General features: G+C 39.2%; 1 protein-coding gene across 4 annotated transcripts; it reads left to right on the plus strand.

The window, feature by feature from the left end:
- Positions 1-23,760: 23,760 nt before the first annotated feature.
- On the plus strand, positions 23,761-55,907 carry LOC129731592 (L-threonine ammonia-lyase). Of its 4 annotated transcripts, none has more exons than XM_055691698.1 (9): positions 23,761-24,272; positions 36,192-36,449; positions 36,510-36,677; positions 48,693-48,809; positions 48,946-49,182; positions 49,612-49,904; positions 49,979-50,071; positions 50,164-50,293; positions 55,636-55,907. In XM_055691698.1, the coding sequence occupies exons 2-9, from the start codon at positions 36,204-36,206 to the stop codon at positions 55,744-55,746; spliced, it is 1,395 nt and encodes a 464-aa protein (XP_055547673.1). In that variant the 5' UTR covers positions 23,761-24,272; positions 36,192-36,203; the 3' UTR covers positions 55,747-55,907. The 4 variants fall into 4 exon arrangements, with proteins under 4 accessions (XP_055547673.1, XP_055547674.1, XP_055547675.1 ...); XM_055691699.1 differs by having other exon boundaries at positions 23,761-24,232; XM_055691700.1 differs by lacking the exons at positions 36,192-36,449; positions 36,510-36,677.
- Positions 55,908-72,089: the final 16,182 nt, after the last annotated feature.

Here is a 72,089-nt window from a genome sequence, read left to right on the forward strand (position 1 = left end):
AAAAGCGGGAAAAAATTCTGCACATTTACGCTAAAATCCTAACGTGGCCAGCAGTGAAAATTGTAAAAACTTTAAAACCTAATGTAAATACTATACTGAAACGTCACCGGTAGATCTTTACGTTCTGGCAGAACAAATCAGGCGTAGATGTGGAATATATGATAGGAATCTACAAACAGAAGTGATTTGAGCAGTCCACAACTATCCCGCGATATCCGGGCGTGATTTGGCGAAAAAGTGCACCGCGAAGTTCGGCGAATTTGTATCCGATAACATGCCTGCAAACATTCCAATAGGACGCTGAAGCAAACTCTGATTGCTAGCACTCGTGCAACGAAGCTGTACGAGTTGACCAAGTGCAAATGATCCATTTAGACGGACGATGAAACATACGTAAAATTTAGAGATACTCAGAGAGAGATAAGCGATGGGAAAAACCCAATTTGGCAACTAGGTTTCACATGTCTGAGGCGCCAGATCTCTTCTCGAAGCGCGATGTTAACTAACTTTTTCATTCGACTCGTGGTGACGGTGGAAGTCCTTTGGAATAATTAAGTGCATCCCAAAACTCGTGAAGGTGGCAAATTTTATGTTTATGTATAATTTAATATACTTTTACCATAATTGATCATTATTTTGTTGACCATACAAAAGGTTTGTGAACCACCTGTTGAAAATCACTGTGATAAAGCAAATTTAAAGCATTCTCAATTCATTGGTTGGCAACAGAACACGAAAAACCTGCGAAAAAAATATATCCTTTATTGTACCTGACTGCAATACCTATCAATGTGTTATCTTTCTTGTTCGTTTGGCTCACAACATTCTCTCCGCATATCTCTCCCTCTGAGTACTGCTATTAAAAATAGATTTCGGGCAAATACCCGAAAACAAATTTTACCTTGCCAAGCATAATGCTTTAAAAAATGAAGCACAGCCTCATCACTGGAATATTTAAGAAGCCTACTAATCATTCTTCTGTAATTTCTTATAATGAAAACGAGAAACTTCAATGTTTCAGTTTCAAAATTGTTGTGAAGATTTGAGACACAAGTGTAGAGTTGACAGAAAAATGAATTAACTGAAAACAGGATAGTAGAAATTTAGAAAAATATAGTTCGAACCCACAACTTTTAATCTTCGGACAGAAGCGTTTCCGATTACACGATCGCAGAACTGATAACCCTGCCTTTCTAATAACCTGTTTTGAAGCTTTTTCGCGCTTTTCGTACGTGCGTTTAATCAGTAGAGAGTAATGAAACTCAGAGAAAGAGAAAAGTGATGAAAAAAAAACCACCAATTTGGCAACTAGGTTTCACATGTCAGAGGTGCCTTTTCTTCGCAAACCGCTATGATGACTAACTTTTTCATGTGACTCAAATAATCGGTTGTGGTCCCCCCTCCCTCAAAGCTGTCCACGTGGTATGTGAATCATTGCCCCTCAAGTATTATTGTGAAACAAATGTATGTGCATTGTATCCATTTCTACGATCGTTTTTCACAAGCCCTATTCAAACATTAGTAGTGATTAAAAAAATGATGACAGCACAAAATGACAAGTTTTGCCTCAAGGAACATCTATGGACAATTTAAGCCACATCAAAACTGACAACTAAATAATTAGATTGCGGCATTTTGCTTGGAATTGCTCATTTCAAAAGTTTTGTGTTTGTTGTTGTGGTTGTTAGAGTAGGTTCACCGGAAGAACGAATTCGACATTAAACAAAACAATCATCGTACAAAAAAAAAAGCCTCGGTTTTTTAACAGCTTAGGTAGGTTTGTTGACAAGGCGTTAGATTTTTTTCCCGATTCATCGTTTAGTAAGTTTGGAAGCTATTGGAAGTGAAGACCGTTTTTATGAATATGAAAAAAGAAATGAACTGCTGTGCTTAAAAATCCGATCCGCAAAGTTTACAAGTCCATGCAGAAACACACTTTCCTGAAATGTCTGTCCTTTTTCCTTTTTTTTGTGACGTCAAGTGCATTTACCAAACAAACGACAAAATGGAAACGAGTAAATAACTGGTTTCTCACTTACTTTAAAGAGTTTTTTTTTGCTTCTATTCAATCCAATGTGCTGTAAGGTTGTATCTCTACCAGAGATGAATTCATAGATACATGATGAAAGATGTATTCACCTTTTACCTTCACAAAATAACGTTATTTTACGCGATTCTATCAAAACCAAGGACCATAGTGCTAGGGCATTTTTAAATCTTTCACCTCAATGAAAAACTCCAATTCCCAAAACAGTTACAGTCTTCCACCGAGGAAAAGAATAAAAATGAGTTCGCAGGTATGCAGCATAGAGATATGTTCGAGTGAACGACACCTAAAGAATTGAGCAGAGAGAAGAAAGGTTTATAGCATATTACTCAATTTTTTAGTTGTTTTTTCTGTACTTATTTTTCGATGTTTTTTTCTGTCCATGTTTTTCAGATGTCGCCGCATTCCGATGAATTTAACTAATATTACTCACTCTAATTTCTTTTTATTGATGACTCTTCGTAACCTTTCCTACAGCTGCTACAGTTGCTAAGATGGAAACATAAAACTACTGATAACAAGCCTATGGTAATGAATGGGACAAAAATCTTCACTTCTGTACTCTTTTCAAAGTTAATGTTAATTTGCTGATATAGGAATTAAAACCAAAAAAATCACAAGAAGGTTGTATGCAAAGCCACGACCGCAAGGTTGAAGTAGAATACTTTTACAAGAAAGATAACCTGGCTGCTTGCGTGTCAGTCATTTTTTCTAGTAAATAAACGTTGACCGTTCATTGGCAGCATTGTAATTTCTTTTTGTCTGATATTTTGAATGAAGTTCATTGAATATTTTTAAATTTTGTGCAAATGAGAAGTTGAAGTGCTGCCGAATTGTAATATGCACATTTAATACGACATCATTAAACGGGAACGGAACAAAGGCTACGGTTATGCAGAACGCGAATGCCGGCGCGATGCGATTCGCCTTACCGTGGTGAAATGTACAGCTCTTTTTAAGGCGAAGTAGAGCTATACATTTCAAAAGATTTCGTCTTGCCGAATCGCATCGCGCCGTTATTTGCGTTCTGCATGACCGTAGCCAAACACTAAGCGACGCAAACACGTAATAATAGTCAGAGTAAGCATGTAGATGAAGATAATTAACTTTGGATTATAGCGCAAAACGAGAAAATATTAACTCTTCAAATAATCATTTGTGTTCTTCAAATTTCAGTTGTTCAATTTAATATCCGATGAAATGTTTGTTTATTATCTGATGAAGCTCTTATATAGGCCAAATGATGCATTCCCAATTTACTAGGTCCATAACTCTGCCGACCGTGCTTGGGAAAGCGCGGTATAACGACCAATCAGAGGTCGAATTTTGTGTTTTGACAAGGCTTAAGAGTTTTCAATAGTACAATAGTTCGAATGACAAAATTGCAATTTCATGCATTTGGTAGAAATCTGGTAGAAGATTTTCTAATCTATTGCTGCAAAAACGAAGGAAATCCATCGATAACTAACCGATTTATTAGCATTTGAAATTTTTCTCCCTTTTTTCAGTTTTAGATTTTCATTTCACATCCCTATGTAGCCGAACTTCCTGAGAGAAGTATTTTAATTCAAAATTATTTCCTCATTAATTCATTTGTTGTCCTTATAAGGACAATTGTTCAATTTATCATAGGATGTAGTGTTTATCTTACATCTCTGTGTTACCTTGATAGTGAGGACTAAGGCGCACGGTCAACACAATGAGAAAGGTGTTTTCACATTGAAAACTAGACACGGCTTTACTGGAGGAAGTGTTTGCAAATGCATCTACCGCTAATACCACCGCTATCATACAAAAGCGCGTCGTTTCATGTGGGGAATATCAACAACGAAAAATGACGCGCGTCTAAGCATAACCCGAACTGTTTCGCCGTGCTGCTCCCATTTACCTTTACATCGGCCTCAGGGAAGTACCGGCTGCATCTGCATCTACCACTGAGGCTGTCACTATACTGCTATTGATACCAAAAGCTATTAACTCTTCAAATAAGTGTGTTATTTGTTCTCAAAAGAACAATTGTTCAATTCAAAATCGGATTTACGCAATCGCATCTCTGTAATATTACCGACAATAATATTCTTCTGAACAAACTGATACAACTTTCCCATTAGGCCTCTGCCATAATAGACGCGAAAAGCGACGCGAATCGATTCGCTCAGCTGTAGGTTAATGTACAGCCATCAGTAGAGCTGTACATCAACCTACGGCCGAGCGAATCGGTTCGCGCCGCTTTTCGCGTCTACTATGGCAGAGGCCTTAGAGAAAGTTGCTGGCTGATGTATTCACTTCATGCAAGCCTGCTGCTGATGCTTCCCGCTACCACACTGAAACAGCATTTTAGGGAAGGGAGTGTCGTTGCATCAGCTGACCCTGCTACTATCGATGCTGATATACCCGCTGCAACAGCTACGCTATGCATAGCCATGCCACAGTTGTGGCCGCTATACGCTGGCCCAACTGCTGAGCACCTGCAACGCTATCCGTAGCCATGCCACAGTTGTGGCCGCCATTGGTATCCGCAGTACCTGCATCTGCTGGCCCTGCTGCTATCGATGGTGAGATCCGCTGAAACTGCTACGCTTATTCGCAGCCATGCCACAGTTGTGGCCGCTATCCGCTATCGATGGTACCCACTGCTCGCTCCCGCTGCTGCTAAGAGAGGACTGCTGTCGTCGCTGTTCAGAACTACTATGAGCGGCTTCGATTAAAACAGGCTCTTATATAGGGATGAAAATAGGAATGAATTATTTTACGTACGTGGTGGAATGATATAACTTGAAAAATATGTGTGACTTCATTCTGGTTCAGAGCGATCATTTGATAAGCTCCACCTCTTTTTTCAGTTTCTAAAGTTTTTCCTCAGTTTCGTAGCACGGATGCACAAAAACTCTCATTGAAGCAACAAATTAACATGTTTTGTGTCGTGTTGCGCAGCTTGGTTGAAGAAAATTTTCCCGTCCCCATGTCACATGTAAGCAGATTACTGCGTTCAGTAGACAGTAGATAGTGTATCCAGCGAATAAACACCGATGGTGCTCTCACACACGCAACGGTTTTAACCCGTATCTTATTGCGGTTTGTAACATCAAGCGATTTCGTTTGCTCGCTGTTGCGTGTTGCATCATGTTGCAACTTGGCAGCTGGGAGACGACGAAATTCTGTTTATGCTGATTGATCGAATCGACTTCATATTAGCTCTGCATAGTCGAACTAACTGCTTTTGTGAATGCGCACTAACAGGGCAGTTTATTATTCAATGTCGGTTATGCTGATCGCAGCCTTTGCGCTGCCCCTACAGTGGGGGGTTTACTAAATAAAGTGAAAATTTGACAACTACAACAGAATTTGATTGCATCCCGCACAGAATGTCTGCTTGTGTTGATGCCACAAAATTATTAACCTTCAATTATTTTTTTATTTGCCTTGAAAAAAGCATGTTGCGGTTCAAAATCGGTTGCTAATTACAACCTTTGAGCTGCCCTAACATTGGGGGAATTAAGATACACGGACAACATACACTGTGGAAGCTATTTCACATTCAGTAAATTAGACGGGTGCGACAAATTTAAATTGTTAGGATGCAACACAGAATGCTTGCTTGCGTTGACAAAAATTATTAACTTTCAATGACTTGTTTATTTGCCTTCAAAAAGGCATTTTGATTTCCAAAATTGGATTTCCTGATGGCAATCTTCATGCTGCCCCAACGAGGGGGGAATATTGGCTGTCTGGCGACACACGCTGAGAAAAACCGCGCTGCTCCTGAGACGTGGTGACCAACCACAGGGCTAGTGCTACTGCTAAGGAAGAACGACTGCTGTTGTCGCTGTCTAGAACTATTATGAGCGGCTCCGGCTGAAACAGGCTCTTATATAGGCCAAATAGCATGTTTTCAATTGCAAGGTATATGATACTGTCGACCGGGCTTGGGAAGCAAGCATATAACGACCAATCAGAGGTCGAATTTTTCGTTTTGACAAGGCTTGACTATTTTCAATAGTACAATAGTGTGAATAATAAATTACAATTATCTTATTTTGGGAAGAATCTTAGAAGATTTTCCAATCTATTGCTGCAAGAACGAAGGAAATCCATCGAATACTAACCGATTTATTAGCATTCGAAATTGGACATATTTTTCACTTTCTGAGAGAAGTATTCTACTTCAAAAACCTTTCACTCTCTGTTGTCTGCATGATTTTTCGTAACACATATTCGTATTTAAAAGACACAGTAATTCTCGATATCCACGGATTTAGGGATATAAAATCTTTCTACGAAACAATCTTAACAAGTCGAAAAATTATTTTGGGTAATTAATAAATTGATAAAATGACTGTTTCTTCGCTTTCGGAAAATGCCCTCATACATCTTTGTATCGAAGCTACTGCTGTTCTGGGTGCAAAAGTTAATCACTATACTGGACAAAATATAAACTGCAAGCAATATTAAATACTACAAGGTATACAGCCTTAGGGTTGTATGAAATGATGACGTGGGACTAAACACTGTAATTAGAAGGACAATACTCGAAAGAACTTCGATTACACTTCACGATATTGTGTAGTGTTTCTTTGTGCGAACAACATTTCTTTAACGAGGCACAAGCGTTTTGATGTTATTGAAGAAACACCAAAAATTTCTCGCAATGCGTCTGAATCAAAATTAACTGTATTTTCTCATAAACCAGATCCAACAAAATTTACGTTATCATAATACATGATTTTGTCTTATTAAACTTTGATCAAATTAAAATCATTATATAAATTTTATTATGAAAATTATTTCGAAGCCGTTACATAGGTTCACGCATAGGGAAACATAAGAAGATAAGTTGAACGAAATTATCAACAAGTTCCAGCGAAAAATCATAACAATCAACAGTTACAAGGAAGTTAAAGTTCGAATGGATGAATTTCTGTTTTTTGTTTGACAAGTTTTTTTCATTTGCCAACAATTACATTCACTGTATCGAAGACAGCTAATATACGTAAGAATATTACTTGTTAAGTTGAAACAAAAATAGATCATCTAACAATGTTGAAATGTAAAAAAGATTCTGAATAGATCCTAGTGAATCGACAAAATATTCAGAAGCATTCGCTGGCTCTTAAGCTTATATAAATTTGTATTTTCAGAAATCTACTCTTTCGATCACGATCATTTAGTGAATATCGAAGATAAAATGCAAAAAAAAAAACTTATGACCGTTGCTAAAATGCTCAATTCTTGTTGAGTAGTTTATCTTTTTTTAAGGTAACCGTATTCATGAGATAAACTTTTAATCACTATCAATGCAGCAGCATTGCAGTTTTTTCTTGATTTCACGGAAATAGAAGTCGTGTACCACTGCAATGGTAGACGACGAGAGACCAGCGGCGCTTTGCTCCACATAATATGTATATAATACTGTACGGTATTGTTGCTTTTACCAGCATGTTTTCTTTCAAGACATCAGTTTTTATAATGCTCTGAAAGCAGGTTTAGACATTGTTCAAGTAAAAGGCTTGTTACAAAACTTTTCGAAAGATATTTACCTTCGAGACTTCAAATTAGTCTAAGTTCATAGGAGCAAACTTAAATTGACCTGTTGGGATGGGGGCACTCTATCCATTTTTTTTTTTTTTTTGATATTGATACAGAGAATATCACAGGGAATGGTTGGTGTCCATTCACATCGTCTGTGCTAGGAATGCTCGCGTATGATTGGTCAATTGTTCGCGTAAATTTCCTTGTCACTTTTTATCAGTTTTCACCGTTGAGCAGTGAAATAATAATGATGACTAGCGTATTATAAAATTGTTACACATTTTATCTATCCAACAATATATTGGTTATTGTTATCCATCATGCGGTTATGCTGTTATTATCGTTTGAAATCTGACGTAACATTTGCCAGTTGCGTTTCTTATTTTACAGAATGTATCCCAGTATAGAAAACAAAGACGTAGTCCCACGTCAAAAAACACGTAACCAAAAGCGAGTTCTGCGACAACTTTTTAATCTTCAGCATTAAAGAATGGAAAATACTTGACATTTACCGTATGGGTTTGAGTACAAGAATTTCTCATCAGACTATTTCAGTTTGCCTAGAAACATTCAGATAAATTCCTGCATACAGCTCTACAACGTTTATTGCAATTTATGTTATTTACCAGATGCTCCATACACTTTTTCCCATTAACCCTCTAGTACCCAGTGCCGCCTTTAGATGGTCTTCAGTTGAACATCTAAAAAGCTTCAATAAGAACTTAAAAAATGTTCATAAAGCTTCACACTGATTTTTTCCAAGTCCGTCTAAAAATTAATTTGGGCACACCACTGTTCAAGTTACGTAATCCATTCGACGTGCCCACGGCAATCGCGACAATAATAATGCTGCTGTTCTAATCTTGAGATCAAATGAAAATTTATGTAGCGCAGGCCATTTGTCAAATTATCTTCCTCCGGCTCGGCTTCATCATTTAAACCAAGCGGAAGATAGAAAATTGCTGCCATTTCGGTCACCATAAAGCATCCAGATTTGCCTTTCGCAATACTTGCATTCCACTGTTTGCTCATTTTGGAGAAATGCCGAATTCATTTCCATTCATAAATTTTAAATCTACTCCCGATGATTTCGGCAGATTTTTTGAGCGCTCTCTGCGGGACGGCTTATCCGCTCGATTGTCGAGATTGAGGCTCTGCCACAGCATCAGATTTATGGTGCACCAGCGTTTATATTAGCATATTCCAATTGCATATTGTGTTGCTATAAGAGCAACAGAACCCGACGAAAAAGTTGTGTCAAACAATCTGTACCGGATTTCCGCAAGAAGACAGATGAAAATAAAAGTAGTCATCGAACGATATTGAATCTTTTCCGACCTGAAGGACTTGTGGAACATTTATGCATGCTGCTATTCGAGTTAGATTTATACACGAAAAAGGAATGGAACGGACACATCTAACCTAAAACTAGATGTGTGTCAACTCGATATCCCCAGTGTGAGGAATTACTTCTTGTTTGAGATTTGCGTATTTGCGCCGTAAGGAACATGGCATATGACATGACATAATATTATGGTGATTATGATGATGATGGTAATCATTTCTTGTTTGTTCAATTGAGTTTATTTGCGGACGATGGCATGGTACTGTTAATACTGATAAGATTTTTTTGCATTGCTCTATTTAAACTATAAAACTCATTAAAAAAAGGGATTTAACTTGTAATATTTTAATTCGAATAGATTGCAACAACCGATTATTTTGTTAATGCATTAGTTGAACAGCACCGTAAAGGTTAATCTCAGATTGGAACTCCCAAGCAGCAAATGACATTCCTTTCTGGAACTTTGTATACGGAACTGTACCACCTGCAATCTAGGCAATAATGAAACACCCAGGAAGGTGATTGGTTCTATGCCAATAGACGTCTTTGAATTTACTTGGTACAAGTATAAATGTTTAGATAGCATCGAGGTTATTGTAGGCTCTGCCAAGACAGCGCAGCACTTGAAGCATGTGGCAATAACCGTTAGCAAACAGATGATTCGTCCATTCGGCAGATTCAATTTAAATGTAAATTGGAACTTTTACACCTTGAAAGTGAACGCCTATGTGTCCGGGAAATGGAGTGTGCTCATAAGTGTGTGTATTTGTGTATGTAGGTTTGTACTAATGCATAAAAGCATGCCGATAAACAAAATCTTTCCACAAATTGACTTACTTTATAGTCATTCAGTAACGAACGAGCACGATAGGAAAAAACGTTTAAGCTAATTGAATTTTGATTCTTAGTTGAATTAACATTTCATAACACCTAGAGGAAGCGATGTAATGCAAAGTAAGGTAATGCGAATATTTAGCATGTATTGATGTCGGTCAAACAGACAATAGAAACCGGAGAATATACTGCTCGCTAGGTGACTGCTCAAATTTACGTTAAGTTTGTGTAAATAAATTCGCAAACGAAGGCCATATACACAGAATTAAAAAACATATGGTATTTTTTGTTGATTTATTCAATTAAGAATTCGCTGAAACTAAACAAAGGTTTTAAAGTCCTTAATATCAGGTTACGTCAGGTTTATTTTCTGAAAACTAATTATTTAGTTAAATAGAGCAAATTTTTCATCTTTTCAAATGTAATTTGTTGTATTTATTATTATCGCAACCTAAACCATATCTGATTAAGATTTCAGATGTAATGTTATAGATCAGCGGTTCTCAACCTTCTTTTGTCCTCGTACCCCTTGTGATATTTTACAAATTACATTTTATCGCAAACATCATATGATTTGCTTTGTCCGCCATTACTAATGTTTTTTTTTCGCATACTGCCTAAAGGCTTTCGAGTACCACCTGGGGTACGCTTACCTCAGGTTGAGAACCGCTGTTATAGATATTTAAAAGGATAAAAATAAACTTAAATGATCTCCAGAAATGCCTAACTCAAAATTCTGCTGAATACAGTCAAGTTATAATAAAAAAAATAAGATTATTCGATATTTTTTATAAAAAAAAAATTGGACGTCAGATATCTGTAATTAATGTTTCTCACCACACCTTTCTCCAATTCCATATGAACATTAAGTAATCTCAACAGGAGGAAGCTGCTTTATGGAATGGTTGTAGACGATGGATCATCAGCTATATCTCAGACTGGTTTAAATATTTTGAGATGACCAAAGAGGACCAAAGAAATTTGTTGCATTTGCTTACAAAGGGTTAACGACGGCGTCACATTCAAACATTTTAAGTATTTGTTGACTAGAGGCATTTCGATTATAGATCCGAAAAAACGCAGATCCAACCTTTTTTAAGATCGTAACCGGATGGTTGAAAATAAATATTATATCTTAGAACATATGTTGGTATTGAGGAGAATTACGTTTTGCTTTATGTTCTCCAGGCGAGGACGGTATATTCACAGCTTCAGCATCAAAATTGCGGTAAATAAATTTTCAGTTTCCAGGAACAGTGTTACTTATATTGTTTTTGAAAAATTTCGTACCTCACCCTACCAATCAGCCATTGCTGTTCAACAAAGTCCACTCTACTCGGTCCATGGCTGCGGCTCGCCAGCCTCGTCGATCACCGTTTCCAACCCACTGTAACCTCCTGATTTTGGCTCGATTTCTTAATGTGAGCTGATCAGCCAGACCAAGCACCGAACGGAACAAACGGCTCCAAATGGGCTCCAAATGGTGACAACCTGCAAGGAGCGACTAACCTAGCCCTGGTCCGCACAAGTTTTTATCTCACGCCTCCACAAGTCACAAGATCACAATAGAATGCCAACTGAAACAGGGACACAGCAGCGTTGCCAATCTGGCAATAGCCACGAAGGTAGCTGAAATGTTTCGACAAACTAGAGTGTCTATTCACGAAGATAGTACGGCTCAAAAAAGCGTCTGTTTTTCACACTAGAAGAACCTATCGTGGCGCACGCAGATTCGTGATTACTACCTTTTGATGGTCAAAATGCACCAAAAACTTTCGGTTGTTAATAATATCCGCTACCGTCAACTGCCACGGTATGATCTAGAGCGATTCAAACTCGAAGTCGTCACTGAGTACGCGCAAAGCTTTGAGGCAGCGCTGCCAGATAAGAGAGAGCTTACCGCAACCTCTCTAAATGATTGCTGAGGTAATGTTGAAGCAGTCATTAACAGCGCAGCGGAAGGTGCCATTGGATTTGTCGAGAGAAATCGACGTAACAACTGGTTTGACGTCCGCGTGTCGTAGTGATCCTCACAGGGCTCAACACGCTTCTCACATATCCAATGTGAATTCCAATACGCACAGCCTAGCTTCAAGGAACCGGATGGGTCGCTGTAGATAGTGAACCCGCCTCCAGATATGGAGGTTAGGTGAGAATGTAATGAATAAGTACTCCCGAACAAGCAGCAAGAGTTAGTTAGGACCGGGAGATGCGTGAAGGGCTCCACACAATCTCCCCTACAACAACAACAACATCGTACGCTAGCCTGGAGGGCTAATATGGTCTTGATCAACTAGATTATTAGTTGAGAGAATTCGTTATCGATATTGTTTTTGGCACGTTTGCATGTTATAGGATAAGTATAACGATACACCGTGTCCCAGTTTTGAATCGGAAAATTTCCAGCTCGAAGAGACCCTCGACATGGTCGGGAATCGAACCCGACATCACAACCGTGTGGGAGAGCTAGCCGACCAATATCGCTAACCACAGAACCACGGAGACCACGGGGAATCTCCCCTAATGACTTCTACAAGGCGAGTCAACGCCACCTTAAGCGTCTTAGCCCGAAAACCCGGAGCGCCTGTTCTCCAGGAGGTGCGGCGAAAACAGCATCTGTACTCCAGAGCGGCTGAAGCAAGTAATGTGGTGTCTCGTCAGCTACACCCACGACGGCAGCCTCGTCACGAGACTAGCCATCGCCACTCTAATAAGGTGACATGGCAAAAAACACTTTATTACGAATATTTAAGAGGAAGAAACGGATCGGAACAATCGGCAACGATCTAGGCGACGAATGATCGCTGAACATACTGGGTGACAACACCCGAATCAGCTGGAACCCCGTCACTTCGGCATCATAGCGGTACAGGAACTTTACCGGAAAGAAGAAAATGTACGGAGAATGTGTGGCCGCAGGGCCCAGTACTACCAGAACGGCGGCACAACCAATGAGCGGGGTACCGGCATTATTGTGTTGGGCAGGAAGCAAAGTCGTGTGATCAAGTGGCAAGCGATCAGCGACTGAATTGAAGGCCGGTTCTACAATTACTCCTTCATCAATGTGTACGGCTCGCATGAAAGAAGACCCGATGTTGAAAAGGAAGCGTTCTACGCACAGCTGAGGGACGTCTACGATAGCTGCTCGCAGCGGGACATCAAGATCGTCATCGGGAATATAAACGCTCATATCGGAAGGGAAGACCTGTATGAACCAGTGATCGGACACGAGAGACTGCGCAACGAGACGAACATCAACGAAGACGTAAAATGCGCCAGCAGGAGGATCGAGACCATGAAGAGCTAGAAAAGTTATTCATTCTCAATGATACGGGAAAGTTCTACGAATACATTAACCAATCCCGCAAAGGTTATGTTACAACAAAACCGTATCGGGGACACTCTCGAGTCCCTTCGAGTCTTGTGCTTGCTATTCAACATCGCGAAGGTGTGATACGTAGGGCTGGTATCGACACGAATGGCACGATATTCAGGAGATCCGTTCAGCTTTTCGGCTTTGTGGCACGACCCCTTGACAAGATGCCGGAGACGTACATCAGGCTGAAGGTTGAAGCCAGACGAATTGGATTGGCCATGAACGCATCTAAGACTAAATACATGAGAGGAAGAGGTTCCAGAGAAGACGATATCAACCTTCCAACACGAATTCATATCAGAGGTGGTAGACGAGTTCGTGTACTGGTGACTGAGCTGACAACAACACCAGTAGAGAAATTTGTTGACGCCTTATGGCAGAAAATCGTGCCTACATTGGACTCCGGAGGGCGCTCCACTCGAATAAAATCCACCGCCGTACGAAGTTGACCATCTACAAAACACTGATCAGACCGGTAATCCTCTACGGCCACGAAACCTGGACCATGCTCGTGAAGGACCAATGCGCCCTTGGGGTTTTCGACCGGAAGGTGCTGTCTGTGTTGGAGTGCAGATGGAAGATGGATCATGGCGGAGGCGGATGAACCACGAGTTGCATCAGCTGCTGGGAGGACCACTCTTCGTTCAAATGGTGAAAATCGGGAGACTACAGTGGGCCAAGCATGTCGTAAGAATGTCGGACGACAAGCCGATGGAAATGGTTCTTGATAACGACCCTACTGAAACGAGGTGACGGGGAGCGCAGCGAGCAAGAGGACTCGATCAAGTGAAAGACGACCTGTGGGGTCTTCGCAGACGACATGGCTGGTGAGCTGCAGCCATGGACAGAATTGAATGGAGACGACTTCTTCGAACAGCAAGACACTTCGGGCTAGAGCTGAATGATACGTAAGGTGAAAGTTATGTGCCGCGAGCCGACTTTTGCAAGGATGGGGAAGGTAATCTCATCACGAACGATGACGAGGTGGTCGACAGGTGGAAGCAGATCTTCGATGAACATCTGAATGGCGATGTAACAAATAGAAGCGAAACTGGAACGGACCTGAGAGTGCCAGCAGTAGACGGAGCTGGAGCGCTGCAACTGTCGTGGCATTACGCTTATCAACACTGCCTATAAAACACTCTCCCAAGTTCTATTCCAACGTCCAACACCTTTAACCAGAAGGTTTATGGGGCAGTACGAGGCGGGTTCCATAGGAGCTCGCGCAACCACGGTCCAGATATTTTCAATCCGACAGATTTTGCAAAAATGTCGTGAGTATAACCTGTCAAGCTTCGATACAGTTGATCGAGAACAGCTATGGTAGATAATGCACGAGAACGAGGATATTTTCCCGGATAAACTGACGCGGCTGATCAAGGCTACCATGAATCATGTGATGTGTTACGTGCGTGTTTCGGAAATACTGTCGAGTCCCTTCGAGTCATGCCGAGGATTGAGACAAGGTGATGGACTTTCCTATTTGCTTTTTAACATCGCCCTCGAAGGTGTTATACGAAGAGCGGGCATCGACACGAATTGTACGATTCTTACGAAGCGAGCTCAGCTTAAAGGCTTCGCTGATGCCTGCGACACTATAGCACGAAACTTTGCGACGGAGTAGGAAACCTACACCAGACTAAAAGCGGAAGCTAAGTGAATTGGACTACTGATCAATGCGTCAAAAACAAAGTATATGAAGGGAAAAGGCTCCAAGGAGAACAATGGCAGCCTCACACCCCAGATCATCGTAGGCGGCGCTGAGTCTCAGGTGGTAGACGAGTTCGTGTACATAAGATCGCTGGTGACCGCTGATAACAACACCAGGAAGAAGATCCGGAGACGCATTCAAGCGGGAAATCGTGCCAACTTTGCACTTCTTAAGACACTGAGATCCAATCGAGTTTGCCGCCATACGCAGCTGAAGCTGTACAAAACACTAGTTAGACCGGTAGTACTCTATGGACTAGAGACGACAACACTGCTCTCAGAGAACCTCAGCGCCCTTGGGGTTTTTGAATGACCATCTACGGTGGAGTACAGTCTGAAGATTGAGAATGGCGTAGACGCGTGAACGCGCTGCTAGGAGAGACCCCCATTGCACATCTAGTTAAAGTTAACAGATTGTGATGAGCTGGACACGTCGCGAGGATGCCCGGTTAAAACAATTCTTTTCAGTAACCTCTCCGTCGCCAGAGCATAGCGTAAACGATGGCTTGATCAAATTGAAAGTGACCTACGAGTGATAAGACGCCTGGGTGCATGGCGCCATACAGCCCAGAAGTGGAAATGGAGATGACTTCTTGATATAGCACGAGCCACCCCATCTCTAGCCTGCTAGGTAAGGAGAGGTAAGACTGGTTCAACGAGAGTGTCAGACGCGTTTTTACGAGAAAAATGTAGTATGGGCCCTGATACTGCAGCGAAGAAATCATCAAAACGTATGCTAGATAAACAAAAACGAAAAAAGCACATATATCTTTCTGGTACACAAAAATTCCGCTTGGAAGAGCTGAGTGTGAGGAATTGAAGCAGTTCAGGTAACACGTAAATTCGACAATAAACTCAACGCATCCCACGCATGCTTTTTACCGCGAGCCGAAATGTGTCGGGAAAAGGCTGGAGAAATCTTGACGTATGAACGTGAGGCGAAGGTGGAAGCAGCTTACCGATGAACACCTGTATCGTATGAACACCGCATGGGCAAAAGACAGAGACGGCAGGGGGAACGACTTCATTAGCACAGCGGATGAGGGAGACATACCGTCCCCTACGAAGGGTGTCAGGTGAAGGGGTGTCATGAGGCAGCTCAAGAACAACAAATCTGCTGATAATATCTCAGTAGAGTCAGTTGGCATGCTGTCTTTACAAACTAATAGTCAGGTTCTAGTTCAATACTGTATCTAAAAACGAAGAAGGGCAACAAGTTGCAATGTGAAAACTATCCAGCGGTCTTAATTCTCAACGCAACCTAAATCTTTCGGAAGGACGTTCTAGGCGGTTACTGAACCAAGCTAAAACACGTAGAAGACCAAGCATCTGCTAGCAGGGACAACCGAGTGCGATAGGGCTCTCATAGGCAATAGCATAGTAATCGACGGAGTCGAATTCGAGGTGGTTGACAAATTTGTGTATCTCAGATACTTTGTATCGTCAGACAACAACTGCAATAGAGAGATCCGCACACGTATTATAACTGGAAGTCATGACTGCTATGGACCCCACAAGACCTTGAGATTTAGTAAATTGTGCCCCATGTACAAAACACTTGTGAAACCGGCAGTCTTCTACGAGAATATGACATGAATGCTCGGAAAGAACTCGCAAGCACTGACAGTTTTCAAACGACGTATGCTTAGGACCATCTACAGCGAACCCAGTATCCAGGAAAACACTAAAGCTGGGCGGTAACAATGGGTGGGACATGGTGTAGGAATGCCGGACAACAATCTTGTAAAAGATGTGGTGCCAAACGCAAAAAGAGAACGTAAAAAATACTTTGGGCTGCTCTTTGTGACAAAAGCAAAGCAAAGCCTTGGTGCTACATTCCGATTCGGAACTTGATCTTCTGTTTATTTATACATACACAGACTTCGCAGCCGACTGTTAAGTGTACAGGACAATTGCGGGGCTAGCGGGCTACGATCTTACTGACACTAACAGTCTCTCCCGAGCCGAGACTCGAACCTACGACGACTGGCTTGTTAGGCCAGCATCGTAACGTTAAGATACATGTAAATGTTCTAGATTATTGAACGCATTTGTCAAATAACATCCGATAATCATTACCCCCCAACCAACGCACAAAGAGAGGCACAATGAGTGGTGTCGCTCACTTTGGCAAATACACAAAGTGTATTTAGTAGTACTTTTTCGGTGTGAGTAAATTACAAAAGAGCGAATTGGGAGAAGAGAACACAAAAATACTACCGAGAGCTGCAAACTTTGTTTGATTGTCGATTTTTGTCTACACTGAGGTGAATTCCGGTGCATTGTCGTGCAGTAGAATCGCTTCTTCATGTCTCTACTCGAGTTGTGACCATTCTTCGCGTAGTTACCGCTTTAGTCGCATTCATAGAAATCAATACTGTTCCCCAGTAATGGTTTTGTTCAAAAATACCGATCTGCTCCCTCCAAATGAACGGCATAACACTCTCAGCTTGTATATTTGGTCGAGCCGACGACTTCATTTTTCATCAACCGTCACACGGTGATGAACAAAACCCTTTCTTTTTGCTACTAAAGTAGTTGTTCACAGGCGGCGAGAAAACGACACTCATCGTCCCTTGACCTTAAATCGTAAAGAATCCAAGTTTTTTGTTTTCAGTCGTTCCCAAAGCATACCATCGCTTGAAAATGACTTAGGGTAACTCCAAATATCGAAAAAATCTGTTCTTTGTTTGGCATGGATCATCATTAAACAATTCATCCAATTTAGAATTGCTTGGTTGTAGTTTGTGTGTCCGTCGGTTGTAGGATCAACTCAATGAGTATAAAAGAGAGGTGAGGAGGAAACAAGTGTTAGCACTTGCACGCGCCCCTCTGCCCACCCCCCTCTGCCCAGAGTTGATGCCAAATAGTGACGTAGCTTGGGTTTACCATTGAGTTCGTCTACTTGTTTACATTTTAAGCATTTACTGATACTAGAAAAATGTACTATCCTCCTCACCTCTCTTTTATGCTCTTTGGGTTCCACTGTTTTCTCTCGAGGCTCTGTGTCCAAGTTAGGTGCGAGCGATTGAAGAGACTTTGTGCTCGCTGTTGCAATGAGCTATTATGTACCAGAATTTTGTTCCCTCACGAGATCACTCGCGAATACCTCACAGTGAAGGGGCTGAGCTAGATTCGTATAGATGCGACGGTTACTAGACCCTAGGAAGTTGACGATATTGGAGAAGTCAAACGAATACACGCAACTCTTACGCCAATCAGTGTTTGTGCGAAGAACTGCAATATACACATTGCATGCCTGATGTGGATAATCTCACGATTCACTCCTCCGGAATCTTCCAAATATGTTTTCAGCTCTAATCTTGCGCAATCCTCGAATAAAAAAAGCAAAGCCATGGTGCTACATTCCAATTCGGCACTTGACCTTTTGTTTATTATACCACCAACTGTTTTGTGTACAGAACAATTGCGGGGCTAGCACTACGATACTACTGACATCAACAGTCTCTTCAGACCGGGACTCGAACATACGACGACTGGCTTATTAGGTCAGCATCGTACCTAGAGGCCCGCTGGGAGGGTTCCTCGAATATCGATGAAAAAAATGGAAAAAGTATGCTGACAATCGACTGCTGCAACCGAAGCCGAACAGTGAGGAACAACAACTTCCATCAACCAGCCAAACCGCTGTTGGCAGCCGTCAGCCAATACCCGGATCATCCTACGATCCGGACAAAGACGGCAACATCACTGCAAAGTGAGCAGCCTTCGCTGCGCGCAAGCGAATCTCCATCACGCAAAAGGCGCCTCGGGCGTTCTTTGCAGGAGATTCGCCAAATAGCAGCTAGCGGCTGCATTCATCCAGGAGCCGTGGATCAACAAATCCAAAGTTCTCGGACTTAACGCTCCTAACGGTAGGTTAATCTACTGCGACACGCAGTCCAAACCAAGGACTGACCAAGGTAATGTAGGGAATAACCCCACCTTTATCAACGCTATCAGACAGGAGGTCCTTGATCTCTTTCTGTGTAGCGCTTCTATTTCTGAAAGGATTTAAAATTGGCATGTCTCCGATGAACCTAGTTTGTCGGACCACAGACACATAGTTTTTAATACAGAGGCTAACCCTCTGAAAAGAGAGCTGTACAGAAATCCTAACAATACTGATTGGGAATCCTTTAAGAAACACCTGATCGATTCACGGACCTTCAGTTACAGCAACATTCGAAATTCAGTTGACCTGAATTCGGCAGCTAATGATCTACAAAACAGAATCATGGATGCTTTTAATGCAAACTGTCCACTAATACAGCGGTCAGTATGCCGTGACGTACCCTGGTGGAATGATCAACTCAGTGACCTTCGTCGGGAAACTAGGCGGTTGTTCAACAGGGTAAAAGTCACACTTACTAGGTACAACGCCGAGCTACGCAAGGCTAAACGGAAATCCAGAGTTAGTTTCTGTGAAAGAATCCAAACTCTGCCGGAAGCTACGCGGCTCCAAAAGGCGATGTCCAAAGACCATACTAACGGTTTAGGACCAGTAAGAAAAGAGGATGGATGCCTCACTGTCACTACCAAGGAAACGTTGGAGGTTCTCATGAACACCCACTTTCCCGGATCGACAGAAACTGAAGAACAGAATAGCGGTGGGTCGCGGCGAGACAACTCGAGACATATGGCGTCTCGGGAGTCCATCCTGCTGGCCCGCCGACTGTTCACGGAGGCTTCAATAGGTTGGGCTCTAAGCTCATTCGACCCTATGAAGTCTCCAGGTCCAGACGGCATACTACCCATCTTTCTACAAAAATCGGCCGCAGCTATCATGTCCAAACTCATAAACCTCTTCATAGCCAGCATTATCCTGGGCCATATTCCGGATAACTGGCTGAAGGTGAAGGTAGTGCTTATCCCCAAAATTGGAAGGAAGGATAAAACCCTACCTAAGACTTTCAGATCCATAAGTCTGACTTCATCACTCCTCAAGATGATGGAGAAAATAATTAATAAATATATCCGTGATGAGTTTCTTAAAGACTCCCCGCTGAATAGGAACCAACATGCCTATCAAAGCGGCAAGTCAATAGAAACTGCTCTTCACAGCTTAGTGACGTTGATTGAAAAGTCTCTGAGTTATCAGGGGACGGCGCTATGTGCCTTTCTTGATATTGAAGGGGCCTTCGATAACACGTTTTTTGCATCAATTAATACGGCTCTCTCTCATGAGGGAATCGACCACACTTCAAGGAGATAAATACACGCAATGCTCTCTAGCAGAGTTATCACAGCAACCTTGGGAGATTCGTCTGTAACAATATCAGTGATCAAGGGATGCCCGCAAGGAGGAGTTCTCTCGCCCTTGTTATGGTCACTAGTTGTCGACGCACTTCTCAACAAGCTTTCACAGCTTGGATACGAGGTCGTTGGATACGCTGATGACATCGTCCTCATCGTCAGAGGTAAAGATGACGCAACTCTGTCGAGCCGAATGCAAGCGGCTCTAGATGCCACCACGTTATGGTGTCTACAGGAGGGTCTAAACATAAACCCCTTAAAAACAGTCCTAATTCCATTCAGTAGACGAAGGAAGATCTCCATCACTCCTCAAACACTGAATGGAGTCAGACTGGGCTTCAGCAATGAAGTCAAATACCTCGGAATTATTCTGGATAAGAAACTGAATTGGTCTGCACAACTTGATCATGCCGCTAGGAAAGCGATCTCGGCGATCTGGGCCTGCAGAACTCCCGAACCCCAGGTTCGGTAAGTCCTGGGGACTGAAACCAGACTTGGCACTCTGGTCTTACAAGACCATTGCCCGACCAAGAATCACCTATGCTGCCCTTGTGTGGTGGCCCAAGGTGAACGAAAAGACTGCGCAAGCCAAACTCAAAAAAGTTCAAAGACTTGCATGTCTTTCGGTTACCAGCGCTATGCGAACAACTCCAACTGCAGCCATGGAAGCAATGCTCTGCTTACTGCCTCTACATCTTCATGTGAAAAAGGAAGCAGAGCTTGGCGCTCTAAGGTTGCAAAGGAGGATAACTATACTCGAAGGGGACCGAATCGGCCACCTTCGCATACTTAGGGAGTTCAAACTAACTCCGCTATTAACTACAGTCTCCGACTGGATGGACGTTAGGACCAACATGGATATTCCGTATAAAGTGATGGAAACAAACCGCTTTATATGGAACAATGGAGGGCCTAATCTTCCACCTGGCATCGTCAGTTTTTATACGGATGGCTCGAAAATGGGATCCCTAACGGGACCCGGTATCATGGAAACATTTTCCTTGGCAAATGGCTCACCTTTTTTCAAGCAGAGGTATATGCCATATATATCTGCGCAAAAATATGTCTGAAACGCAACTACAGACATGCGAAAATCGGTATATTCTCGGACAGTCAAGCAGCACTACTAGCACTTAAGTCCGTCCGTCCGTGTTTTGGGTGCCCGGACATTGCGGAGTCGAGGGTAATGAACAAGCTGACTACCTAGCAAAACAGGGATCAGCTCAGCGGTTTATTGGCCCCGAGCCGTTTCTGGGTACGTCCAATTCCGCTATCAAAAGCGAACTACTAACTTGGGAAAGGCTAGAAATAGCGTCCCAATGGCATCAGGTACAGGGTTGTGGATAAGCTAAAAAGTTAATCTATCCGAACCCTGGAACGGCCGGAAAGTTACTTAGTCTAAATCGTAATGAACTACGGATAATCACGGGACTCCTTACCGGACACTGTCCCACTTTTTATCATTTAAAGAAAATCGGTGTAGTGTTGAACGACACCTGCCGATTCTGCAAATCTGAACCAGAGAGTTCAGAGCATTTGCTTTGCTCTTGCGGAGCTCTTGCTTCCTCTAGGTACAACTTCTTAGGAAGTTACCTTTTAACTCCATACCAAGTATGGAGCTCTAATCCCAAGCAGGTCATTAGTTTCATCAACTATGTTGTACCTAATTGGGGTACAGGTTTACAACAAAACAGTTCTACTCAATCAATGAGTACGAGCAATCCGTAACCTGTGCACAGCAATCGGGGTCAGCCACAAATGACAATCAGTAAGACTGTCGCAGTGGCATTGCAGTACCCAGTGCCCTTCAGGCTTACATTAGTAGAAAAAAAGCTTCATCAACGAATCAATTGCCGTGCTTGGGGGCTTGGTCCTAAAAGCAAGCTTTAAAAGCCTGTTCCTTTACCAGACCAATATAAACTTTCGAATAGAAAAGGCGATCGCTAAGATTTAGGTCTGCTCAGTTATAATGAAATATTTTGTATCTATAATGATCGGAAGAGCATACCTGCACACTAACATTTAAAAGTTGTAAGAAATTTTGCAAGCTAACGCGTTTAAAATTCAACTTTCACCATAGCTGCCATCTACCCTGGGAGATAATAAACAGAATGGGTCGATTTATTAACGTCTGGATATGAATCGTTCAGCATATTGATCGCATAGCAAAGGAAAACTCTGCGCGGAAACAGAAATGATAAGATTTCCGGATGTTTCATCTCGCCATTGGGAATATGTTCGTGAACTATCTGACAAAGCTGCGAACAAAGATTGAACGAATAAAATCCACAAATGGTGGAATCATAAAACTGCGTTTGAAAAAAAGTAAACTTTTAATACACTGCTCTGAAATGAACGTAAAGATGATCTCTATTCCAAATAAAACCAATATTTATATTCTATATTGCGATTGCCCTGACAAGTTTTTCACGCCGAAGATGGAACTTTTCCTTTTCAATTTGCCCTTTTTGCTTCGATTCGCCCAAACCTTCAAGGAAAATACACCTCCTACCCCGCGTGTATCTTGAAGCTTGAATTTCAGCGCTCGAATTGCCCATTGCTAGCTGGTGCGAAAGTAGCTGCTACCAAAAAATGCTGCGTAAACTCATCGATTTTTGCCTCACTGCCTTTTTGTTTGGTCTTAATTTTGCCATTGATGATTTTCTTGAGAGAGGTATTTGCCAAAATTGCCACTTTCGAACGGACCTTTTGTCCTTCATTTATTCTCTTGGCTTTCGCTTGGCAACGCAAAAAAAATAACGAAATCATCCCACTCTCTTTTTAATAAGAAGGATATTTGATTTCGTTTGAAAATAGGGACTAATATAACCATTTGTCAGAAGCAGAGGGAGCCTGGAGAGCCAAGGCGATATGTACTGACATCGCCAAACGATGAAAAGCGGTCGTCTCACGAACCGCATTCTATTTCGAAAACCTTTCCTGAGTACTAAAGCCCAGCAGCAGTGATTGAACGAAGGGCCTATCGAAAATCGCAAAAGGTCTTGTGTGTCGATTTATGTTATTCGTCCCGACATCAACTCGAAGATAAATGCGTCTCTTGGCGGATCCATAATGAAGCGAAACTGCTTGCGGGTGGAATAAACTGCATAACTCGGTTACGACGCTGGAAGCATTCGTGCCTGTCAGTGAATTACCCCCAAAATTAGACCCTCGTAAACTAATTTCTTATTTTCGCCTTTTTACGCTTTGCAATAAACAAAAGACATAATTTCGGTTGTCTGGCGAAAAGAGAGAAAACTTGATAAGGTTCGCCAAAGTAGGTATTATCGGCTTTTCAAATTTCGTATTTTTCTTCAATGTTAAATTTCGAATTGAAATTAGTTTTGGTAAACAGTAAACTGAATTTCAATATTTGAACTAACGATTAAGTAGTTTATCACATTGCTATTTGATTAATATGTTTCATTTATAGAGGTTGTAAACAATTTTTATTTATTATTTGCCTGATTCATTATATGGTTTCAAAAACTGACACAGTGCAAAACTCTTCTGTAAATCGAACCATTCGGCTGATCAGATTGATTTAGTGCACTTTGTCCTAGCAAGACAAGAATAGTTGACATACATTGCTGCTCTGCCTTTCATAGTTCAATCAAACAGCTGATAATGAATCGCCATCCACTGCATTGCGATACGTGAACAGCTGCTCGTACCAGATTGGACGAGTAAGAAAGCTGTGTTGATGCACTGCATCTGTTTCGAAAGTTTCTACTGCATCCAGCTGGTGTCATTAATTGTCTTAGAACGGTTGATCGATTAAGCGAAAACAGTGTCATTTTAGGCTTGGCATGAAAATGAGTAATACATATAGCATGCACCGATTTTGACGAATGGATGATAATCGAATCGTGGACGTAGCTCGTAGCAACAACGAAAGGTTGTGAAAATGTGATAATTGAACAGAATAAATAATACTAGCTCGGTTGCGTCCAGAATTCACATCAATTGTGCAAAGACTCTTTTGCCGAGCACAACATTGGTATCAGAAACAGAGTGGTTTATCACATCTCAGCAAAGAAACGAACGTGTAAAGCCGTAGAACCGTTGTGTACAACGCGGTGAAGTGAAGTTTTGAATTTTTAGAATTTATTTACGATTATCATCGTGAGTGCAGGTTAGTTAAACTGATTGGAGTTATTGGAAGCGTATTTTAGGTGAGAAGTTAAACCTGATTCGAATTTATTTTAAATTTTTTTTATATCATATTGTCATTCCAACTGTCATATGATGGTGCTGAAGTGTTAGTGGGAGAATATACAGTGCTCATACAATATGAACGTTTGGTGATCAGTATTCAGTCGAACAACGACGTTATTTTGTGCCAATTAACTCTTTGCCATCAATTTGTATCCAAAGAACCTATTTTGTGAATATGCTTGAATGTTCTCAATCAATTCGTGGATTCAAAGAAAACCTATTCACCCTCGTCAGCAGTGCCGTTTTCCCTACCATTCTTCCGCACACAGAGAATTCAGGTGTTTCAGTGCACTGGTAGTCACCTAAGACGAGTGAACAATTCTCTGTGCCGTACGGTTTGTCCTGGTACCAGTGAGGATGCTAATAGTGAAAGTCAACTGCGGTCGCCATTACTACGCTTGCCGATGTACCTGGAATAAAATATGAATAAAATAAAGACGAATTTTATTTATGCTATCTTTTATATTATGCCGTCATGAAAATTTATACGAAAAGGTGGAGCTAAAACGATCGTAGATTATTGTGGCGGCCTCAGTTATCAAGTGAGCACTAATAAAACGAAATTATATCTAGTTTGTGTCTATTGTACCAATGGCATAATAGTGAAATAGAATCAAAATTGCCGGCGATGTGATTCAAGATAGGATAAATTATGGCAAGTTATAGCATTGCCATAACTGGTAGCCTTTCCCTAGATTGATTTTTGATATTTGCGTTATTTTGAACACAGCAATTATATACGTTTTGTGTAGTGGTTGGTTATGTTTGAGAAGTAAGGCTAAAAGCAAAGCAAAGCCTTGGTGCTACATTCCGTATCGGAATTCGACCTTCTGTTTCACTATACACAGACTTCGCAGCCGACTGTTAAGTGTACAGGGACCGTTCCTAAACCACGTGGTCATATTTTGATCACTTTTTATACCCCCCGTACCCCCCCGTGGTCTTTCGTGGTCTGTTGGCCACCCCCCCCCCCTTTCGACTTTAACCACGTGGTCTTTTCATTTGTTAAGTGCCAAAAACTCGCTTGAATTTTTTAAATTTTCATTATTAAACTTTCAGTACATTCTATATTTCTAAAATACAAAAGCTTCTTTCTTGACTTAGTGGCAACAATAAATTATAAGTCGGGAAAAAAGACCACGTGGTCATTTCGTTAACCCCCCCACCCCCGTGCGTGGTCTATTGTGGTCTTTTGACAAACCCCCCCGTCCCCCTCTTTATGACCACGTGGTTTAGGAACTGCCAGGACAATTGCGGGGCTAGCGCTACGATCCTACTGACACTAACAGTCTCTCCCAAGCCGGGACTCGAACATACGACGACTGGCTTGTTAGCATCGTACCTCGAGACCAGCTGGGACTAAGAGAAGTAAGGCTATTGGGCTATTTTAAGTTTGAGCTTGAACGACCGCATGGATCTGAGCTAGTGAAGTTGCACAAAGAGTAAGATAATTAATAGGAGAATAATTTATCATCTTCAATGTACAACAATTCAGTAGCATCCGCTTTGTATAGATCGATAACGGCGCTGGCTACGTCTTTAGGGCCGCTTAGGAAAGAAAAGGAAGTTTACCTATTATTATATTTATTATTATATGATCAGTGATCATGACCCTTTGCTTGTCAAATTGAACTCTGTAACCTTGAGGCTATGAGCTCTTCGTTTAAACGAAAAAAAATCGATCGATAAACGTGAATCGAATATAAAATAACTGTTTTATAAGCACGGAAAACATGACCTATTTTGCGATGGTTGCATATTTAGATTTTGTCTTTAACGCCGTAGCTGTGAACTGCAACCTTACGTCAAATGCTTAGTGTGAAGATGAATTAACTACTGAAAATTTGTCATCCTACGAAATTCAGAATACACTAAGGCGTCTACTCAACCAATAAGTATACATCGTGGTGTACGTTAAAAGTTACCCCTGACGCACATTTTGTCAGTATTATTATTTACTATTTTAAGGAATCATGAAGTTATGTACAAAACGGATATTGAATATTACCACGGATATGGTTATATTAAAATAAAGTACAGCATGGTTCAGAAACGAGACCCTCTTCATTTCATGTATGCCCGAATTTCGTTTTTCGTAAAAAAATTCTCTCTATAGTTAAACGCATTATAAACTAGGTATACATTTTTCCGAGCAGTATTCTAAAAATTTTGTACGAATAACTGAGATAAAAAAAATATTCCATTTTGTTTTTTGCTTGACAAGTGTTGTCATTTGCCAAAAATTACATTAATTGTGTTGCGGAGACAGCTAATTTTCGTTTATTATTTGTCATGTTAAAAATTGTGGTCCCCGTGGCTCTATGGTTAGCGATGTAGGTCGGCTAGCTCTCCCAGACGGTTGTGATATCGAGTTCGATTCCCGATCGAGTCGAGGATCTGTTCGTGTTGGGAATTTTCTCGACTCAGCACTGGGGCACGGTGTATCGTTGTACTTATCCTACACATGCAAGATGTGCCAAAAACAATATCAATAACGAATTCTCTCAACTAATCTAGTTGATCGAGACCGCTATTAGCCCCAAGGCTAAGTTTTGTTAAAAATAAAAAAATATCTACTAAACAAGGTGAAATGTGAAAAAAGATTCTGAATAAAACTCAGTAAATGAAGTAAAAAGAACACATGCATTTTCCGGCCCTTACTCTTCTATAAATTTATATTTTCTAAGTTCATGGAAGCAAACATGATTTGACCTGTTTGGACGGTAAGACTGACATTTGTATAATAATATAGAGAATATCACAGTAAATGATTGGCGTGTATCCATGACGTCGCTGCTAGACATGCTTGTATGCTGGGAACATGCATGTGTATGTAACATACAGTATGTGATTGGTTTGTCGTTCGCGGAAATTTGTCCTTGAAACTTTTTAGCAGCTTTTACCGCTAAGCAATGGAATCAAAATTAAAACTAGCGTGTTACAAAATTGTCCAACATTTTATCTATTCAACATCATATTGGTTATTGTTATCCATTATGTGGTTATGCTGTCGTTTAAAATCTGACGTAACATTTGCCAGTTTCATTCCAAATTTTACAGAATGTACCCCAGTATTGGAAGCAAAGATATAATGCCACGTCCAAAAAAGTGAATTGCATGATGATTTATGCTGGGAAAAATCAATTAACAAAACATGTGTTAATTTCTCGTCAAATTCGATCTAAATTTCGCAATCATCAACCGATTGCTCTGCCTCTTCACCTTTTCGATCTGTAGTATTTTTTTCCAAGTTTGTTGTGAATGACAGTAGCCAACCTCGCGAGATCCATCGGTAGGTTTTGCGTATTTCCGACACACACTGAGAAACAATCAAGAATTTCAAATTACTTTTTGCTTGTACGCCACTAAGTCGTACTTTTCGTTGGCTCATTTGGGAAAATATGTTCTCCAAGCAGTCTTGAGTGTATCTGCCTCCTAATATGTATTGATATTGATATTTTTTCAAGAAGGTTTTATGAGTTCGTAAAAAACTCCATCAGCAACGGTTTAAAAATACCACTTTCTACAGCTCCTTCCTAGTTCCTAGATCATAAGCGAATACCTACTGCCATGAACGTCTCTGTGTTGTTTGCTAGACCACAGGCTAAACGAAGGCACAAGCTCTATCAACTTCCATTATTCGCTCTACTCTACGTTCTGAGAGACCAAATATCTCCTGTAAATATCCACTGTCGAAGCGTAATGATTGATTCCTTTCACATATTGTTCTGATGCACGGTAAGCATTTGTAAATTTCTTGACTCGCTTGTTGATGGTTGCCAGAACTTAGGGGTGTGCGAAACTGGCTTTTCTGGTGTCGAAACGAAACGAAACGAAATTAACCCTTAATTTCGGTTTCGCCAAATTAGTCGAAACGAAATCAAGGTGGATTTCGAGTTCTCGATACGAAACGAAATTGGGCTCTAAATTTCGCGAAATTTCGAAAAATAAAATAAATGTTTCTGAAACATAGCATTACAATGATTTGTAACGTTGGAGCGCACGCTAACGAAGTACGAAGAGTAACGGTATTCAGATATCGATAAACCGATAATGACGAGAAAATCAAAAATGTTAAAAACTAAAATCTTGATGCATTCATTTATACAGATTATATTGCAGGTAATAGCACCTCGATAGATACAAATGATATAAAGGTCAAACTCGAAATGTCTTTGTAAATAATAATTTAATAAACTTCTGAACTGATTCTTTTGGTTTGAATGCAACTATGTTTAAAATATCAATCCTTCTTTCATAGCACTTTCATCATTCAAAATCCAAGCTTTGTCCTAGAGCTCGAACTGGAAAACATGAGAGATGGGCCCTATGCAAACGTAAAAGCGACGAATCCGATAAGCAATTCCTCGGCGGCCTTCTGATGCATTTCTGCATTCTCTAAAAGCAGCAAAATTCACAGGAATGGTTAAAAAGCTGTAAAACCTTTGGAGGGCAACTTTTTTGTCGCTTTTGTCGACCAGTGTTATTGAATTTTTTTTAACACAGTTTAGTCAGACTAGACTAAGTGACATCTTTATCAATTCGAGGAAAACAGAATTTAAGTTAACTATTCTGTAAACTTTCAAGTTTTCAATATTTTTGCACATTTTTTAATATAACTTAAAATTACTTTTTAACTGAGCAGTTCCACAAAAAATGTCCCAGTTTCAATATTTTTTGTCATTTTAGATTTGGCCTAAACTTTGCATAAACGTTTCTATAGACTGAGAAGCTATTTAAAATGCTATTTTGGGAGGGTTATTGTGATTATAAATATTTGCAGAGCCAAAAGTTTTTTGATCAGTGTGACGTCTCTGGAAAAGTTTTAGACAGTAATTTTATCTTTCCGATGAAAAAAAACTCTAAAAAATTCATTTTTTTTTATTGTAAACGAAACATTAAAATTAAAGCTTATTTTTCAAAAATCTTTTTTTTTTTGTATAAAAATTACAAAAAAATTATCGAAGCGATGAAGGAGTCAAAAAATAAGTTATATTTAAAAAAAAATTTACAACATGTTTATTTTTGGAAGGACAATATTATTATCTCCAACTTTGCCAAAGCCACTATGCCAATCAAACCAACTGTTTCGATTATAAAAATATTTTAATTACCCACACAGTGTCCAATTGGAGATTAAAATTATTTTTCCAGCTAAATAGGTTTGTTTGACTGGCATAACTAGTGTCTCTGGTAAGGTTGTGGAAAATAATTTTGTCCTAAAAAAATATGCCCTGTGAGTTTCTGCGAGACCAAAAATAATAAAATGCATTTGGGACCATTCCTAAACTACGTGGTCATATTTTGATCCCTTTTATACCCCCCTGCTCCCCCGTGGTCTTTCGTGGTCTTTTGTTTTGTGATCTTATTCTGCAAATATATGTACAATAAAGTATGAAAAATTTATAAAAAAAATTAAGGTTCAAGAAAACTGATTATTAGTTATTGCGCAAATTGTAAATAGAATTTTCAGTGATATCATTTTCTCACAGCCAAAATAACAAATAGATAATGGTTGTTTAATTTTTAATAATATTTCATTGTCTTTAACAAATATAATAATTTCCTTACCTGAAAGTAATTTAAAATATGTTTTTCTGTTGAGTATATTCAAAACGATTTTTAATTTGTTGTTGAGTATCAAAAAAAATAAAATTTGTTTAAATAGTTTGATCATCTACGACAAATTTTTCGCTTATAGTTACGGTAAATTGTATACTCATCTAGAAATCATCTAGAAAAATATTGAGTTGATAATAAGTAAAACCTTACTTTTAGTGATTTTCAGATATCGGATTTGTAACTTAACTTTTTTTTTAATAAATTACAAAGTTTTTGAATGTCGAACAAAATATAAACATCTTTCTTTCTTCCTTCAGTTCACGAACATCCAGGTCATATATATTGTTTTTAAGACCAAAACGTTGATTTGTTTTACCGGTCGTTGAGTATTGAAATATACTTCCAGGAAAAATAACACAAATCCCGACGCATTGCAAAATAGAACTATTATTCTAAAGAAGAAAATGCCATATAAGGCAAAGCCTGTTTAAAACAAAAACAAAATTTCTTCGTTCGGATAAATTTGTAATATGTTTCAAAAATTTGATTACAGTTAATTGCTGACAACTCTATTAATTAGTCGTGTCAAATAAATTTATTAATTAAAAAATTGCGAAAGCTTCGTCTTGACTTAGCGGCAATAAAAATTATAAGTCAGAAAAAAGACTACGTGGGCTATTCGTTAGCCCCCACACCCCCCACGTGATTTTTCGTGGTCTTTTGATAAACTCCCCGTCTCCCTATATATGACTACGTGGTTTAGGAACGGCCTTTTTGGAACAAACCTAAAATAATTTTTCTTTCAACCAATCAACAGTTAGATTGGAATGTTGTAATGCAACAAACAAATAGTTTTCTCTTTACTCAATTAAGTTATTCGTAATCATCTTCGTTTTCTTATTTCTCGTTCTTTCTAACCTTTCTTTTCTTCTACCTTGTATATTCGTCAAGTGCAAAGTCAGAATCACTTTTATGCTAAAATCTGAACTTGTTTTTGACATTGTAAAATTTTGTGTCCCCTAAAACAAGAGTAACATTTCTCAGTTATGTATTCAACGAGAGCGAACCATGTACTTTTTATTCATTCATTGATAAAGTATACTTTTTTGGTAACACGTTTAAAATATTTTTGATAAGGTACCTGGCAATTTTGAAACCTATGCTGACTTTGAAGTCAGAGTGTTTTGAAACAGTACTAAAAATTCAGGCAATTACAACTTTTTCTGCTTGACACATCGATCACTAAGTCTGCACACTATAAGCCATGATATCCCGTCAGCCTAGTGATGAGTCCTCTAACACAGAGAAATCCGAAAAAAAGGCTTGAAAATTTGTACAAGTCGAGTAGCATAGAACATTTGGCCTGTAAGATAGAGCTTCAGAGCTTTAGTTTTGGAAGAAACTGCTATGCCCTCCTAAACGAAAGACTAAAAGTGACCTCTTTAACCTTGTGGGCTGCAAATATAACCACATTTTGATGTACGTAAAAGATGCGTAAAATTTATTCCTACAAACAAATTACTAGATACCTTGTAGTGCATTTGGACGGCTTCATATTCCTCGAATATGACTTCAGTAATGACATGAATTTTATGCTCTGCGTGAATAACAAATATCTCCCGCATGATGTTACGGTTTTGTCTTTAAAAACAAAAATTACCGGCTGAGAGTTTATTCTTCTATGTCTGACTAAGTATACCAGATATCTGTTGAGATATATTCAATTTAATTTATAGTCGCAATGAGCACAAACCAAAATAATATAATAATGTGCATCGGAAATTTGGTCCGAAATTTCGCGAAATTTCGTAATCGTCGAAATTGGAAGTTCAATTTCGCGAAATTTTAGGCAGAATTTAGCGAAATTCAACGAAATTTTTCGGCAATTTCGCGAAACCGAAATTTCGCGAAATTTCGGGAAATTTCGAGTTTTGCGAAATTATACGAAATCATTCGAAATCTCGCACAGCCTTACCAGAACTACTATAACTAGACAGAAAAGAAGATATTCAAATTTCGCGGTAATTTTGCGGCAATCCTTCTCTTCAGAAAACACTGCGTCTGCGATCCGAATTCTTACAAAATTATAATACCAACCTCACTGTTGGGTATTTTTTAAAATACTTGCTTGTACGCCTCCAGTCCCTTCTCACAACCTGGATTTGATTGCTGCACACTCTGGAATTCTATCATGCAGGTCACCAGAACCTTTGCTCCAAGTGGATCTAGCAACCGAATCGTCCAAAAACAATTGAACTCAGGTTGCAAAACCGCATTGTATGAGAGCAGTTAAGTACTGTTTCATCTTATTGGTTGCATAGAAAAAGGCTTGTTATTTAGGTGCCCATTACTTAGCCGTGTTGCTGGTTTTCATGAATTTTGCAGGTTTGGAATCGAAATGTCGTAAGATTGAAAAATGTTGCTGCTTTTCATCACTTTCGCGACATTTCGCGAGTTTTAGTAAATTTTGCGACCAATGCTTCCGCGAAATCGTGATTTACCACTGTAACTACTGGTCAGACTGGTACTGGTCAGATTCTTTGAATTTTTCCCTACGCAGCTGTATCGATGTTTTTTTTTTTTTTTCATGTCCAGATTTTTCATCTTGCAGTCTTCGAGTCTACTAGAAGTTAGTAGAGATACATAAAAGTAGAATATTATTCATATCTAATGTAACCGCGAATATCTAAAATAATTTTTTTCTCAATTATTCAATAACCTCTCACCCTTTTGTCGGAAATACTCGTTCAATTTCATATTTTTTGGAGTTTTGATTTGAACAACCTCTTCGGAAACCGGATTTTGCATTTTTCTAATGGTGTCCAAATAAATATAATTTTCGGAAAAAGTGCAATTGTAAAAAGTCACACATAGATTTATGCTGGAAAACATCATACTCACAATTTGACGATAACTACCAACAATCGGGTAGTTTCGTGGTAGTTTGCGGAACTGCATCCATTTAATTCTTAAGAGAGCTTTACTCGAAAACCTGAAATAAACTACATTCCGGAGCCCACATTCAGAATTGTTCGTGCATTTATTTAAAAAAAAAACACCGCATTATCACTTTTCTGGTAATTCAAAATCAAGACTGTTGATAATGTGAAGTTCCGGCAAATAACAGTGGTTGCCAGGTGGCAGCGAAAATGGTCATGTCTAATTTCTAAAACTAACTTTATACCTACTTTTTGCTTATTGACCTAGAAAATGATCTATGCGAAGTTTCAGCTCAATCGAACATGATTTGGGGGTGCCTCAAAGTGTTCAAAATTTTAACTATTTGACCCTCGAAAATGGACATACCTAATAAAAAGTCTACTTGAAGATGCCCAATAAACATTAAAATAATTCATCAAACCACATATAAATCATTTTAATATTTACTCGGCATCTTAAACATATTTTGAAGTAGAATACTTCTCTCAGGAAGTTCGACTACATAGGGATGTGAAATGAAAATCTAAAACCGAAAAAAAGGAAAAATATGTCCAATTTCAAATGCTAATAAGTCGGTTAGTATTCAATGGATTTCCTTCGTTCTTGCAGCAATAGATTGGAAAATCTTCTAAGATTCTCCCCAAATTGTAATTTTATTATTTAAACTATTGTACTGTTGAAAATAGTCAAGCCTTGTCAAAACGAAAAATTCGACCTCTGATTAGTCGATATATGATTGCTTCCCAAGCACGGTCGACAGAATCATATAACTTGCAATTGAAAATATGCTATTTGGCCTATATAAGAGGCTGTTTCAGTTGAATCCGCTCATAATAGTTCTAGACAGCGACAACAGCAGTCATCCCTTAGCAGCAGCAGTAGCAGTGCAGTGGATACCAGCGATAGCGGGTAGCGGCCACAGCTGTGGCGTAGCAATGGATAGCGCACTAGTTTCAGCGGATCTCAGCATCGATAGCGCCTGCGCCAGCTGATGCAGGGACAGCGAATACCAATGGCAGCGTATAGCGGCCACAACTGTGCAGTAGCAGTTGCAGCGGGTATATTTGACCATGAAGCATTTATGCAATAATTGAATGGAAATTGGAATTGCAGCAATCGGCCTTTTTTAAGGCTACTAAATGTATTTGGAAGAGCATAAAAAATGGTTATTAATAAACTGCAACTGAGGTTTGATGCCGCTGCAAAAGCACAGCAGTGTGATGTTTATTACGATTTGTTGATACTGTGCTTAATAAGCGGTATATACGAAACAAATCCGATTTCAAAATGACTGACACGCAAGCAGCCGGGTTATCTTTCTTGTAAAAGTATTCTACTTCAACCTTGCGTTCGTGGCTTTGCACACAACCCTCCTGTGATTTTTTTTTTTTATTAGGGATGTTAATTTTCGAGTGTCAAAACATCAAAATTTTAAGCGCTTTGAGGCACCTCTAAATCAAATCTGATTAAGCTGAAATTTCGCACAGGTTATTATTTTGGGAAAATTAACAAAATGTACATGGTCGGCTCTTTAAACTCGATGATGACATTTTTTCCATACACCCTAATATATACTCATATTTTGTTTTGTCACACTACGTAGATACATTGTTTTCCTCTCGTTTGAATTCGTTTGATTCAGATGATAAAATAAATCGGGTGGATGGTGTGATTAATGATGGAATGTATAGACTTCGGTTTTGGGCAAACGATCTGCTGGTTACTTTCGTGAGTCGGTGCGTATCAAAAGCTCGTGCATCCCTACTCACCGTCAGTAACCGAAACAGCCAACAGCGAGCCTCGTTGCAACAGAATTTACTGACGCTGGTGCCAGTAACGTGGAACTGAATGCATAAGAATAAAACCAGAATTGTCGTTAAATGCAAAATGTTTGGAACAAATTCAATGTCTTTCTAATTGTTATTGATTCGATGATGTTTTTGAATGACCGGATTCATGATAATGAATCGATCAGTTCATATTTGCGTTAACCTAATCAGAACCAAAATCATCAGTATTGATTTCTGCTTGCACTGCTTTAACGATAGTAGCATTCTGGAAAATATTATCAATACCAGTACAAATCATCATGGCAATACTAGCACCGGTTAATACTTCAAAAGTGTTTTGATTTTGAACCGTCCAATACATTGAACATTCGCTAGAGCACCAAATGCGTTATGAACAACACACATTCGTTGTACTGGTTCCAAAACAGTACAGAAATTGCTCTAGAAAGACACAATATTGATGTGGTTACGCACAGTCCAACTTTTGCGTGATAGTCTATTTTTGTTTATTTTTGATGGACCTCAATTTCGTTTCTGTAGATGGCACCTGTTGAGCATCTGGATGATGAGATCTTAGAGATTAAAAAGTTTCACATTTGTGAACTAATCAGAATGACTAAGCTTTTCATTTGTTATTATGAATGTGAAAATCGGTCCAGCAATCACTGAAACAAGTTGATAGCATTTTAGTGCGTTACATACACACTCATGTAGTTACATAGCCACACGAGCAGAAAGTGCTGAAGTCGAGTGGTATACAGCATTCAGCTCGTTGGACCCCTTTTAGAACTTCGATCTTTACAGTGATAGGTTTCCAGGAGAGAACTTTTAATTTAAAGCAATAATATTATTTTTATAATAGTCAATATATCATACATTCATTTAAAAATCGATCGGAGTCATAGGATTGGCAAAACATGAATCTGCTGTTAAATCGAAAGAATAATATTATATTTCAAAGTGAACTAATTTAATTTGCACTAATAGAGTAATAATTGATGAAATTATTATCAATTAGCGCGTCTCAGTTATTTTCAGCTGGTGATCAATGTAAATGTTTGTCTAGCGAAAAAGGAACCATCTGATTGCGAATTGGTTGTTAAGAGCGAAAAGTGAATGTTATTCATAGCTAAATTGATGGAGACATGCATGCATGATTTGCATTGCAGAAAGTCAGTTGCGTGGCAGAATACGCGGTTACGAACATATACTAATACAGATATAATTTAAAAGTATCAGGTGGATAAGTTTTCCACGACAAGTTCATAGCGATGAAAATACTCTTGACTGCACTGTAGAAACTAAAAGTTTCGAACCTTTTACTAAACATTAAAAATGCTAATTGATCGCAGCTGATAATCGGATGAACAAAGCGTAAAAAGTCAGATGAAACTTGTGCACAAACGTGAAACAAACTTCGCATGAAGTACATTACCATTAACTAAACCCACTGATTGCTCACTTGATATCGCTAGGCAAAGTTCCATCACTCGGATATGATTATAAACGCAGACTGAACTGCTGCTCACTTTAGTTGAGGTGTAACGAACCGTCTACAAACTTTTCCACTTTTCATTCATTCAGATTGCGTGAAACATGAGCACCCTGGCGCAGATAACGAGTACTCTGTCAACTACCAAGCTAGTGGGCGAGAAAAAAGAAGCCAAGTCAAACGATACGCCGTTGGCGAATGGCACTAAGGTCGATAGCAACGGAGCCCCGGAGCTGATCGAGTTCGAAGATCCATTTTGCAACGCTGATAATCCACAGATAATTACTTTCCAGGATGTTACCTCGGCGGCGTTCAAAATCAAAAAAGGAATCGAGCACACGCCCTGTTCGGTAAGAAATTGCTCGAATCGGAAACTGACGTTTGGATTAATTTTCTACGTGTCTCGACAGAAATCTCACCTCTCAGAAATCCTCGACATGGATATTTTCCTCAAAAAAGAATTTCTTCAGTTCACCGGAAGTTTCAAGGAGCGTGGTGCAAGATACGCACTGGTGATGCTGACGGCAGAGCAACGAAAAAAGGGAGTAATTTCGGCTTCACTAGGAAACCATGCTCAGGTAAGAACATATTGGCTTGCTACAGTGCTTTTGCAAAATATTTGAAATGGCGAAAAGAAAATCTTTTCGTTACAACAGAAGTGTATTTCTAATTCAAACTAACATTCGTAAGCACGAAGTACATTGCTTTGAAAAGCGTAAGTTATTCAATTATTTAACTATTTTGTTCAGGAAACACCGATAACAGTAATTGAAAGCCTCTTTTTTGGGTTTCAATCCTTAGTAGGTCACCTTGTTCAAGATTAAAATTTCTTAACATGTTGAAAATTTTTGTTATTATTATTTCCTCAATTAGTTTTGAACATTTTCTGATATATACCTACTGCCAAAAACAACAAATATTTTTTGCCAATCCCTTTCTTGAGAGAAATGCTTTATTTTAATGTTTTCAGTAAACTACTGAAGTTGGTATATTTTCTCTATTCACATTCAAAGAACTCAAATGCATTCACTTTTTTTGTTTTTCTGAGGGAATTTATAGATGCAAAACAAGAAAAAGTCAGTTCAGAATCTTCAATCCATTTTATTGAGTTTGTTTAGCATTGACGGCTTCCAAATTCATTTTATTTCTCAACAGTGTACCCAAAAATTAAAACTTTTTTATAATGTTGCCAGTTTATTGTGCATAGTACATTTTGTTTAAAATATTGAACGTAAAGTTATTAATTATTAACGAGTTCAACGATACTAGGAGTTCTTCTTGCAAGGGGATCCCACAAAGTTTTCAACCTAGAAAACCCTTCAGTGTCATTTATCAATAATAATAAAAACACAAAAAAAATGAATAATATTTTACAACATACAACAATACGGTAGAAGTAAATATAAATCCATGAAGTGAAGAGCAACACTTTAATCATTTTTCTGAGTTCATCGTTTGAGCTAAATTCCTAAACACCTAGTTTTGGATCTGATGTGTCGTATACTGATTTTAATACCCTGTTTAGACACATTCCAATGGAAACGAAAATTTGTATTGCTTCTGTTGGCAACACGGCCAACTGAGATAAACAATTGATGCTTTGTCGTGTGACGCAACCCTTCATTTTTTTTACCATCCCGATCAGCAGTCATGATTGCAACTTAACCAGCTTGCGATGTTCGTTTATGCCGTGTTTCTATTTTCCCCTGGTGGAAACTACGATGTTATAAACAGATACGCGAGTGAGGTCAAATCGAGGCTCCAAGTGAGCAAAGTGAACAAACTCAGGCGTGTTACTTTTCGTACAGAATGTTGTGAATCACGTGCAATTAAGTTATAAACGGAAAATGTATTCGTTATGCTCGTATTATGATTAATGTATTAAAAATTAAAAAATTGCATGAACAAGCTTCGAAACTCAGTAATATATCCTCACAATGTTTCAAATTTCATTACACTTTCTAGTGCGTATGGAAAGTCATCCGAAATTAAATGTGGTTGCCAGAATTGTTTGAAATAAAATATTAGTAAAGGGTTGCCATATATACTGCTTTTCTCTTTGCGTATCTCTTTATAACACAGTCTCTAGTGGAAACTTGTGTGTTGTTCTGTCTTATCTGGTCCTCAGTTGTTCTGCACCAGGGCTGTTAATACGATAGATAATACCGTTTACTGTGGTTATCGTCGATAATCGCCATCACCGATACTAATTACGTCTGGTATCGTTATTGACGATGACGATAGCGTCTTCAAACATTAACGTTATCGGCGATGACGATTGTCACCAGACGTTATCAGCTCATTAACGTCTTATGTCAGTTTTATCTGCTGTGCTTGAGAATGGTGTAACGACTTGATCAGAGAGTTGGCATGGGGTGAGGAAGTGTTTTTTCACTGCGGAGGGTTGGAGCCGAAGCACCACTAGGCAACATGAAGAAACTTTCCCGAAAAAAAATAACATCAAAATAACCTTAAAAGTTGCAGTAATTGTACAGTTCTACCATAATTTAACTATGTTGTTCATTGTGTATTTTTGTTTGAATATCAATCTATCTATCTTAACATATAAAAATGCAACTCTGTCTGTCTGTCTGTCTGTCTGATTCATATAGGCTTGGAAACTACCGAACCGATCGGCGTGAAATTTTGTATATAAGGGTTTTAGAGGCCGGGAAAGGTGACTAAGATAGTTCGAGACCCCTCCCTCTTCTCCCGCAAGGGAGGGGTCCCATACAAATGAAACACAAATTTCTGCACATTTCGAAAACTAACCAAGCAAATGGAACCAAATTTGGCATGTGGATGTTTTTAAGAGTAACAAATATGTCCATGTTGATTCGACGCCCTTCTCTCTTCTGGAAGGGAGGGGTCCCATACAAATGAAACACAAATTTCTGCACATCTCAAGAATTAACCAAGTAAATGGAACCAAATTTGGTAGGTGGATGTTTTTAGGGGTAAAAAATATATCCATAATGGTTTGACACCCCTACCTCTTCTACAAGGGAGGGGTCCCATACAAATGAAATATGAATTTCGCACAGCTCGAGAACCAATCAACCAAATACAACCAAATTTGGAATGTGAATGTTTTTAGAGGTAACAAGTATGACCATAGTGGTTCGACTCACAGAAGAGGGAGGGAGGTTCATAACAAATGAAACACAAATTCCTGCACATCTCGAGAACTAACCAACTGAATGGAACCAAATTTGGCAAGTGATTGTTTTTAGGGGTAACAAAAATTATGGTTTGACACCCCTCTCTCTTCTATAAAGGAGGGGTCCCATACAAATGAAACTCAAATTACGCACAGCTCGAGAACCAATCAAGCAAACATAACCAAATTTGGCAGGTGAATGTTTTTTGGTGTAACAAACATGTCCATAATGTTTCGACACCTTTCCTTCTTTTGGCATGTCTTCAAATACCATTTCGAAATCCAAGATGGCGACTTCCCGTTTCTGAAAAATAGCGGCAAATGACCTAATACCACCCAACATGGGTATTTCCGGAATTGTTATGATGCACTGAAGCCACAAATCGACCTCAGACAAGATTTTGAATTGTAAGATGGCGACTTCCGGTGTCTGAAAATCAGCCGAAAATGACCATATACCACCCAATATGAATGTTTCTTCAACCAGATTGACGCTCAGAGGCCAAAAATTGTCTCCTAATGCCATTCTGAAATCCAAGATGGCGACTTCCGCTTTCTGAAAAACAGCAGCAAATGACCAAATACCACCCAATATGGGTATTTCCGAAATCGTGATGATGCACTGAAACCACGAATCGACCTCAGACAACATTTTGAATTGCAAGATGGCGTCTTCCGATCTCTGGAAAACAACCTAAAATGATCAAATACCACTCAATATGAGCGTATCCTTAACCAGATTGACGCACGGAGGCCCAAAATTGTTCCCAAATGCCATTTTGAAATCCAAGATGGCGACTTCCGGTGTCCGGAAAACAGCCTAAAGTGACCAAATACCACCCAATATGAGTATCTCTGGAACGAGAATGAAGCTGAAAATTGGCCTCAGACACCATTATGAATTGTAAGATGGCAACTTCCGGTTTTTAAAAAACAGCCAAAAATGGCCGATTTCCATACAATATGAGTATCTTCGGATCCAGAATGATACACAGGAGCTAGAATCGACCACAGACACCATTTTGAATTCGAAGATGGTGACATCCGATTTCTGGAAAACAGCCGAAAATGACCAAATAACACCCAATATGGGTGTTTCTTAAACCAGAATGACGCTCAGGGGCCAGAAATTGTCTCCAAATGCCATTTTTAAATTCAAGATGACGGCTTACGGTTCCTGAAAAATAGCCCAAATTGACCAAATACCACCCAATATGAGTATCACCGGATCCAAAATGATGCAAGGAGCTATAAATTGACCTTAGACAGCAGTTTGAATTGAAAAATGACAACTTCTGGGAAACAGCCGAAAAAACCGAATACTACTACATATGCATATGTCCGTAATCGAAATGATGTAAAGAAGCCAAGCATTGACCCTGGAAACCATTTTGAATTAGAAGATGACCACTTTCAGTTTCTGGAAAACAACGAAACTAACTGAAATGCACCCAATATATACCAGGAATAGAGGTCATGTACAAATGCCAAAAATTGAGGATGTTGCCATTCCGATAAAACCAATCATTTTTAAACGATATAATCCAATCGCAAGGAATCAACAAGTTTGAAATGTTTAAAATTATTAAATTAAACAATTAAATAGGCAGGACGAAGTTTGCCGGGTCAGCTAGTTTTACATAAAATATTATTGTCTAGAACAATTGAAAACGTTGTGTTTGCCATTTTTACTATTGAAAATATTATTATGTATTCTCACAGCAATATTTTGGCATTTTCCCATACATTTAGAAGTCACTGATGTTTTCAATGGTAAAATTATTGTCGGTGGTAGATTTAACAACAAAAAACGTAGTGAAAACATGGTAATGACATAAACCGTTGGAAGGCTTACTGTAAAATTACCATGTTTTTCATGGTTACAATAAAAAATATTGTCTATTTGGTGTTTTCACCGCAAAATAGGGTAACGGGGCTATTTTGGCCCACATGCATATCTTGGCCCACCTGGTAACATTTTACGCATTTTATCAGATAAATTCAATGAATATTAGAAAACTATGCATGCAACATTGAATAACACACCTAAGAATCATACTACACTATAATTTTCGGCGAAAGACTGGCTCTATGTAGTGTTACTTTGGAATTAGTTCATACATATTCAAAGTCATGGCTGAGTCAACCCAAAGTCAAGAGGAAGTGGTAATATACAAGTCAACGTCCGGAAGCTATTGTAACAAATATGTATGTTTTTGAAACAATTCGTTGTTGTAGTAATATCAATAAAATGTCTTAGAAACAGTTTGTATACTCTAACATGATGGAAAAAGTTGAAAAAGTGGTTAAACGCATTGCCGAAATATGTTTGCCTCTTTCTGAAGCAAACATATTTTGGCCATGCCAAGTTTTGACATCTCTTTGATTACCGTTCGGCCGTTGCACGTGAACAAAAAAGCAGCTTGTGACAATTTACAGGTAATTACTTCTTAATTTATCACATTTAACCATATGAATTTAGATGAGAATGCCTGTCAAACCGCTCTAAGCCAAATCATTTCATTTTTAGATGCCTAAAATTTACAAAAATTCACAGCAGAGAATGTTCTCCTCAAACCCACTACCCAAGCAGCAAAATTTGTTTCGATTATGAATTTTTTGTGTATGAACTTATGCGTGGAATTTGATAACAACATGGTAACTGCTGCATGGTCAAATTTTAGCAACGAAGATGTATCGTAGCAGAAACTTGGGCGAAATAATTACATGGCGTTGTGGTAAACAAAAGATTTTTTGTATAGCGATTGATCTTTGATTATTTCCAGAAATTTGATGAGGATTCAACTCCAGTTATCAATTTCTATTCAATTTTTACGTTTCTACTATTTACGTCGTTTGCTGTAGAAACTCTTACAAGTTTATGGCTCAGTATTTATTTTGCTGCTCTAATTATGCTCATGCTCATTCTCAGTTTTTAATTTTGCTCCTTGAATTCATCAGCACTTCATCGTGATAGTAAAATTCAAATCAATTTATTTCATTTGGTTTTAGAGACCAACATTTTTCTGCAAAATTGTAAAAATGGTTTTTGGATGACTTCTAGTCCAAGTATCAGAGGCGCGATAAAATAAAAGGACATTGGTTAGTCACCTGAGCAATGTTATTATTTTATTAACATTTTAAACGTTACAAAGGTGTAATATCTCTCTCTCGTGTGTTGTAAAGATAACAATATTTGCAAAAAGTGCTGTAAAGAACCTGGATGTGATGATAAACAGCAACATTCCCGTATGTGAACTGCTCGCCTTGCCTTGAAGGACATCAGTATGAACCTCAGCAAAAAGTTACAACGCAGTACATAATCTCATATCAGAAACAAATATAAGGCGAACGATCGACCAAAAGTTGCTGTTACATGACTTGAGAACGTGACAGCAACTTTAAGGAGTATTGTTGTGTGTTTGTTTTGTGTATCTGGCAAGCATCACGTTGGCAACTTATATGCTCCGCCCACTAGGTCTATCCAGTGAAGGTTAGATTTTCAAATGACGTTTCCACGTTCCAACAACAAATTCAACATCGCGAATTACGTTGTTGGTGTAAAGATTTTTGAAGCAGCGATGCAACTTTAGTTGTTGCTTGTATCTTTACAATTTCATCGTAGTAACAAATAATGTTTCTTGAAACCTCAGAATTTCATTAGTGCAACAAATGATTACAATTTATTGTTTAATCATGTTTCAATTGTTGCTTGGGTATTTTTGCTCTAAAAATACTGATGATTATCTTAAATATAATTAGTCCGAACTATTTCCATACACGTCTGTAGATATAAAGGTGGGCCAAAGTAAAAATTTGGTGGACCAAAATATGTTCTTAGTACTTCGTAGAAATTTTGATATTTCTAGGATATTTTTCAATATATTGCAATGTTGAACGGTGTATATTAAAATAGACACTTAGCTTTTAACAATCATATAATAGGGTAGGTATTTATGTTGAAAAATTGTGTTTGTTTTTATGAACTGTGCGAACACTTCCCAAAGCTGGCCAAAATACCCCTGTTACCCTACATCCTACTCGTTTTTTATGCTTCCTTTATCATCAGGAAAAGAAATAATCCAGTTTCCGTTGTTTTGACTTGAGGGGCGTTTTTTGAAGCACGATTATGAATAGCAAGATGTGGCATTGTCATATTTACAATTCAAATACAGCTGAATGATATACCTAATGATGCAAAAACTGGTATGGCAGTTGTTGTTCATAAACAAACATTAGTGATTCGATATCATCCAGTACCTAGTAGCTATCGTCTTCGGCAATGGCGATAATGTCTGAAGCGATATCGCCGATACGATAACAGACAGTATCGTCATCGGCGTTTACGATAGGTTATCGATTAACAACCTTCTTCCGTACACCGTTCGCCTCCTTTGTGTCTCCTTCGCCGCATTCCCTTCCATTCTTCTGATTTTCAATCACCAAACAAAACAAATGTCAAACTAACTGGTGAGTCATCAGTAGCGGCACCATATTAAAACACTTTTTGTGAAAAAGTTTTTTTTCTTTAATTTCAATTCTGTATTGCATTCAAACAAGTCAGTGTAGGTCAACCAAATAGTGGCCTTTCATTTTCAATCTTCCTCAAGATTCCCGGAATTCTTACCATCATGGTCTTGCGATCCACTTTTTGGCACATCTGTTGATACTGATTTGAGTTGTTGAGCTGTAATGGCTTCCCAACCATTTTCGTACATCCACTGGGACAGTATGGCTAAATACGACTTGATTGGCCACGCTTGGGGTAGGTTTGGATTATTTTCTTCCTTTTCTATTTTCTTACTAATTCTTCATCTTACGTACGGCGCAACTGTCGGTACTTCCCAGAGATTTCTTGCAGTTGCTTCTCGGTGAACTTTGGTCTATTAGCTTGTTCAACGTCCTCCGTCTTCAGGAATCTGTGGAAACGGTGCACAGCAACGTGTCAAGCATCATGACCTGCTTCCTGATACTGGCATCAATCCTGTTCTTGACGGCGGCTTTCAATTTTGTCGCTTGGCGGTGCCTATTTCACTCCGTCGCCTCTTTGTTTTGCGATCTTAATCGTAAACGGGTTCAATGATGGCGATTTCGGTCACGGGTTTCTTTAAAACACGTTTTATTATGTCAAAGCCGACGTGCCAAGGATATATTTCCTCGTCCTCAGGGCAACTACGATTAACAGTTTACAGTTTACATAAATTAGTCACACGAATTCAGTTATTACAAACACAACTTACAAACAAAACAAACAAGTTCTCGTCAAGATATGGTGCATTGGTGTAAAATTGCTTTAGGTTAACTGCACTACACTATGGGTATAAAATATACAAAATATTAATTGGTTTGTGACTTTTCGAAATTTAAAAAACGCAAACGGATGAGTTACACTTACACAGTATCTTCCAACACACATCACACACGATTAAAGCCGTCGGGAAATGTTGCGTCAAAACGGAGAGAAATAATGTTGCAAGACAGAGATTCTAGCCAATTAATATTTTGTATATTTTATATCCATGGTGTAGTGCAGTTAACCTAAAGCAATTTTACACCAATGCACCATATTTTGACGAGAACTTGTTTGTTTTGTTTGTAAGTTGTGTATGTAATAACTTAATTCGTGTGACTAATTTATGTAAACTGTAAACTGTTAATCGTAGTTGCCCTGAGGACGAGAAAATATATCCTTGAAACGTCGGCTTTGACATAATAAAACATGTTTTAAAGAAACCCGTGACCGAAATTGCCATCATTGAACCCATTAACTATTTATTGGTCAAACACCGCTTAACATTAATCGTAAACATACGGAAATACACTGAGCACGAATAATACCCATAAAGAGAAGAATAAAACCGCACACAGCTGTTTGTCACTCTCTATCGGGTGTTGTGAAAATCGTGCAATGAATTCAGTCCCGCTACTTATCATTTTGTCGCATGCGCTGTAGTTTGTCTCAACTCCTTTAAGTCCATGACTGCAAATCACCAGCTCCACAATATGCGTAAGTCCACAGGTCTTTTTTACCTTACTAGACCTAGCCCCGTCTCCAACGACTTGGTTTCAAGAGCCATTTTCAACATCCTTACGACATGCTCAGCAGTCTGCAATCTACCAATTTTAGTGGTGTGATAGATGGCTCCTCAAGCAGCTCATTCAATTCGTGGTTCATTCGCCTTCTTCACGTTCCGGTATTTATCTGCATCCCACAGAAGATAGTACGCAACACTTTTCGTTTAAAAACCACGTTTTAAAGGTATAGCACAGGTCACAATGTAGGCTATATCCTACCAGGGACTTCTTCTTCTAGGTATCCCTGTACGCGCAATTGGCGCGGAATTAATACACCAGGTTAGAGCTGATGATAATTAACTTTTATTTTGTACATCACTGCTTAAATATACCCTGCAGGTAACTCAGAGTGAGAGGCTTTCTCCACTCTCTGTTCACCATTTACCTTAAGCTCTTAACTTATAATCTAGTACCGCATGTACGATAGAACACATGCGAGAGCATCAACACCGTTGAACCGGCGACTTCCGTTTTGTTTATAACAAAATGTTTATACTATTTGAGTTTACATGACTGTGGGACAGCAGAATGCTGTGCGAAGTTCTTTGCCACCTATTGCATAATCTGTTGATACCTGGTATGTTGACAGAGCCGTTCGCGGTCCTCTGTCAAGGAAACCAAATGTTTCGCCAACGTTTGCTTAGCAGAACCGTTCGCGGTCTTTCTTCAAGATCTTTCCTGCTTTCTTTACAAATGATCTTGTTTTAGAAGACAACGACAGACGGTCGTGTCCCGGTTTTACACTCTACCTGTTTTCATTTCATTCAACAGAAGGCTTACTTTCTTTCGGACTAAGCTAAAAATGTTCCGTATGACAAAATCCTACGTGACGGAACATAAGGCATTTCTGCGCGGGGTGTGACGTCACAACAACGTCGTAGTCATAAAAAAAAACAAACATAAATCGAGGGCGAATTCTATTATTTCTTCATAACCCGCCGAACCACAAATATTTGATCAGTGATAGTGCGTGCTACCAGGAATTCCGCTTGGTAATGCCCCCCGAAGCTTTGCAAATGGTGATAGTCACCGGTTAACTATTTGGGAGAGTACCTTGTAGGCATTGTTCAGCACAGTAATGGCCCTGTGTTTGCAGCACTCCAGCTGGAATGGAGCACACGATACCTTCCACCCACTGCTCCGGTATTTACTTTACTTCATAAATCTTGGCAATAATCGGTAATCCGCTTTATTTTAAAATCAAACTTCTCCACTATCTTAAGGAAACCAGGAATATAAATCCTGTCTTCTGCTGCACTTGCACCAATTACCATACTGCCTTCTCCCTTGCTGCCTAACCATTCAGATTCTCAGCAGAGTGCTGCTTCCACCTTTCGATCATCTCACACTCGCTCAGTTGCTCCTGCTCCTGCTCATACTTATTTGCGGCACGTAGTCTTTGCGGGAACTGTTGATTTTTGCATAGCACTTTCGAGTTTCGTTAACATGATACAGCTATTTCATTAATACGCGATCTTGATCATCATATTGACGCTTCTTTCTTGGGAGAACTGATTTTTGTTTGTTCCGTGTTCGATGGTGTAGTTCCACATTCGCCACCGAACCAATCGGTGTCCGAAGCTCTTGTGTTTAGTATCGCGTCAGTGACTCTACCTATGCAGTATTGTATGTTTTTTTTTTGTATTTCGTTGTTCACACCGATTGTTCCCATTCATATTTCCTATAACGTTAATTATAACGTTAAGACTTGTAGGGCCTTCGTCAACCTCCAGTCTCACCGAAGGACCATCGTGTTAGCTCTGTAAAGAGTTCCACGCTGTCACCAGAACTATGCCGTACTATGATTAATCCGCCATTAATCACATCTTCGCTCAATATTGCCGGATTGTCAACAGTGTCAGGCTACTGTCAGGGAGGTCTGCGATAGGAACTGGTGAGGATTGTAACTATATTTGACGCTCCCTTTATTATCGATTTAGCATTTGTGACGCCCAGGTTGCCGTTTGTTGTCCATAGCATGGATAACCGCATTCGTTCATTCCTTTTTCTAGCTTTTGAACAATTGGGTTTTTTAGCTATATCAGTTTTTTATATCATCTCAAAGAGCTGCGTTTTCTGAGCAAAACGTGATTTTAAAAAAATTTCTATCGTTGTCCTTCAATTTTTAATTCACGAATTTATACTGCTTAAAATCTGCTCGAAGTGGCTACAATGACAGTTCGTCCATCTGTCATTGTAGCGATTTAGAGCGATTTTTAATTCTTCATTTAAAAATCAAAGGACAGTGATATAAAATTTAAAAAAAATCTCGTTTTGCTAAGAAAAATAAACTCTTTCAGCTTTCAGCTTTCAGTCAAACAACCCAATTATCTTTTTCTTCATATGCGTATATCGTATTTAGTATCTTTGTTATGACAGAAAATCATGATCACTAGTAATTTGTAAGTTGTGAGCTGCGTAGCCGCAAGGTTACAGAGTCCGCTTTGTCAAGCGGATGGTCGTGGGCTCGAATCTTAGTAAAACCAGGCCATCCGATGTCAAAAAGGATTTAAGCATGGGTTTATTCTCAGGCTCCCCCCACCAGTAACCCTTCCTTTACGCTGAAATCTACAATACCATTGAGTGACTTCCTCTTAACAAAAAAAAAAGTCCCTCTTATCAATAAAACTGGCCAGAAGGACGCACGACGAAACTTCTCCAAGGAATTATAATTGATGATATTTGGCAAGATGAATGAGCATCGGTATAGTAGAACAGTAAGCGTGTAAGGAAGAGTATCACATTACACACAAGCACTGATGAACATTAATAATAAGCATGCCACTTCTCAATGGCGGTATTGCTATTAACAGAGGTGCGGGATACAGCAGACACCCGGGCATATCTCACAATAGATCTACGATTCTGGTCGCAGTGAGGAAGTCCATACAGGAAAAAAAAGTTGTCAATTTACAATCAATTCGTATATTTAAATTGAAACCAACAACAGAACATTATTTTTAATGAAATGCAAATAAACCCTCTAGTGCCCAAATTATTTTTAAGACAGACTTTGCAAAAATCACTAAGAATTTTTATAAACATTTTTTAAGTATTTATTGAAGTTTTTTAAAGGTTTAACTGAAGACCGTCTATAGGCGGCACTGGGCACTAGAGGGTTAAAAGTCGATTGTCGAATTACCGATTCGAATTCCGATCGGATTGACAATTGTCAACGCAACAAATTTTTAATAAACTGAAAAACCAACCTTCCAACTTAGACTCCAATCAACTCAACTTTCTCTTTAAGTGGTCCCAAACAACTGTGTACCACTGTAAAGCAGAGGTTATTGTGGAAAGCGTTGGCGGCTGGAAATGAAATTTCCTTTTTGTTTTTTTCCTTACCTTCTCGTACCAGGGACTTAGTTACCACGGATGGAAGATGGGAATACCGGTAACGGTGGTTATGCCACTGAAAGCCTCGCTGATGAAGATACAAAAGTGCCGTGACTACCATGCAAACGTCATCGTTCAGGTGAGTATGGTGCAAAATCGACGGTTCGTGGGAATTTCATGCTGCGTCAAACAGCACGCTCATTGGAATTGCCTGCTTTTTGCCGCAGGCTAGTGAGTACTGCATCTAACCCGGTGATCCATATGTTCACTTGCAGGGCTGCGACATGGGAGAAGCAAAAAAGATTGCGCTGAAAATGGCACACGAAACGGGTTTGACGTACATCAACGGCTACGATCATCCGCACATCATGGCCGGTCAGGGCACAATTGGACTGGAAATAGCCGAACAAGTCAGCAACATCGATGCCGTCGTGGTGCCGGTTGGAGGTGGAGGCCTGATTGCCGGCGTTGCAACCGCCATCAAGAACTTGAGCCCTCAAACCAAAATCATTGTGAGTTGTCTGTGCATGTGAATAAATCGTTTTTGTTTGCACGTTCCTTGTTGTTTGGGAACTAACGCCAACGCAATATTCCGAAACAAATTAGACCGAACTGCGTAGTCAAAATTTCGAAGAACTGGAAATAATCATTCGCTAATTTAGAGCGCCTCAAGCATTTATTTATTAACATGTTTGTTTTTCATTAAAATAATATTGGCTTCATCAGATCAAAATACATTCGACACAGTTTCACACTAAAAAATGTACAATTGCTGAACGAAAAGCAGTACCATATTAACATACTAAATGATTAACTCAAAGCACTCCAATTTCGCTTGTAAGCTATCTAAAAATAACTTAATATAAAAAATTAATTTAGGTTGATAAAAAATAACCCCGTTTTTGCGTGTAAGCCAGTAACATAAACTACACATGTTGCAGGGTGTAGAATCAGAAAAATGCCCAAGCTTCACCAAGGCGCTGGAAAACAAAGCTCCGGTCTACACTCCCAACCAGGCAACATTGGCTGACGGTTTGGCGGTGCCACAAGTAGGCTATAATGCTTTCACTACCGCCGTTCCTCTGCTGGACAAAATGATTGTGGTGAAAGAAGAGTGGATTGCCCTGGCCATTTTGCGACTAGTTGAACTGGAGAAATGCGTTGTCGAGGGAGCTGGTGCATCAGGATTGGCTGCTATTCTCGCCGGGCATCTGGACGAGTTCAAAGGCAAAAGGTATACAGTGACCGACCGAACTCAAACATGTTCATCCAACAGCGGCAATGTTTCAATTTTCCTTCTTTAACCAGAGTGGTCCTTCTGATATGTGGTGGAAACATCGACACTACCATGTTTGGTCGATGTCTCGAGCGCGGCATGGCTGCCGAAGGACGCCTGCAAAGGTAATTCGATGATAGCATTTTCATGGAAACAGCACATCTTAACATGATTTGTTTTTTTTCTCTTTTTTTCTCCCAATTCCGATAATGTGTAGATTTACAGTAACGGTTAGTGATGGACCAGGTGGCTTAGCAAGATTGTGCAATCAATTAGCGGATCTAGGGGTTTCCATTAAGGATATAATGCATGACCGGGCTTTTATTCGTGATGTTCACAGCGTTGAGGTGAGTACCTACCAGACTTTTCCATTAGCCATTATGGTTACTTTAGATAAACCAGTAACAGTTATCAGGCTGAAAATCGAAAGGAGTGTACCAAGGAGGAGATAGCGCTGGTAAATAGTCATTTGTGTGTAATTTACAGACTATGTTTTTTGAGTTTTTCGGGTCACTTATTCAGAAAATGACCGTACTGCTTTTTATAAATTAAAGTTGTACACCTCTCCTCCATAATATCAAATTCAAAAAAATCTTTTACAGGATGTCACCGTGAAAGTGATACACGCATTTGAGACCCTTTTTTCGAATCGGGCAGCTTACGCTGTTAATCAGCTGTGCTTGATTGCGATGTTTATAGTTCACTTGTAAAAGATAGAGGAATGGATTCAAGTATAGAACATATCAAGATTTTGTATCTTGCTGGAATGAGCAACATACGGATCAGAAGGAAGCTGTCACTTCTGAATTCGTGGATTTTTCGTGTACAAGACCATCAAACGAATTGATGAAACTGTTACAGTTTCCCCCAAGTAGAAACCGGGTGAAAAACAGAGTGTGCGGACTACAGTGACGCGGTTGGTCAAAGCGACGATGGATTGAGTGCTGTGTGTAGTTCGAGTTTCGGGGGCCCTCTCGAGCCCCTTCGAAACCCGAAGAGGTCTAAGGCAAGGTGATGGTCTCTCGTGCCTGGAAGGTGTCATTAGAAGAACGGGGATTAACACGAGTGGCACGATATTCCAAAAGTCGGTTCAACTGTTTGGTTTCGCCCACAATATCGACATTGTGGCTCGGACCTTTGTGAAGATGGCGTATACGTGCATCGGACTAAAGGCTAAAGCCAAACGGATTGGACTGGTCTTGAAACCAATCCGTCAGGGACGAGACGGAGAGGTGCACAGCGGGTAAGGTGGATCTATCAGGTGGAAGACGACCTGCGGACCCTACGCAGACTGCAGAGCTGGCGAACTGCAGCCATGGACTCGGCTCGGGAGAGACTGTTGGTGTCAGTAGGATCGTAGTGCTAGCCCTGCAATTGTCCTGTACACTCAACACTTGGCTTCGAAGTCTGTGTATTAATAAAACAGGAGAACGAGGTCCGAATCGAAATGTAGCACCAAGGCTTTGCTTTTGCTGCCTTGTGTAAAGGAATTATTTGGAGAAGAAAGTTATTGCTTTCAACAGGACTCAATACCAGTACGTAAGGCATTGGTTGTTCAGAAGTAATGCAACGAAAATTTACCGTGTTCTATGGCCTACATCCTTTCCGGGTTTTAATCCATTGGACTTCAGCATTTGGGAGTATATGCTAGCAAACCCGGGTTAAGTGAAACACATGACTTTGTTCACTTTTCAAAATCTGGAAATTTTGGTGGAAATCTATGATGAAATGCCGATCGAAGTCGTGCGTGCGGCTTGTATTATTTTGAGAAGCGTTTGCGAGCCATAACCAAATACAAAGGCTAAAAATTTGAAATGAACGGATTAAACTGTTACTTTGCTATCATAATAATAAAAAAGAAAAAGAAAAAAAATATTCATCTGTTTTAGTTTCATGGCATAAATAAAGTGTATCACTTTCACGGTGACACCCTGTATATTCCCATGTAGTCTTTTTAAATGCTGCGTAACCATGACTTTTTTAGTATTTGATGTGACCGTAGATAACAGGTGTTCTTAACGTGCTTCAAATAAGGCGTTTGATAAGGGACAAAAAGCGTATTGAAAAACCCGTGGTGGGGCATAAAATTTTCACGAACCACGTATACGACTACTTGGGATTAGTTCACCATTTTCAGTGTACAACAATTCAGTAGCTACCGCTTTGTATGGATCGATAACGTCGCCGATTACGCCTCCGCGGTTTTTAGGGTGAAGAAAAATGTTGTAAAGAAGGAAGTGTAACAGTCGTTGTTGTCGGAGAGCGAGTGCATCCCCCAAACTGCGATGGGAAGGGACGATTGTGTCACCATGGTAAGTGACTGAATCGGACAGTATTGCGCGCAGTCAACTCATTACCACGACGACCATATAGTATATTTTCACCAAATCCCGCGGGTCTATGCGAGAGGAGCACACGAAAACAATTTACCATCAGAAACATCCGAATATTTGAATGTTTGCCTAAGACTAATCCCCAGTATTCTCGAGAAAACAGTACATTACTTTGGCAGTCGTGAATCTTTGTAGGGTATTTATAGCGAACCTACTCCGTTTCACGACGCATTGTTATGGAAGCAACGCGAGCTTTCTACGGCAACATCATCAGACCGAAACCTTCCAAATGATAGAAAACGATGTTACGAACAAACTTTATTTCGGTGAAAACTCTATGAAATGATACTTTTAACTGGCCCGATGAGTTTTTCGAAAAATTAAATACATTTTTCTTATACTTAATTGAACAAACATGTCTAGTTATATAACTTTTCGCGAACATAATACTTTTGAATTTTGAGCAGCTCCACAAAAATGGCCAAGTTTTCATTTTTTTTACCAATTTTCATTCGGCTGAACTTTGCATGGACGTTTCTATAGGCAAAATATGCTATTGTGTGCTATTGGTTTAATTTTTTGGCGACTCATTTTTGAAAGGCTATTGAAAAATGCTATTTTGGGATGGTATCAATGATTACAACTATTTTTAGGACCTAACCGGTTTGTTGGATCGGTATGACGTCCTCAGAAAAGTTGTAGATAACAATTTTGTCTTTCCGAAAAAATATACCTCTAAATGAATTTTTTTGAGTCATGAGTCATGTTCCAAAAAATTAAACTAGTAGCACAAAATGACATCTTTTGCCCAGAAAGATCTATGCAATGTTTCAGCCAAATAAAAAATGGTCGATTAAATTGGCTGTCTATTTTTTTGTGGAATTGCTCTTTTCCCTAGGCCCAAACTATGAGAAAAAAAATTGTTTCGGTTTATTTTTAGTTATTTCAAGAACTTTTTTTAGCACATTTTGACATTCAATCATAAGAAGTGGGTACCTCCAATAGATGGGAAACATCACGGAGAAAAACATTGCAAAGGACAGTATGGCTTTAAAAAAACTTGATTTCATGTTATTCGTTAACTTGAAATAAAAAGTTGCATTTTTATGTTTGTTTGGTATTATAATTTCAACTAAACCTAATTCTAGGTATGCATTTGGTTAGTGATGGCATTAGGTTTGAAACCCACTTTTGAATGTTAAAATGCGCTTGAAAAATCTCTTTTCCAAAGGACATAAAATGTTAGCAAAATAGACTATAAACAAAACGAAACAATTTTTTTCCCCAATAGCTTGAGCTCGAAGAAACCTGTGGTAAAAACAAAAAGCATTAGGTTTTATACAATTCTTTGACGCCCTAATATGTATAATGAAACTAAGACAACCTACCGTCATGAAAATTTGGAACATTCCACACTCACATATTCTTTCATACTCTCGAACCAAACACCAATTGCAAATATAGCTTAAAAACCTCTTGTTCAAGATCTACGCAAATTTTCGTCAATCAGTTACACAATCAATCACAAATTCAATCTGTCCGTCTCTTTTATTGACAGCCTAATTCATCTACCCTCCAGCGAGCGGCGATGACGCTGCAAGCGTAAAAAAAGTCGATACTTTTCGTGACTGATCTGAAAACAAACAGACTTCAAAAATAAAATGATATTTAGCATGCTCCAAACAATCCACCGATTTTCTTCCGATCTTCTATTTCAGACAGCAGATGAACTTAAACTTTGAGATTCTACTAATACTATTATTATATCCAGAGAAACAGTTTTTATGACTAAAACTTCACGTAGAGGCAGAACGCGCACAGCACTTAGTTGGCCTTGTTGCCAGCCTCTCCCCTTTACTATCTTTATTTTTATAACTTCAAGTTTCCTTAGAAAAATTGAGGAAAAATTCAAATTTTTATTGTAAATTTAAATTTACTAAATTTAGAATATTTTGCGGTGAAAAAAATTTATTATCACAGTGCCTTTTTTCAGTTTTTCTGCACAACCAAAGGATTCTAGGCTACAATGCTTTGAATAAAGCCTGTACCAAAATACACACATCTTCTTAGAAAATCATTCTTGAGTCTAATTTTTGTTCACCCGGCGAAAATACTAAAGTTTGCTGAATCAGATACGTGTGCAAAGTTAAGTTTGGCTTGGCTTAGCTCATTAAACTTCATCCATTTTTTATCGTTTCGAAAAAGACTTCACAGCAACATTATTGCGAACTCTCCGTTCTAATTGTCAGCGTCTCTTGACTACAGACACGAAATGAATTTGGCTTTCCTCCAAACCGAATAGCGAAAGATGTTGAAAGTTCACCAAAACGACATAAAACAGAAACAATGTTTTGAAATTTTAATGCTCCCATTAGTACCCAGATATGTGTCAGCCGAGATGAGATTATGTCAGTGGGGATGAGATTGTGCCAACTAACCCCGGATTTGTCAGCCATCACTTCCGGGTCAGAAGACTAGTCTTTCTTGGGCAAGTATTCGAGGAAACTTAATTCAAGAAAAATCGGTGTTGAGATCGCCATGGTTGATAAACAATGAGTTTGTATGGCACAATCTCACCCCGGCTTACGGTACACAAAAAATCACAATGGCATTTTTTTTTTCATCTTAGTTTCGTTAGATAACCCACAAAGAACTTCATTCCTCGAAAACGTAGTTCTTGGTCAAAAACTAGACTTAGAAAAATAATCTAAAACCATTTTCGAGATTAGTGTACGAAAGTAATATAAAAAACAAAGAAAAACGTCTTGTGTACTGGTGTAATCAACACTTTTCAAGGTTCCTTTAATTCATGATCGAGAATAACGATGACATAATTTATTCAACATTCCTCTGTCTGTCAATGCCATCCTAACGATGCAACGTGCTAACATACGAAAACCCGATAATCCCTTCGCACGCCTCTTGCAAATAAGATCTAAAACAATTCATACCGGCAACAGAGAGCCCATCATGTTCGCAAATGAAAATAGATAACGCAAGCTACAAGCGTACCAAATGGGTTTGACTTTCCACACAAAGCTGAATTACACTGGTCGACAAGAGCGAAAAACATGTTGTCCTAGAAAGATTATAGCTTTTCAACCATTCCAGTGATTTTTGGTGTCTCTAGTATATGCGTTAAAGTGCGGCAGAGTAATTGCTCACCGGGTTCGTCGCTTCTACGTAGGCTTATGAGAAAACTCCATTGGGCACCAAAATTCACGGGAATGTGCAAAAAGCTCTAATCTTTCTTTTACTCTAGTTTAGGCTTTAGAGCAAAACCTGTGTTTACCAGTATTAACCATCGAGGCCCATTGCTGAAAGTGCGATAACTCCTGTTTCACTTCTCGTTGCAGGTCAAAGTCTTTTGCGAAACAAGAGACTGGACCCATTCGCAGGAGATGCGAAAAATGCTGCAGGAAACCTATACACATGTGCATTTCTACGATCTGCCAATGGCAATATAGAGCAGGCGAACTGTTATTGCTATAGCTGAGCAGAAAGCAAAAAAAAGTTATTTCCAGTTCACCGAAGAACTCAATCGAGACAGCTGCGCACAGACAGACGATTGCGAGGAAATTGTATACTCCAAGAGAATTGTTAAATACAGTGGCGTGTATCAAACATTCTTATGGTTATTTCAATTTTTATTATATGACATTCTGTTGGTGTTAATTTATATCTATCGATTGTTTTTAGTTTAGCTAGAGTGATAAGGTATGTTTTATTTGCAAGGTAGGTTTGTGTTATCCGGTTCTTGGTATAGTAGCAATTTCACAAAGATTGAGCAACCATTTTTGATCTAGCTATAACTATCTTTAGGCTAGAGTTATTTTTGTGCTATAAGTTTTTTCTTTCTTTTTTAATCACGACTAATTTTTGAAAATTATTGATGTTAAAATAGTATTATTGATTACAAACATTTTTAGAGTCAGAACAATTTGTTTTATCGGTGCGACGTTTACAGCAAAAGTATAGATAGCAATAAATGTCTCACCGCACTATATCGGGGTACATTCTGCGAAAACTATAACCAAATTGTGACGTGTGGTTGGATAGATGAGATCATTTTAGTGGCCTGTCAATTATCATTATTATCATTATTGCTCAGCAGCGAACATTGATGATACTTAGTTTCAAGGTCGAATTTCCGTGAACAATGAACCAATCACTTACGAGCATGCCTGACACAGACGCCACGGGTAGACACCAACCGTCTGCCGCAATATTCTATATTTCCATACAAAAAATAAAAGAATGATAGAATCTCTCCGCCCCAATAGCTCAACTAATGCTTGCTTTCATGAGCCCCATTTCTGAAAAGTTTGTAACAGTCCCCTTCTTCTTTCTCTTTTTATTGATGCTTCAATCCGTGATCGCAACTTGAACCTCTATATCAATATATACTACAGATTTCGCAACCACTTGTTAAAGTGAACCGGACAATTGCGTGGCTAGCGCTACGATCCCACTGACACTCACCAGTCTCTCCGGAGCCGGGATTCACACAAACAATGACTGGCTTGGTAGCACCGCGCCTGGAGACCAGCTAAGAAGCTGAAGCCCCCCTTACCGCAATTAGTACTTACTTACTCAAATGGCCATACGTCCTAAAACATGGCCTGCATAACATAATTCTGCCAACTTGATCGGTCCATGGCGGCCTGCCTCCAATCCCGCGGGCACTCCGTACTTGCCAGGCCATGCTCCACCCGTCCTAACCACCTTGCTCTTTGTGCTCCTCGTCGTCTCGTACCATCCGGATTCCAGGTAAGAACCGATTTTACAGGGTAGTTGTCCGTCGTTCTCGCAACGTGCCCTGCCCAACGTATACATCCAGCTTTGACCGTAGAGTCGCGTGAGCTCATGGTTCATTCTCCATCTCCACACTCCATTCTCCTGCACATCGCCAAAGATGGCACTTAGCACCAGAGCCTGACAAAGTCTTTTTCAATTGACAATTATCAGGTTATAGTGACGCTTTGACCCGTCGCTTTCAATTGAAAAGCTTATGTATCATTTTCGAGCACTGACTCACGAAGTGCTCGAAAATGATACAAAAGCTGACACACAGTCGAAAGCTCTTGCTGTGATTCTGACAACTGAAGGGCCTTCAATTGATGCAAACGTTTTTCAATTGAAAGCGTAAATTATCACTATCACTCTCACATGACGAATCTCAATTGAAAATGACAATGAGCGCTGACGGAGACAGAAGGCTTCCATACAGTATATATATAGGAAAGAGGAAGTAATTATTGATCGGAACTTGCGTAACGTATTTATTGGATGCCATTGCCGTTCTAACTAAGGCATGCGGTATAAGAAAACTACCATCAAACGACGCGATGCGGTGCTAATATGAATTGAGACGCTGAAGGAAAGGAAAGAGTCTCTTCCTCCGTCACTCTCACCGTCGATTGAAATAGTCATTAGTTTCATTTGAATGATCCGAAAGAAGAAGGAAGGAAAGAGAGAAAGAAGAGATTCGTTAATAGTAGCCGAAAGGAATCAAGGGAAAATGAAACTGTTCGAATCGAAATGACAGCGCGAGTATATCAGTTTCATTGTTTTGTTTCGAAAATGTAGAGCCCTGCTTAGCACACGACGTTCGAAAACTTCGTCTCACAACACCTAGCACAATATTCAACAGAAGGCAGGAAAGACCATCGCCTTGCTGAAGTTTCCTTGCGGGATTCGGGATTCACACAACGCTGCACATTCTCCGTCGTAGACTATATAAGTCTAGTAAGCTTCCCAGGAAAGCCGTTATAACTAGAAGGTTTAAAAATTCAGAAAAGTCAGAATCCGGGGACAATGTGATTTTTAGTGCCTCCTCATAGAAAACTTTATGTTGCTCATAATATGTAAGAGAAAAACACGATGTCTTCGGCAAAGTTTTTTGTTTAAAGATAACCTGAAAATTTGTCGTAGATACGTCGCGTCTATCTTAATCTAATTAATGTAAATTTTCTATCTCATTCATTGGTGGATTGATACCCCATATTTCTACGTTGAAAGATGCATTTTTAAATATCCTGAAACCTGTCCGAACATTCGTTATGGCTATAATCAACATTTGTTTTACTTATTTAAATAATCGCACACAAACGACAAAATAAAACACTGTGCCATAGAGATATTGAGCTTTTGTGGCATTTTTGTTAAACTGCTTAGTTCACCATCACATGTAAAAATGCTGAGATATTGGCACCCCGGTAAGATATCGAAGATACATTTCTGTCTAAATTTTCGTCATGAATTTGCAGTAAAAGCTTTAGTTATTGACTGATTTTTAATGTGTTCTGAAGGGTTTTATCTAAATTTATGGAATAAATCACTTCTTTGTGATGTTTACTGGGCTCTTTGAGTCCAATAACTGAATGCGATGATGAACTATGAAAAATATTCAAAAATAAAAAAATACACGGGAATCGAACAGGATCGCGAAAGATGCAAGAAAGTGGATTTTTAGCTTGAAAAAGTATTATTTTTTTTCATAAATCACGTTTGGGTAACCTGTAAACAATTGAGCTTGAGCTTGAGCTTGAACGACCGCACAATTCGTAGTTGCTTCTCCGTGATCGATCCGAGCTAGTTAAGTTGCACAAGGAATCACGTATATGGCAATTACCAGTGGTGGGCACCGCTAACTGAAAATTTAGCTCGATAATCGCTAAACGCTAAACGCTTAACCCATATTAGCGAATCTTTCGCTAGTCGCTAACTTATTGTTACGTAGATTACCATATGCGTAAGTTTATTGCTCAAAAAAACAAACGAAAATAATTACTTTTGAGTGCTATTAACAATAAGAGGTTAAAAAATTCACAAAACAATCATGCTGGTGCTTATTACGGGAGTCACTTCACGGTGAAATATATTTCATTCTCACGCTCACATCATTTTTTGTAACCTATTTCCGATTCCACCTCAATTGAGGTGACAAAAATTACCTCCGTGAAGTGAGATTCCAGTGAAGTGAAATTGAGAATAGGACAAGTGAAATAAGAATGTTTCCCAGCTCAAAAATTTCTAAGTCCCAGAAAATCGATTTCTCCGTTTTTTAGATAACACCAAATGTTGACGTTTCCGCATTTCTAAGGCATTTAACATCAAGAAAAAAAAATTCGGTATCGAAAATTTCATGAACCATTATACATTTTTTTTTTCATTGGTTAAAAAGTTGAAACTTTTACCGCTTTGAGGCACGGATCGAATTCTGATTCTTTTCGTTACTGAAGAATAAATCCAATACAGGTCGGACTCGATCATTCGGAACATCAAAAAATTTTTCATTCCGGATAATCGAGTTTTCCGGATAATCGAATCACACAAAAAATACTGAAATATTGCGATTAACGAACATAAAATAAATATTTCTTTTCTTTATTTTACTTGTATGATGCAGTGGCGTAACCAGAAGTTACTTCTGAGGCGAAAGGGGGTAAAATCTTAAGAAGCAAAAAAAAAAATTAATTGAACAATGATTATTTTCACTCAATTCGAGCATGTCCCAAACATGTCGGAAGTGACTTAAATGGCAACAAATATGCCAGAAGGGATGGTAAATGTAAAAATTCGGAATAAAAATTGAAAACGGACACCAAAAAAATAAAATTCCGGATAATCGAGTCTAAAATTCCGGATAATCGAATTCCGGTTAATCGAGTTTCCGGATAATCGAGTCCAACCTGTATTTATCATTAGATTACAAATCAATCAATTTTCATGACTTTACCCATCCTCGTGTAATCATTTCACCGTTCAAAATGATCGTGAAATAATTCCACGCGAAAGATCGCTTATTCCGTTCATATTTCAGTGATATGACACTCATAATAACCTAGATTTCACGGCAAATATCACTTGGCGACGTTTTTCTCACTTACGTGAGTCCCGTAATAGGACTTCATTCACTACACTCTGATTTCGCCATGGAGTGACTCCCGTAATAAGCACCACTAGAGGATTTTGTGAAGCAGCATTTGGATTTTGTGAGCAACAAAAGTGATTCTGCTTGCATGTAATATAAATGCTTTTAGGAATATTTTCAAAAACTTAAATATTATCCGAATCGAAAAAATAGGACCGAAGTTGCCGTAATTTCTAGCGCATTGCAACATGTACAAATTTTATCTAGTGTATCGAACGTCTTCGTCAGTGGTTTTCTGCAAAAGGGGGCTGAAGAAAACCACTGACGAAGACGTTCGATACACTAGATCACCTTGAGCTTGTTCTCCAGAATACTTCTATGGCTCATACGATAACTGGAACCCTATTCTAGGGTAAAGAGACTGACTTGCACTTGTGTCGTAAACAGAGAAATTCTAGACAATTAAGACAATTTAACGTTGTTTTAATAAAACATATGTTCTTGAAGTAACTTTTGCAGCAAGGTATGTTCATCATTCGAAGCAATTTATGTACGCCATCAGCGACTCATAGTTTTTTAAAATAGTGTTTTTGCCGCTTCTCTACAAAATTAGCGAATTAGCGTTTCGAAGCCCAAAATTTTAGCGACGCTAACAGTCCGCTAAGCAGCTCAAAAATCAGCGAAACCGCTAAATCGCTAACTGAATATTAGCGGCGCTAATTAGCGATTAGCGAATTAGCGGAATGGTGCCCACCACTGGCAATTACGATCCCGGATTGTTCGGTACGATTATTAAATTTAATATAATATAATAATACATTAATATAATTTAATAATAAGCCACATGTTGGTGAGCAGAAGACTAAACTAAACTGATTGATTAGTGGTTGAAAATGATCAACAGCAAAGGTGGTTGACGCGTATTCTGTCAACTCGGCAGTTTCGGTGCTATTGCATCGATAAGCAACGCGAACAAATGCTATATGTAGATATAATTTAATTTTATTTATTTCCGTTCTTACCCTGGTTACTTGGGATTAGTTTGTAAATGATAGACTTAAAAAACTAGTACTTATCTCAGATAAGTTATCTGAACCGTTGTTGTGGTGATGCTCTCGAAAACGAAACGCGAAACACACACCGACCAGCATCAAGCGGCACTCAACAGCGCACCGCATTCCAATAAAGAGCTGTCGTTCATAACCAAATCGACACCTACACTCACATCAACACCACCCTGCTAGTTTAGCAATGGATAAAACTATCACTTTAATGCAAAAGACAATCTTTCAATAAGGCTTCAACTTAACTTTTATCATGTAAATAAAGCATCAAAGAACACTTTTTTTCGCTTTTCAGCCAATTTGCCAACAGAAATCACATGCAAAACAATAACTCGCAGGAGCAGTTTTAGAGCACGTACAATCAATGTAGCTGTGCTGTCAGTTCTCCACGGATTGGATGACAAGTAAACAATTTTTTAGAAATTCGAAATGTTCTACAAAAGTAGACTTTTTTAACATTCATTTTTTGGGACTGCAGAGCTAAATATCAGGCTTCTTCAATTTTCAAAGAATAAATATAACTCAATGGAAAAAGAGGGTAACGGTCAACTTTCACCTCTTCAACTAGGTGTGTTTATACCCACTAATAATTTACAACTTCATGTCTCTATACAGTTTCATCTCGAAACTAAGTTGAGAAAATTATTGTAGTTTAAGCAACGAATGTAATAATTTAGGGAGATTTTTAGATGAATTACGAATGAACTAGGAAGCTTTGAATTTTGAATACATACGAAAAAGATAAATCCAACTAAAAATCCATCTTTTTTCGGAGAGCGTGCGTCAGAACTTTTCATGCTAAGAGGTTATTGCTAATCTTATTATACAGTCATGGAGAAAATAATAAATACCCTTGCAGTTTTGGTTAATTTTCCATAATCGGGCACTTTGAAAACACTAACTCACGCAGAAAACTTTCGGGATCACCGACACAGAAAAATTCTAGTTATTTCTCCGTTCCTTTTTGAAAGAGAGTGTCTGCAGATCGTAATGACGTAACATAACAGCATATAACAACTAGAATCAGTGCCCGATTGTGGGAAATTAACCAAAACTGCGAGTGTATTTATTATTTTCTCCATGACTGTATATACCAAAATGGCTAAATACGATTCAGTTTCGATCTGCGTTTAAAGTGCAAGAGCGATTAGGAAGAAGCTTGCGCTATTCAAACATATGAAAGAATTTTCTTAAAATTTCCATCAAAATTTATTATTGGTTTAGGTGGAAATCAACTTATTGGACGTTTTTAAAAATAAGTATTATCATTCAATATTAGTCTTCGAAAGAATACAACTTGACTATTTAAGGTTCCCTTAGTTGCAAATGTTCATGTATCAACGAAGCAAGATCAGAGGTTAAAACGTTTTGAACGAAAATGTACGAATTAGGTATTCCTTCATACGAAAAAAACGCTATGAATAATTATTTCCTTTTGCTATCTGTCTTTGAAAGTCAGTCTCACTTCTTTATTATTATTTTACTAGTTGGCCCGTAGTGGCTAGCCACTTTTAAATGTATTTTGGACTATAAAAAGTTGGTATAGAAGGTATAGAAGTCCAAATATCGAGTTGAAATTCAAGATGTAACTATGACACTATCGACAGTTCGATGCAGATGGCCAGCGCTGGTTTTTTTTTCTCATATCATTTATTTGACACGGCACAAATACAATTTAATGTTCAACGGCGCCAATTATATCTGAAGACTTAAAATCTTAAAGCAAATTTTTTATCCTCGCTGCCGACTACGAGCTGAAATCAAGTCTATCTTAAAACTATGATGTATTTTTCTATCACTGTTTTGTAGTTTGATGGTCGTCTGATGCTTTTCGAATGGCCATGAATATGCAGCATGTATGGATTAGTTCTGCTGAGCCACGATGTCATGAGCTGGAAGAGGGGCTTATAGTTCTCGGGTCCTGAAGGTATTGTGCGGGGGCTAGTTGCTGGTTATGGTTCGTTGTTGTTGTTCGCTGGTGTTCAAGTGGCCTATGGTATGTGCCGCTGAGCCAAGATATCACTGAAGGCCTCGGGTTCTCAGGTCCTGGTGAATTCGTGTGGGGTGCAGTTGTTGATTCCAAAACCTCTGCTTAAGGTTCAAACGTGTTCTTGTCGTTTTGTTGGGTGTAGACGGAGGGGAACGGGACTAGACTGGGGCATGGATGGATTTTAGGAAAAAGTATATAAGGGACATGTAGGGTATGTCACGGCTCGCCAAGACATCACGAACAGGAACAGCTGGCCGTCTACCTCCGGCCTGAAGGGAAGCTACTAATTTAGACCTGGCGTCACGGTGGACAGGGCATGACCAAACAACGTGCTCTATGTCGTGATAACCTTCACCACAGCCACAGATACCGCTCTCTCCGAGCCCAATACGACGAAGATGCGCATCAAATCTATAGTGATTGGACCGAGACATCACGCAAATGTAATCTCGACCTACATCCAACCCCTTGAACCACGGATTCGTCGATACCTTGGGTATAATGGAATGTAACCACCTTCCCAGTTCCCCTCTGGTCCAAGAATTTTGCCAACTGATGATCGTATTCTGACATACAAATGCGAAAAATTCAATAAAAGCAATTGGTCTTTCATAAATTTCACCGTTTGTAGCGCCCACCTTAGCCAAAGAGTCCGCTTTCTCATTGCCCGGTATCGAGCAGTGAGAAGGGACCCACACTAAGGTAATCTGAAAAGATTTTTCGGATAAAGCACTCAGATGTTCCCGTATTTTCCCCAGGAAATACGGAGAGTGCTTAACATCTTTCATCGATCGGAGAGCCTCAATGGAACTGAGACTATCCGTAAAGATGAAATAATGGTCCGTGGGCATTTTTTCGATGATCCCTAGGGTGTACTGAATTGCAGCTAATTCTGCGACGTAAACAGAAGCAGGATTATCGAGCTTATGGGAGACGGTTAAATTGTTATTGAAGATACCGAAGCCAGTGGACCCATCGATAAGTGATCCGTCAGTGTAGAACATATTGTCGCAGTTGATGTTTCGATATTTATTGGAAAAAATTTTGGGGACCTGCTGCACGCGTAAATGATCCGGGATTCCACGAGTTTCTTCTATCATGGATGTATCGAAAAACACAGTAGAATCAGAAGTACTTAATAAGTTGACACGATTTGGAATATTTGGAGAAGGGTTAATATTTTGTGACATGTGATTGAAATACAATGTCATAAAACGGGTTTGAGAATTAAGTTCGATTAACCTTTCAAAATTTTCAATCACAAATTTTCAAGACCTCACATTTGATTAGAATACGAGAAGACAGGCTCCAGAAGCGGTTTTTCAGTGGTATAACTCCAGCTAAGACCTCCAAACTCATCGTATGGGTCGATTGCATGCAACCTAAGGCGATACGCAAACAACGATATTGTATTCGCTCCAGTTAGATCAAATGTGTGTTTGCTGCGGAGCGGAAGCAGAAACACCCGTACTCAATTACCGACAATATGGTTGTTTGGTAAAGCCTTATAAGGTCTCCCGGGTGTGCTCCCCCACCATGATCCGGTTATTGTACGAAGAAAATTCACTCTTTGTTGGCTTTTTTTCATCAGATACCTAATGTGACAACCACAGGTGCTTTTAGAGTCGAACCAGACACCAAGATATTTGTGTACTAAAACCTGAGAAATCGTTTTACCCATTAATTGTGTTTGAAGCTGAGCAGGTTCATGCTTCCTAGAAAAAACTACTATCTCAGTCTTCTCCGGAGAGAATTCGATACCTAGCTGTAAAGCCCAAGCAGACAAATTGTCCAAGGTATCTTGCAATGGTCCTTGCAAATCGGCAGCTTTGGCTCCTGTAACAGAGATTACACTGTCGTCTGCAAGTTGTCTTATCGTGCATGAATTTGCCAGACATTCGTCGATGTCATTTACATAAAAATTGTAAAGAAGGGACTTAAACATGAGCCCTGGGGAAGACCCATGTAGCTTAAGTTCGAAAAGTTGCCAAATCGCCATGCGTGAAATGCATGTGCTTTTCGAACAACAAATTGTGCAAAAAACTGTTCAAAATTAGAGAAAATCCTTGTCGGTGAAGTTTGCCCGAAAGAATGTCAATAGAAACGGAATCAAAAGCCCCCTTAATGTCCAAGAACGCAGACGCCATTTGTTCTTTGCGAGCATACGCCAGCTGGATATCTGTTGAAACAACGCAAGACAATCATTCGTCCCTTTGGCACGGCGGAAACCAAATTGAGTATCTGACAGTAGACCATTTGATTCGACCCAGTGGTCTAAAAAACGGAGTATCATTTTCTCCATCAATTTCCGGATACAGGATAGCATTGCAATCGGCCTATAGGAGTTGTGATCAGAGGCTGGTTTTCCCGGTTTTTGGATGGCGATATCCCTCACTTGCCTCCAATCCTGCGGTACAATATTTTGCTCCAGAAACTTATTGAACAAGTTTAACAAGCACCTCTTGGCATTGCCGGGTAGATTCTTCAACAAGTTGAATTTGATTCTATCTAACCCAGGCGCGTTATTGTTACAGGACAGGAGGGCAATTGAAAATTCTGCCTTCGTAAAAGGTGATTCTATCGCGTCGTGGCCCGGAGACGCATCGCGAACAAAGTTTTGCGCAGGAACAGAGTCCGAACATACTTTCCTGGCAAAATCAAATATCCACCTACTTGAAGACTCTTCGCTTTCGTTGACCGTTACGCGATTCCGCATTCTTCGGGCTGGGTTCCAAAGAGTGCTCATCGATGTCTCCCTCGACGTCTCGTTCACGAACCGACGCCAATATCCGCGTTTCTTTGCTTTAGCCAAACTTTTAAGCTTGGTATTAAGCTCCGAATACCGTAAATAGCCGCCAGGTATACCTCCCTTCTGGTAGGCCAAAAACGCGTCGGTTCTTTGCGTGTAGACATCGGAGCACTCTTGGTCCCACCACGGAGTGGGAGGCCGTTCTTTGATCGTTACGCCGGGATATTTCTTTGTTTGGGCTTGCAACGCGGCGTCGAGAATCAAGCCCGCGAGGAGGTTGTATTCTTCAAGTGGTGGATGATGTTGAATCGACTCGACTGCTTTTGAAATCATTTCCTCGTATAACTTCCAATCGACATTCCGTGTGAGGTCATACGGAATGTCAATTGGTCGCATGCGAGTCGACCCGTTATTAATTGAAATAAAAATAGGCAAATGGTCGCTACCGTGAGGATCAAGGATTACCTTCCATGTGCAATCCAACCGTAGCGACGTCGAACATAAGGATAGATCCAAAGCGCTTGGGCGCGCTGGAGGTTTCGGGATACGAGTCATTTCACCGTTGGTTAAAATAGTCATGTCGAAGTCATCGCAAAGGTTATAGATTAAAGAGGAGCGGTTATCATTGTATGGGGAACCCCAAGCCACGCCATGAGAGTTGAAGTCTCCCAAAATCAAACGTGGCGAGGGAAGAAGTTCTATTAAATCAAAGAGCAGCCGTTGCCCAACCTGTGCTCTGGGAGGAATATATATTGAGGCAATACAAAGCTCTTTACCTTGTATTGTCATTTGACATGCGACAGCTTCGGCGCCTGGAATCGAGGGAAGGTTAATACGATAGAAAGAATAGCACTTCTTAATCCCTAGAAGTACTCCTCCATATGGGGTGTCTCGATCAAGGCGAATAATATTAAAATCGTGGAAGTTTAGATCAGTATTCGAAGTTAGCCAACTTTCACAAAGGGAAAATGCATCGCATTTGTTTTAATTTATCAAAACTTTAAACGAATCAATTTTTGGTAAAATACTTCTACAATTCCACTGTAAGACAGAGATAGAATCCTTCACATAAGCAGATGAATTAGGCATCGAAGGATACGATCGCTGCAAGGAGGGGCCATTGAGCAGTCAACTGCTTCAAAAATGTTCTAACTGTTGGGAGGAATGCTGTAATAAAATCTTTTATTGGATCGGGTACATTGAAAGTTTCAAAAATCCAGTCCACAATGTCAAAAAATTTCACCAGTCCAGCTTTTTTTTTTTCAACTGGATGTGCAAAAGGAACAACTGGGGTTTTAGATGTTCCTGGCAGTGCTGGGAGCTCCTTCTGGGACTTTAAATTTGCAAGCCCAGGAGGGGTTTGCTTCGGTTTTTCCGCTGCACTTTTAGGTTTGTTTATACCATTCATTTCACTTTGGGAAATCTTAGGACCTTTTCGGGGAAGTTTAGGAGAGGAAATATTTTTCCTCTTTCTAGACTCCCCAGGATTGGCATAAGATGTCCCCGCTGGTGAATCGTCAGAATCGGTTTCATCAGAGGACAACAGATCAAAGGGGTTCGAAGTAACCGGAGAAGTGGTAACGGTTTTCTTCAGCATGTCAGCGTAGGAACGCTTTGAACGCTCTTTGAGAGACCGTTTTATTTTATCCCTGCGCTGCATGTACACCGCACATGTCGAGAGCTCATGCAGATTTTCCCCGAAGTGAATACACTTTACAGCGTTAACACTGCAAGAATCTTCCGCATGAGTCTCCCCACACTTGCCACAACGTGTCTTATTGCAGCAGTAGGCGGCTGTATGGCCTAACTGCTTGCAATGAGTGCAGTTCATGACGCGGGGAACGTATAGCCTCACAGGGAGACGAACCCGGTGGATCGAGATGTGGCTTGGTAGTGCAGACCCGGCGAACGTAACTCGAAACTAATCTGACGGAGTGTAAACTTTTTTGTCACCGACGATCGATACCGACCGCAATTGCTTGCAGTCGAGCACCTTCACATCGGGACATGAGTTGTTTTTAAAGCACCCTTTAGCACTTTTCAATATACACTCGACGGACAGACTCGAATCGGTCACGACACCGTCGATCTCCACATCTCTAGCGGGTACATAGACACGGTATTCCCGTGTAAAAAGCTCGGAGCAAGCTATATCGTTGGCCTCTTTAAGGTCATTGACCACGACACGGAGCTTGTTCGGCTTGATTTTTAAAATTTCAGTCACAGCTTTAAAGTGTGACGTCAGGTCTTTCGAAATCTGTAGAATGTTTAAAGATTTCGATTTCGGCCCCACTTTAGGCCTGAGGTAAACTGCCACCGGAAGAGTCGATCCATCTGGGGAGCTGAGGAATTAATATTAGGAGGGGGGCAGGAGGGACAGGGTCGAGGGGATTCGAGGATGGAGGTGCGGGAGGTGGGGGGTCTACATCCATCGCGCTAAACCTAGCGCGCCGATGGGACAGACAAGAAGCACGTACCTTCCTTTCTTTTTCTCCTTCGTGTTGGAGTGCACTGCACTCACCACCAAATCGTTCGACAGCAGGCAGCTACAAAGCGACACAGTAACATAAAGGCGCTTGACCTTGCGATACAGCAATCTAGACAAAAGACACCGGTCAAAAAATGCCACCACTTGCACACACGTATTGAAATTTATCGGAGCGATTTCGAAGCACAACCGATGCTGATGCGTGTTCGGCACAGAATGGCCAGCGCTGGTTTAAAACTTAGTTATTTATCTTTTTTTTTAAAGTTTCATAACATGAATAAAAGTTGATTTTCTCAATTGTTTGATGTTACATATGTTATATTCAAACTAAACTTACGAAATAACTAAAAATGAATGTGTTTAAAAAAAAAAACAAACAATTTACAAAAACCATTGCTCATGAAAAAATACTGGATTGCTCAAAAAAATATTCACACTTGCAAAAGTTTGTCTCTGCAAATTGTTATTAACAGTAGCAAAGCTTGGAATACCGAAGTACTGTCCTCTTTTAATCGTTGATGGGTAGTTCAAATCCTTCTCTAATACTCCGATATAACTTCACATATGATAAATGACGCGCATGAAACATCTGTAATATGCGTTCCATCACAGAAACCTTTTCTAGTGTTGCGTAATCTTATTGAATGGTTTCATCGCGAAAATTTTCAAATATGATTGTGGAACTTGAATCAAAGTTTAAATGTCACCCGTCGGGAATGGGTTTATCTTATTCTCTAAAATGTTTTGAAACAACTAAAATTTTCACGTATCAGTAAAATAATTATCTCTTTCTCCGTACAACTTGAACGTCGTAGTATACTTAAAGAATTAATTTGGGGCACAGTATGTGCAGCATGTCTTGTGTAGGTTAAATGTCTTTTCAATTTTTAAAGATATCGAAAAAAAAATATATTGATTTATCTTTGAGTACAATTTCTTGAGAACATTTTGGTAAATTTTGTTGGAGCTTTGAGTAATAGGGAGAAATTTGGATAGATTTCAAGTGCGGCTTGTCACGCGCCATAAGCTTAACTTGAAACTCGATATGATGTTTTGCATAAAATGGCTTTGGCGAGTTACAGCCGGTTTTCTTCAATTTTTGAAGTGGGACACTTCTTTGTTTACTATACTGGGATGCATTCTGTAAAATTGGAAATAAAACGGGCAAATGTTGCGTCAGATTTCAAACGTTAATTACAGCATAACCACATGATGGATAATAATAACCAATATGTTATTGGATAGATAAAATGTATAACAATTTTTAATATGCTAATTATCACTCTTATTTCATTGCTAAGCGGTAAAATTGATGAAAAATTTCAATAACAAATTTACGCGAATAATGAACCAATCACATGCGAGCATTCCTAGCACAGACGACGTGAATGGACACCATCCGTTCCCTGTGATATTCCCTGTATCAATTTCGAAATAAAAATTGACAGAGTCTCCCCGTCCCAATAGGTCAATTTATTTTTGTTTCCATGAGCTTAGACTAATATGATGTCTCAAAGGTGAAAGGTTTCTTAAAAGTTTGAAACAAAACCCATCCTTGAACAATTTCTAAACCTGCGTGTAAGGTTCTGAAGAACCTAATAAAAACTGATGTCTTGAAAGAAAACATGCCGGTAAAAGCAACAGTACCAGTGGAGTAAAGAACCGCAGGTCTCTCGTCGTCTATGATTGCAGTGGTACTCTCCTATTCGTACATTTCAGCGGTACACTTCTATTCGTACTGCAGCGGTACTATTCGTATTGCAGTGGTACACTTTTGTTCGTACATTTCTATTCGTATGCAATTGAGGAAAAACTGCAATGCTGCTGTTGATGGTGATTGAAAGTTTATCTCATAAATATGATTACCATAAATTACTCAACATGAATTGTAAATATTTGCAACGGACATTTATTTAATTTTATCTTCGAGATTCACTAAATAATCGTGCCCGGATAGTATCGAAAGAGTAAATTCCACATATATACATTTATAGAAGAGTAAGAGCCTGCGAATGCTTGTGATTTTTTTGTTTATTTAGTAAGATTCGTACATATTTTCTTTTACATTTCAAAGAAGTTAGATGATATATGATCATTCTAAGCTTTACCATAATAAACGTATATTTCCCGTCTTCGTAATACAGCGAATGTAGTTGTAGGAAAATGAAAAAAATTGTCAAGCAAAAAAAAATGTATATGTGGATTGCAACGATTTTTTGCTGGAACTTGTCAATAATTTTGTTAAAAATATTTTCTTCTGTTTGCCAATTGATGAACCTTTGCAAAGGTTTCCATATTATTTTGAAAGTAAGATCCATACTATAGATTTGATTTAATTAGAGTTAAATAAGACAAAACCATTAATTATGATAACGTAAGTATTATTGGATTTGGTTTTTGAGGATATAGAGTTAATTCTGACTTTGACGCATTACGAGAAATTCTTTGTGCTTTGTGCCTTGTCAAATACATATTTTTTGCACAAAAAAATACTACAGGCATAATATCGCCAAATATAAATGATATTCTTTCGAGTGTTGTTGAAAATATTCCAAAAATTGATTTCCAGGGAGGCTGAAAATAAAAATACTTACAGTCGCTGAGCAAACACATTGATTCTGTTTGCAGACTCTGTATATTTTGTAACACAAAATCCCCTAATTACAGTGTTTAGTCCCACGTCACCATTTCATACAACCCTAGGGCTGTATACCTTGTAGTATTTGTAAATGATCGTTATTAACGTCTTCGGTCGTAATTGATATTTTCAATAAACAAACAACTTTTTGCTATCGAATAACTGTACTATTGAAAATCACATATTTCAATGCATATTTAAATTGCTACACACTTAAAAAAAAACAAACTGCTTATTTTCTCGAGCAAAAAGGTTTATAATCCCCATTATTATCTTGACTTTTTCATAGTCTATCCTCAATGAACTACAACAGGTACTGCCTTATTCCACTTGACAACCTAATTTTGATGGTAATGCCATGACATTACAGAACTTATTGGACATGTAACTATAAAATAACGTTCATAATAAACCGACAGTGGTTTGGCTAACTTTAGATTTTATTTACATGATTGATATCTTTGATACTATGTCTTTCTTACATCTTAAAATTGCCTTCCGTCCTTTATTACGATTTTGGCGGTTTTTGTCGATGCACCTGCATCAGAACCTATAGCCATGTGCTAATTTAACACGTGTGCCGAATATTAGTTAGGACGCAGTTAGCTTTGATTTCCTTACGACTGGCTTCATACCAGGCGAGAGGAGGAGAGTGGAGGACTAAAAGCAAAGGTAACTTGTAGTCAGAACAGAAGCGTTCGCGTTGCTACCCACAAAAAAATAACAAACTTTAGTGTACCTCAGCTTCAGAGTTTGCTTGCGAAAAAGGCAATTTGAGTAACTTTCGTTTGTCGTGCGCGTGACTGAAAGACAAGCAACCTATATATATTCCGATTACTTCAATCAACAATGAAAAACGTAACAGATGAAGCCTATATATGTTCATTTATTTATTTTTCACTTCGATGTTTATTTGCTCGTATTCGATAGCACTTCAAGTAATTTTAGATGAGGCAGGTTAGTTGATAAATACGCAAATAGTTATTTCATAAAATAACTTTTTAT

Source organism: Wyeomyia smithii, chromosome 3, assembly GCF_029784165.1.
Source record: "Wyeomyia smithii strain HCP4-BCI-WySm-NY-G18 chromosome 3, ASM2978416v1, whole genome shotgun sequence".
NCBI lineage: Eukaryota > Metazoa > Arthropoda > Insecta > Diptera > Culicidae > Wyeomyia > Wyeomyia smithii.

Bases quoted from the DNA above. Each gene is read 5' to 3' on its own strand.
- LOC129731592 (XM_055691698.1), top strand. From the start codon at position 36,204: ATGAGCACCCTGGCGCAGATAACGAGTACTCTGTCAACTACCAAGCTA. The intron at 36,450-36,509 runs GTAAGAAATTGC...GTGTCTCGACAG, and splicing joins TCGAGCACACGCCCTGTTCG to AAATCTCACCTCTCAGAAAT. The intron at 50,294-55,635 runs GTGAGTACCTAC...TTCTCGTTGCAG, and splicing joins GTGATGTTCACAGCGTTGAG to GTCAAAGTCTTTTGCGAAAC.